The sequence below is a fragment of the Gracilinanus agilis genome, chromosome 6 (assembly GCF_016433145.1).
Source record: "Gracilinanus agilis isolate LMUSP501 chromosome 6, AgileGrace, whole genome shotgun sequence".
NCBI classification, from domain to species: Eukaryota; Metazoa; Chordata; class Mammalia; order Didelphimorphia; family Didelphidae; genus Gracilinanus; species Gracilinanus agilis.
In genome coordinates, this window is record NC_058135.1 from 980554 (window position 1) to 1042143 (window position 61590).

Consider the following 61590-nt stretch of genomic DNA (forward strand, 5'->3'; position numbering starts at 1 on the left):
TTTGAAAAAACAGATAAAATAGACAAAGTACTGGTCAATCTAATAAGAAAAAGGAAAGAAGAAAACCAAATTGACAGTATCAAATATTAAAAGGAAGACCTCACCTCTAATGAAGGGGAAATTAAGGCAATCATTAAGAACTATTTCGCCCAATTATATGGCAACAAATATAACAATTTAGGAGATATGGATGAATATTTACAAAAATATAAATTGCCTAGATTAACAGAAGAAGAAATGGAATACCTAAATAATGCCATATCAGAAGGAGAAATTGAACAAGCCATCAAAGAACTCCCTAAGAAAAAATTGCCAGAGCCTGATGGATTCACAAGTGAATTCTATCAGACATTCAAAGAGCAACTAATCCCAATACTATACAAATTATTTGATATGATAAGCAAAGAAGGAGTCCTACCAAATTCTTTTTATGACACAAATATGGTACTGATTCCAAAGCCAGGTAGACCAAAAATAGAGAAAGAAAACTATAGACCAATCTCCCTAATGAACATAGATGCAAAAATCTTAAATAGAATATTAGCAAAGAGACTCCAGCAACTAATTAAGAAGATCATCCACTATGATCAGGTGGTATTTATACCAGGAATGCAAGGATGGTTCAACATTAGGAAAACCATCCACATAATTGACCATATCAACAGTCTAACAGACAAAAACCACATGATTATGTCAATAGATGCTGAAAAAGCCTTTGACAAAATACAGCACCCATTCCTATTGAAAACATTGAAAAGTATAGGAATAGAAGGATCCTTCCTAAAAATAATAAACAGCATATACCTAAAACCATCAATAAGCATTATATGCAATGGGGATAAATTAGAAGCCTTCCCAATAAGATCAGGAGTAAAACAAGGATGCCCATTATCACCTCTATTATTCAACATAGTACTAGAAACACTAGCAATAGCAATTAGAGAAGAAAAAGAAATTGAAGGTATCAAAATAGGCGATGAGGATACTAAGCTATCACTCTTTGCAGATGATATGATGGTCTACTTAAAAAATCCTAGAGAATCAACTAAGAAGCTGGTTAAAATAATCAACAACTTTAGCAAAGTTGCAGGATACAAAATAAATGCACATAAATCATCAGCATTTCTATATATTTCCAACACATTAGAGCAGCAAGAGGTAGAAAGAGAAACACCATTTAAAATCACCCTAAACAATATAAAATACTTGGGAATCTATCTACCAAAACAAACACAGAAATTATACGAAAACAACTACAAAATACTTTCCAAACAAATGAAACTGGATCTCAACAATTGGAAAGCCATTAATTGTTCATGGGTAGGATGAGCTAACATAATAAAAATGAACATTCTACCCAAATTAATTTACCTATTTAGCACTATACCTATCAAATTACCAAAAAACTTCTTTACCGAATTAGGAAAAACTATAACAAATTTCATTTGGAATAACAAAAGATCAAGAATATCAAGGGAAATAATGAAAAAAAATGTGAAGGAAGGGGGCCTAGCAGTACCAGATATTAAACTATACTATAAAGCAACAGTCATCAAAACAATATGGTACTGGCTAAGAGACAGAAGGGAGGATCAGTGGAATAGACTTGGGGTTAATGACATCAGCAAGACAGTGTATGATAAACCCAAAGAGCCCAACTTTTGGGACATGAATCCACTATTTGACAAAAACTGCTGGGAAATTTGGAAAACAATATGGGAGAGATTAGGTCTAGATCAACATCTCACACCCTACACCAAGATAAATTCAGAATGGGTGAACGACTTGAATATAAAGAGGGAAACTATAAACAAGTTAAGTGAACACAGAATAGTATACTTGTCAGATCTCTGGGAAAGGAAAGACTTTAAAACCAAGCAAGAGTTAGAGAAAATCACAAAATGTAAATTAAATGGTTTTGATTATATTAAACTAAAAAGGTTTTGTACAAACAAAAACAATGTAGTCAAAATCAGAAGGGAAACAAGAAATTGGGGAAAAATCTTTATAACGAAAAACTCTGACAGGGGTCTAATTACTCAAATATACAAGGAGTTAAAGCAATTGTATAAAACATCAAGCCATTCCCCAATTGAAAAATGGGCAAGAGACATGAATAGGCAATTTTCAGGTAAAGAAATCAAAAGTATCAATAAGCACATGAGAAAGTGCTCTAAATCTCTAATAATTAGAGAAATGCAAATCAAAACAACTCTGAGGTATCACCTCACACCCAGCAGATTGGCTAAAATGAAAGAAGGGGAGAGTAATGAATGTTGGAGAGGATGTGGCAAAATTGGGACATTAATGCATTGCTGGTGGAGTTGTGAACTGATCCAACCATTCTGGCTGGCAATTTGGAACCATGCTCAAAGGGCTATAAAAGAATGCCTGCCCTTTGATCCAGCCATACCATTGTTGGGTTTGTACCCCAAAGAGATCATAGATAAACAGACTTGTACGAAAATATTTATAGCTGTGCTTTTTGTGGTGGCAAAGAACTGGAAAAGGAGGGTATGTCCTTCAATTGGGGAATGGCTGAACAAACTGTGGTATATGCGGGTGATGGAATACTATTGTGCTCAAAGGAATAATAAACTGGAGGAATTCCATGTGAACTAGAATGACCTCCAGGAACTGATGCAGAGAGAAAGGAGCAGAGCCAGAAGAACACTGTACACAGAGACTGATACACTGTGGTAAAATTGAATGTAATGGACTTCTGCACCAGCAGCAATGCAATGACACAAGACAGCTCTGAGGGATTTATGGTAAAGACGCTACCCACATTCAGAGGAAGAACTGCAGGAGTGGAAACATAGAAGATAATCAATTGCTTGAATGCATGGGCTGAGGAGGACATCATTGGGGATGTAGACTCGAAACTACCACTCCAATGCAACTAACAACAATATGGAAATTGCCCCTGAACAAGGACACAATTTACAACCAGTGGAAATGTGCATCGGCCATGGGTGGGGGGAGAGCAGGGGGTGAAGGGGAAAGTAGGGGTATGAAGCATGTAAACATGTTAAAAATGAATATTAATAAATGTTTTAAAAAAACTATATATTCCAAAACAGTAGTTGTCAAAATAATTTGGTACTGGGTAACAAAGAGAGAGGCTGATCAGTACACAGTACACAGTATAACAAATCAAATGAACAAGAGCCCATCTATTAGGAAGAGAAATCACTATTCAACCAAATCGTTAGGAAAACCAGAAACGGTCCGACAGAAATGACATAAAGACCGGCATCTCCTGGTGTATACGAAGATAAGCTCAGAATGGGTACGTGATTTAGATTGAAAGGGAGACATCATAAGCCAATGAGGGGGACACAGAAGAAGTTACCTGACAGATATGTGGAGAGGGGAAAGTTCATGGCCTAGCAAGAGGCACAGAGGTTCACAGGAGGTAAAATGGATGGTCTTGATTAAATAAAGTTTAAAAGGTTAGCAGAAATAAAACCAGCTAAAATGAAAAGAAAAGCAGGAAACTGGGCAGAAAGAAATTTTGACATTTCTCTGATAAAAGTGTCACTCCTAAGGTACCTCAAGAGCTGAGTCAAATTGACAAGAATCGAAGCCATTCCCCTACTGCTCTTGGGACTGAAGAGGTAGCTTTCAGAGGAAGAAATCTAAACTATCAGTAACCAGAGGAGAACAGGCCCTAAATCACTAGTAATTAAAGAAATGCAACTCTAAGTGGCCATACTCATCCAACTGGCTAACATGACAGAAAAGAGAAATAACAAATGCTGTAGTTACTGTGGGAAAAAAAGGTATACTAGTACACACTATTTATTGTGGAATGGTGAACTAGTTGAACCATTCTGGATAGTCCTTTGGAACTATACAAAAAAAAAAGGTAATTAACTGTTCATACCTTTTGAACTAGTAAAACTGTTACTAAGTCTATACCCTAAAGAGATCAGATAAAGAGGAAAAGGACCTATGTACCCAAAAATATTTATAGTAGCTCTGTCTGTGGTGGACAAAAATTGGAAACTGAAGGGATGCCCATCAATTGGGAAATGTTTGAGCAGATTAAGGTATCTGAATATGATGGAATACTATTGTTCTGTAAGAAATGAAGGTGATAGTTTCAAAGAAACTGATAGGGTCAATAAATTATAGCACTTTTTCTTTTCTTTATCTCTTTTTGGGGCATGGTTAACATGAGAATGTGTTCTGCATGACTATACATATTTTTCTTCTCAGTGGGTGAGGGAAGTGGTAAAGGGAGGGAGAGGATTCAGAAATAAAAATAAGATAAAATTGAATAAAAAAACATTTAGCACATAAGAATAAGTGGATAGTTCTTTAATATGGTAAGTAGTATAGATCTGAAACCAAGAGCCAACATCATGTGCAGTGAAGATTAGGGGTAAAATAAATTCTATCTATTGTCACCACTTTTATTTATTTATTTATTTGTTTGTTTGTTTGTTTGTTTAAATCCTTACTTTCTGCCTTAGAACCAATACTGTGTATTGGGTCTAAGATAGAAGAGTGGAATGGGCTAGGTAATGGGGGTGACACAGCTAGGAAGTGTCTGAGATCACATTTGAACCCAGGACTTCCTGTCTCTAGGTCTGGCTCTCAATCCACTGAGGTACTCAGCTGCCCCCTCCACTTTTATTTTATATGGTTTCAGAAATGCTAACTATAATGATAAGAAAATAAAAAAGAAATTGAGGGAATAAGCACAAGCAAAATGATCACTTTTTGAATGTGATATAATTATCTTAAGAAACCTTAATGTTCCAACTAAAAAAATAAAAACTGAAATAATTTATAATCAGCAGAGTCAGAGGATATAAAATAAATTGACATAAATGATTAACCTTTCTGTCACCAACAAAATCCAGTAGGGAGAGAAAGAGAAATTCTGTTCAAATAACTATACAATGTACAAAATATTTAGGAAATAGGTAAATGAGGAAAAAATCTTTATAGAAAATTTTCTGATTGTAATTATTAAATCCTTGGGAAGCCATGTAATTTCTTAATTTTAAAATTATTTATTAATTGACTGCTCAAGGAACTCAAAACTAGCCAGTAGATTCCCTCCACAGACTGAACAGACACCAACTAGAGCAAGCAGGGCACATCTTGTATACCTCTTATGCCCCCATCATGAAGGACTGCCCTTCCCTGGACCTCCCAAGACATCTCCAATTGGTAAAATGGTAAGCCATTGAGGAGGTGGATTTAGAGAGCTCATTTCCTCCTTCCTTACTTCATCACAAGAGGCAGGCAGGTCTTAGGAGGACACCGACATACCTCCCTCCTCCTCACTGTGGCTGGGTCACTTCAGTAAAACATGGCAGCCGGAGCTTGCCGACCTCATCACCTAAGAGAGTTCTTATTACAGATAAATAAGGAGCCGGTCTCCACCCCTGCTTGTGACAAAAGCCAGCCCAATGAGAAGCCTCAAGGCCTGGCAGTTGATCTCCAAACCCAAGAAACGGCTTCACAAAAAAATCATTACAATTCAATATTAATTTTCCATGTGATAAAGGTCTCATGTCCAACATCTATAGAGAGATAATTCAAACATATAAGAACAAGAGCTGTTTCCTCATTTACAAATGGTCAAAGAAGATGAACAGGCAGTTCTCAAAGGAAGAAATACAAGCTATCAGCAACCAAAGGAAAAATACCATCCAAATTAGTGCTAAGAAGGGACCTACAAATCAAAGGAGCCCACACGTACCAGGCTGGTAAAGATAACAAAATGGAGAGGACTTGGAGGACTTTGGGTAGACGAGTGCGCTAATGGTAGAACTGTGACTTGGGCACCTATTCTAGAAAGCAATTCGGAATTTTGTCCAAAAGAGTCACTAAACCGTGCGTATTTTTTGACCCAAAGACAGCACTACTAGACCCACATCCTAAGGCAATCAAAGAAAGATAGAAGAGACCCATGTGGATAAAAACATTTAAAACAGCTATTTTTGTGGAAACAAAGAAGTAGAAGCGCAGGGGGTACTCGTCTATTGAGGACTGACTAACCAAATTAAGATAGATGATTATAACGAGCTACTACTGTGCCATGAGAAATAATGAAAGGAACATTTTGGGGGAAACCAAGAAACACTTGAATGAACTGATGTAGAGTGAAGTGAATAAAAACAAGAGAATAATTTATAAAAGTAATCATTTGGACCATAAAGAAAAACAACTTTAAAAAACTTAAGAATTTTGATCAGTGCACTGACCAATGATGATTCCATAAGACCAGCGAGGGAGGAAGCCTGGTACCTACCTCCTGACATCGGTCACCATTTCTTGTATCATTTTCTTCTTTGGCTCTACTTTGTAAAGGGAAATGCTCATTTTATTTTCTATTTGCTAAGTCTGGAAAATGTTTCTGAATAATAGAAGGATATGGAGAGGGTGATGTCTTGTGGCCTGCATATCGTAGGGATCTGCATGGGTCTGTCTCGATGAAGCTCACAAGGAGGTGCGGAGGGAGAAATCCAGAGTCTCTGCCACTCAGGGGAGGCTGATGCCAGGATGGGGAGGACACAGGAGACCGGAACTAGAGGCTGGTCACTCACTCTGCTCTCCCCAAGAGAGTGCCTAGCCAGAATTACGCCTGACTGGCCCCCTAAATATGGCTTGATGGAGGAAATCATGTTTAGTCCAAGCTGGACTCATGATCCCTATCCCTTAACAGGGAAGGAGTGTTCCATGATCTATGTCCAGGCTTGACTCCCTTCCCACCAAACATCAGCTCTACAAAGATCACACCTAGCAAATAGCTAAACAAAAACGTTTATCCACGCTGACATCCACCAGATTCAGAACAGATGGACGAATGAGAATATGCCAGAACATACACAGCGGGACTGAGCTCCGAGCTGGGGTGGAGGGAGCGCCCCCCAGAGATGATCCAAGCTCCCCCTCAAGGGGAAAGCGCCAAAGTCTCTCAGGAGGAAACAGGGCCTGGGGCAAGGGGCCAATGACACTGGGTGCTGGTTTCTTCCTGAAGAGAAGGGAAACCGTATTTCTTCTCTCTCAAAGTTGGAAGCTAAGAAATCAAGATGTCTCTTCTCTGGAGCTTTCCACATCGCCCCACACGCCGGGACAAAGGATGGAGGAATTTAGTCTCCACCAATAAGAGAAGACTTCTACAATTGAGTTTTGAGCCAAGAGTTACAATAAAATAAAATGGAGGAGCCGGCCTATGGGACCTCTGCGGCCCTCTCTGGCACTTGATTTGTGATGTATAAAATGAGAATAATAATGCCTATAAAACCTGTGACAATAATGAAAATAATACCCTACATCATTGTTCGGAAAAGCAAACGTCCATCTTACACCAACATGTAAAATGTGAGGCCCTTTCTAAAAGATCACATTTATATAGCATGTGAAGGGCTGCCAAATACTTTGATCCTCGCAGCAACTCTGGAAAGTAGCTGCTATTACTATCCCCATTTTACAGATGAGGAAACTGAGAGAAGTGCCTTAGCCAGGTTCCAAACGTAGGACTTCCCGATTCCCATTCAGTGAGCTGCCTCCTGGGCCATGAAGAGGAGCCAGAATGGCCTTTGTCCGTTATTGCTATTCCTCAGTGGCAGAGGAAGGCAGTAAGAAATCACTCTCCAGTCCTCAAATAACACGACAAATGGGAAACTTTTTCTGTTTTGTATTTTTGGCCCCTTGAGCCTGGCTGAAGTCACAGGAACACACACACACACACACACACACACACACACACACACACACACACAAACACACACANCACACACACACACACACACACACACACACACACACACACACACACACCACTCGCTTGCACACTCACAGGTGGGGGCAATGTTCCTGCAAGGCCTGTGCCTGGGAGCCCTCCTCCAGAAAAGATTCACAAAGCCTCAGCGTGGTGGCCACGAGGGAGCCTCTGAGATCCTCTCAGGCCAACCCCCCTCCCTGAACTCCGGCTCTGCTGCAGCCCAGGAAGTGGGCCCAGGCTCAGAGCAGGCACCGCCAGCCAGGGCCCTCCTCTCCAGGGACAACATTCTTCAGAAGACCAACAAACCAAAAACTGACTCCCCGCCAGACAGGGCTCACTGAAGCAGAGGAAGCACAGAAGAGGCCCAGGAAGGCCCCCTACCCCAATGGCCCTGCCTCCTGGAAATTCTTAGGGTATCAAATCCAAGTAGGGGAAAAGGAAGTGCTTATCCCACCAGCCAGTCCACACCACAGTGTAAATTCATTTTTTTTTTTTTTTTTTTTTTTTTTTTAAACCCTTACCTTCCGTCTTGGAGTCAATACTATGTATTGGCTTCAAGGCAGAAGAATGGCAAGGGTAGGCAATGGGGGTCAAGTGACTTGCCCAGGGTCACACAGCTGGGAAGTGTCTGAGGCCAGATTTGAACCTAGGACCTCCCGTCTCTAGGCCTGGTTCTCAATCCACTGAGCTACCCAGCTGCCCCCTGTAAATTCATTTTTAAGTCTTTTGTGAGCAGAAATAACAGCATTCAGGGAATCAAAGTTGTTATTTTGGAGGAGTGGAGGGAAATACCTACATGTGTAAAATGACTTAAAAAGCAAGCAGACCTTCAAAATGACAAGTCGATCAATTCAAAAAGAATTGGTGATCGCCTTTTACCAATGAAAAAATAGGTGTCTATTTATGCTATGTGTGTGTGTAGGAGTATATATATACATATATATATATATGTGTGTATGTGTGTGTATATATATGAAAATATATAATTTTTATGTATATGCATATTATTTCCTTGTCTAGGCAAAAATATTTATAGCAGTGCTTTTTGGGGGTGGCAAAAAATTGGAAATTGAGGGGACATCCATCAATTGGGGAATGGCTGAACAAATTGTGGGGCATGTTGGCAATGGAATACTATTGTGCTATAAGAAATGATAAGTAAGATGACTTCAGAAAAAAGCTGGAAAGATAATGCCAGAATTGATGCAGAGTGAAATCAGCAGAACCAGCAGAATAATATACATAGTAACGGCAATAGGGTAATGATGATTTATCTGTAAAAACTTGGCTATTCTCAGCAATGCAACGATCTGGGACACTCCTGAAAGGCTCATGACAGGGAATGCTCTCCCCCTGCAGAGAAAGAACTGGTGGCATAGGCTTTCACATCAATGTGTCTATGGTTTCATTTTGGGGTATTGGTTATGTATGAGTTTGCTCTTACAACTTTGACCAATAAGGAGATATGTTTTGTATGACAATAAAATAAAATTTTTAAAAACTGGCTTTTTCTAACTTATAGTATGGATGGAATAGGAAAATTGGTCATGGGTTTGAGGAGACTGAGGAACTCAGAGGTTAGAGAATTGGAACAAGCCTGAACATGAATCCTTAAGTCTTCTAGTAAAAGGGCGGGAGTTGGGGCATACAGGAAGACTGTGAATCAAGGTCTGAACTCTGAGAAAGGAAGGAGAAAGACTTGGGAGTCAGGAGATCATTGCCATTGGAATCTGGATCAGGTAAAAACGTTTAACTAACTGAATTTCAGAGCAGAAGAGATAGAGTCCCCACAGCAAAAGCAGAGGCTGAAAAAGATAAGAGAGACTAAGAAGGCTTCTTATTCTCCCTCTAAGGCCAGTAGGATGAAGGGAATGGAAGATGTCTAGAGATGCTGTGCATTGTTTTCTTCATCCTCTGTTTTCTAAGAGGACCAATGGCATCACGGGTGATGTCTTGACTTATACATGAATTGGATATAAATAAGGCAGACTCGCACAAAGTCATTGACCTTACTCTTTCTTCCCGAGTCATCAAAGTCCAGTGGCAAGACAAAAGTCAGGATAACTGGTGATGACTTGGGATACAATGGATTACCTTCACTTCTTTGATGTCTAATCCAGCTCTAAGTGCAGTGTCAGGTGGGAGAAGCCAGGTCTCAGAATACTCAACAGGATGGAAGACAAATCAGAACACTCACAAATTGGAATACTTGGAAATCTCCAAAGGAAATTCTAAACTCTTCCTATCACTAGCATCCCAACATATCTAACAACAGCAATCGCCTTTCATATTTATAGTTTGTTCATTGATTCACTTTGCTATTTCACACTAAAGTCACTTCCCAATAAATCATCCCTACCCATTGAGCCATCATCCATAACTAAAAACAACTGCTAAGCAAAACCAGTTCACACAGAGATGGTGTCTGATGTGGGATGTAGCAGTCATACCTGCTGTCTATCACCTCTTCCAACAAGAGGATGAAAAGTATCTTTCTTTCCTTCAGGACCATGATGAGTCCTTGTGTTTCAGCTTGGTTTTGATGCCTTTTCATATTGTTTCCTTTAGAGGGCTGTCCTTATCATGTCTGGGTTGTTTCCCTACTTCCTCTGCTCAGCATCGATCCAGATGAGTCTGCCTCTGCTTCTTGGACTTCTTCATGCCTGCCATTTCTCCTGGCACAATAAGATCCTTGTTTGTATCTCACACTTCTGGGATTAGTGCTTTTTCTCAGCAGGCGATATTCATGGCTCCAAGTGGCAGGTGCAGCATGTAAGAGAAACCTGAAAAGCCGCCATTGACTGAAATGAAATCAAGTCCGAGTCCAAGTCCAAAAACCGAGCAACCATTTTCAGTGGCTCCATTCTGGTCAACGTGCAGCCCTTGGCAAACCTGAAAAGCACTCCATCAATGGCAGGAACTGCATCGTGAAGCCCTGAAGAAGAGTTTCTCCATTGGATTCCTCCCTGTTGCCCCTTTCAGGAGAGGATGGCCTTCTCCCAGCAGCAGCTCAGGGAAGCTTCCCTCTATCCTCTCCTCCTGGTCCTCCCAGTTTGTGTTTAGAAGCAGATGCACAAGCAGCTGGCACCAGCTTTGTAGCTGTAGCCTCCGTGGATGAGGCAGAGAGGACCACTATTTGAAGAAGAACCAGTACGGAGAAGGGAAACCTAAGCAGGGGAGGCGGGCAGCTCTCTGACTCGGCCCTGCAGTTTGGAGAACGGGAACAGCCCTTACGATCCTCCACCAGCCAAGAAAGACCTACCTTGAACATCTGGTTGGCAAGAATCGATCATCAAAATCCCAAGCTCCTAGAGCTCCTCCCCCCGCCCCTGCCTCCATTCCTAGTGGGCCTGGCCCAGGCCTAGGGGTCCCAGAATCCTTCCCGAATACTGTCAATGCATTAAGTTATCGGTTCCACAATCGGGAGGGGGGGGGGGTGGCGTGGGCAGAAGCTTTCATCTGTATCGTTAAATAAAAGGGCAGCTCCGCTGGCTGGCTTGGCCATTCATCTCCCTTCATTCACTCACTAAATCTTTATTGGACATCCCTGCAAGCCTTGGCACCACGGAGGGGACACGACAGTGGCCACTTCCTACCCGGTGATCTCAGATAAGTGCCCGGGGCCTCAGTTTCCCTCTCTGCAGCATGAGGAGGAAGTTAGAACATGCAGTCCCTAAGGTCCCTCCAGGCCCGATGGGGCCAGCCCCCAACGCGTTGTGCCAGTCAAGCTCTTCCAGTGGCATTCCCTGGCAGGAGAAAGCAATTTCTGCTGAGGTTTCAATGAGCCGCTTCCCGCCCAGGCAAGCCCAGGAGCAGCTCGACGCCTGCCTTGTGCCCGACCCTGTGCCAAAGCCCCGGGACACACTGAAAGACCAGCTCCCGGGCCAGAGAGGAGAGAGCAGCCCACCAGCTCCCGCTGACCAGCCCCGAGGGGAGAGCTCCAGCCTTCCGGGCATCCAGTAGAGGGCGGGGCTTCGGCGGCCCAGGGAGGAAGCCCGGGAAGCCGGGTGCCTCCCGCCCGGGACGGAGAGGCCTAGGCAAGGAGGCCAGTGACCCGGGCGGAGGAAGACGAGGGAGGAGAGAGACACGCACTCACGCGCGGCCCTTTGTGAAGCTATCTGAAATGGTTTTCGTTCACCGAGGAAGACGGGGAAATCTCATTGAAAAGAGCCCTGGAGTGGGACCAGAAAGCGGGCCGGCATCCCCCGCCCCACCCCACCCCACCACCCCCCCCAGCCTCCCCGGACGGCTGCCGGGGGACGGAGCGCTCTGCCCTGCCCGGAAGGGGATGGGGGAGGGAGGAGGGAGAAGCCGAGCCCCCCGCGGCCTGGCGCGGGCGAAGGGCCTCCCTTTCAGAGCCTGGGTTCGGGCCAGACGCCGGGATTGCTTGACTTTTCCCCATAAATACGGAATAGTTATGTGCAGATGGACACCCAGGCTGAGAAGCAGAACCGGGGGAGCCGGCTTCGAATCGGCCTTCTGCCACTCATTCAGCATGTGACATGAGACGATCTTGTCCTGCCAGCTTACCCAGGCCCCAGTGCGCCAAAGAAGGCCGGAGCCACGAAGAGTTAGAGCTCAAAGCCCTGCCCAGGGGCCTGGGCAGCAAGAACCCGCAGGGCCCACCCCGCCCCACGGGTGGTTCCATTTATCCTCATTATCCTCTCCCGTTCTAAGGCAATTAAGGCACATTCTGCTTTGCTGCTTAAATTACAAAATTTGCAACTCTCGGGAATCAAGTAGCAATGAGCCCCCACCTAGACTCTGTGCGTTATTAACTCTTATTTATTAAAGAAACTAGAGAAATCCGTTTTCACATAAGCATTTACTCATACTTAAATCTGGGGTCCTTCATCTTTTTTTTTTAACCCTTTACCTTCCATCTTAGAATCAATACCTTGTACTGGTCCCAAGGCAGAAGAAAAGTAAGAGCTAAGCAATGGGGGTTAAGGGACTTGCCCAGGGCCACACAGTCAGGAAGAGTCTGAGGTCAGCTTTGAACTCAGAACTCCCACCTCTGGGCCTGACTCTCCATCCCCTGAGCCACCCAGCTGCCCCCTCCTTAGTCATTTTTGCAAGGTCAAAAGCCCTCTGTGGAACCTATAGACTCCTCAAAATAATGGTTGATTTTTTTCTTCATGCTCATTTTCAGCTAGAATTTAGTAAGAATAAAGATTTAATTCTTTTTCCCAAGCAAGTTCATAGACTCCCTGAAATCTTAACCCCAGATTAAGAAACTCCGCTCCAAAGAGATCAAATCACAGAACTGTCTACACTTAGACATCCAGTGGACTTCTGGTGAAGACGGCAACAGTCAGGGCCCTAGAGGAGCCTGGCTCTTCAACTGAACGCTGGAGCAAAGATCTAAAAGGGCACCCTAGATGAGATGAAGGGAAAACACCGACACGTCACCATTCAGTCCAGAAACATACAAGATGGCCAGATGGCTTTGGGTGGTCAACCCCAAGGCAGAAGCCAGAAAGCGCTCTGATAAATGGGGCCTGAAGCCAGCGAGGTCCTGGCCCTGGCCTAGCAAAGGTGTGGGGAGCAGAGCCAGCTCCCAGTAGGTAAATGCACAGGGAAACCCAGAAGGCAGGGCAAATAGGCCTCATGGCTCCCCAAGAAGGTTGGGGGGGGGAGTCAAAGCTAAATCAGAGACACCTGCCGGCTTTGTGGCAACCTGCCTGGAGAACCTGAAGTCAGCCAGAGACAGCGATAGCTCAGGGTGGCAGACCAGGGCTGAGTTCAAGGTGGGAGGTGGGAGCCAGGAGGCATAAGACCAGCTTGATCTTCCATCAAGTTGGGGCCTGTTAGGGCCACCCAGAGAGGCTGGAGCCAGCTCCTGGAGAGGGATTATGCAAGAAGAGGAGCCAAGCCCAGCATGGGCACAGAGCCATCAGGAGGCAGAGACAAATCTGGGGGCTGTGGCAGAGGTCATGAAATGCTAACAGTTACTTTCATCCGGAACTGTAATGGCAGCAGCATCCAGAACAAAGAGGGAACTGGACCAAAGATAGCCTGCCAGCACCATCAGAGGGAGCAGGCCCTGAGCAAAAAGTCCCCATCTAAGACCAGAGGCTGGAGACAGGCATAAAGCAAAGAAGACACCTACTGCTACTGAGAAATGCTCTAGATGAAGAAAGACCAAAAGGGAAACCCAAAAGAAGAGAAGAAGCCCCTCAAAAGAATTAGTAGGGCCTCAGGGAATCGGGGAATTGGCCATAAGAGCTCCAAGGATGGATGGAGGAAATGAAACGAGAAATAAGAATGAATTGAAACTACTGAGGAAAGAGTAGAACAAGGACCAAACAGCTTAGAACAGAGAAACAGGACTGGTCAAATTGAAGTCCCTGATTCCATGAGAAAAGAAGAAATATGAGAGCAAAGCCAAAAGAGTGAAAAATTACAAGAAGGTGTCAGGTCTCTACTATCAGAAACAACTGGTTTGGGAAAAGATTGAGGAAGGGGAATTCAAGAATCATCAGACATCCTGGAAACCATAAGAGATAAACCAGAAGAGCAGGTTTCAAGAACTCATAACAGATCTATTAACATCAAAGCACAAAGTGAAAATAGAAAAGATCAACTGGTCGGTCATCTCTTGAGAGAAACCTCAAACTGAAAATATCCAGGAATATCAAAGTCAAAATGCTAAGCTTTCAGGTCAAAAGAGAAATACTAGGGGGGCAGCTAGGTAGCTCAGTGCATGGAGAGCCAGGCCCAGAGATACGAGTTCTGGGTTCAAACTGGGCCTCAGATAACTCTCTAGCTGGGTGACCCTGGGCAAGTCACCTAACCCCCATGGCCTACTCCTTCCCACTCTTCAGTCTTGGAACCAATACACAGTATCGACTCCAAGGTGGAAGGTAAGGGTTTTTTGTTTTTTGTTTTTTAAAGAGAGGGAGAAATGCCACAACCAGTCAGAACAAGAGTTCAGATAAAGAAATGACAATAATAAATAAATCTGCAAAGACTCTGAGGGAGACTCCTCCATATTGTCTAGTACTGCACAAACATATGTCTAGGAGAAGGTAAAAACCAGCAGAGGGCTTGAACCAGAGAAGCCAGTGTTGGCTCAGGAAAACTGAGAAGCAATGGAGGCCAGAGGAGGGGTCCTTGGGTGCACCTACCACCCAGGAGGAAGCCAGCAGAGACCAAGAGGTGGGCAAGACACCCACAGATTAACCAGAGGAGGAATCCCATGGCTGGAGGCAGATCCCAGGCCTGAGCGGTCAGAGCAGAGCAGGGGTGGCTCCGCTGTCCCCAGGTGTCTGCACAGGGAGCATGGCAAGCTGGGCCCAAGATCGAGACATCCCAGAGGCTGGGCGCCAGGGCCATAAGGGAGGCACAGGAGGACAATGAGATCTGAAGGCTGCCACGGAAGACCTGCCAGGACTCTGCCAGGGAATAGAACCAACTGTGAGAATCACTCTAAGAGAGAAAGAAAGATACCGGCAGCCAGAGCTAGACAAGTATCCAGGAGAGAGGGTTGTCCATCCAGATCTCCAGCAGCAGCGTCCACCACCAGAAGGAAGGAAAGAAAGGCATTTATTGTGTCTACTCTGTGCCAGGCACTTAAAAAATATGGGCCCTATCCGATCCTTGCTAGTGTTACCCCCATTTGACAGTTGAAGAAACTGAGGCAGACTGAGGTTAAGTGACTTATCCTGGAAATGTCTGAGGTTACATATAATCTCAGGCCTTCAAGATTCCAAGGTCCCACATGCCATCCATCATGCCACCTCCCTGCCTCTGCTAACTCTTCCAAAGTGCTAAAGGGAAATGGCTAGACTACAGCAACCTAATGAAAAAGTGAAGCTCAAAAACAGGAGCAAACAGAAGATGACTGGGGGGAGGGCGGGGTATGGGAAAAAGGAGTCTCAAGTCAAAAATCCAGAAGAAAGTAACTCCAAAACAACTACAAATAGATTGGGTGGGGGGCAGGGAGAAGAGGTTTAATCCTAAGGACTATAAGAGTGGCTGGAAGAAATGAAACGAGTTACAAAATTAACTAGAACAAATTGAAAGTTAGGGAAGAAAACTTGAAAAGAGAATAAATATCTTAGAATACAAAATAGAAAACCATTGGGAGCAATGGGCTCCCTGAAACATAGAATGGAACCAATGCAATTCAATGACTCTAGGAGACAAGAGAAATTTTAGAACAAAATCAAAAAACTAAAAATAAGAAGAGGAAATATAAGGCATCCACTATCAAAAACAACAGTTCTGGAAGGAGAATTGAGGAGAAATAATTTTAGAAATCAAGCTCCCTGAAAAACATGACTAAACAAAAAAACAAGGCACTCTATTTCAAGAAATCATACAAGAAACTGTCCGTTACTTTTAGAAGTAAGGGGAAAGGGAAAATAAAAAGAATCCCCTCCAAATCTTGAATCATGATATTGCAAAAGGCAAAAAATGCAGTCTTTCAACCAAAAATAACTAGGCCTGCAAAACTACCTATAATTATGCAAGGGGGGAAATGTATTTTTAATAAAAGGGTTTCAGGCATTCTTAAGGAAAAGACCAGAGTAGAGTAGAAACTTTGAAATGAAAACAGCGGAGGCAAGGGAAATCTAGAAAGGTAAATGTGAGTCCAGAGGGGACTCCTATACTGATAAAGTCCTGGAAAGAGAAAACAAGTGCCCTTTTAGACTCTTTTAAGGATAAGAAAGAGAAGTAAAGGGGATGGTCTGGGTGGGGATTTGCTACATTTGCTTGAGAAAGAAAGATAAGAAAGAAAAACCAAAGCTGAGGGAAAGGAAGAAATACATGAGAGAAGAAATGAAGAAAAAGTGGAGGAAGAAAGTTAAAACCACATAAACCAGCTATGTTAGAAGAAGAGTAACCTGGCTTTCAAGGCTGGAGGCCTGCCACTGCTGCTTATTAAGCCTGATCCCTAGGCTAGGAGAGAGAGCTCAGCTGTTTAGGAGGGAGGAGCTGGCATGAAAACTTCAAGAGAAGAGAGATACGGGGCTCAAAATATTTCCATAACAGAAAAAGATGACTATGACTTGCATTAGACACATTTTTTAAAATATTTGGAACTTTTATTACCTTCTTTATTTGTTCTTTATTTTTACATAAATTCATTATCCTTTCCTCCCTCTTGTGAACTCCAGCTGAACAATAAGAAAAAGAAAACCCCATAATAAATCTGCAGGGTCCAATGAAACAAATTCCCACTTGGGCTACGTCCCCAAAAAGGATGTCTCATTCTGCATACTAAGCAATCACCTTTAGTCTTTCAAAGATGATTTTATTTCTATCGTCGTATACATTGTCCTCCTAGTTCTACTCACTTCAGTCCGCATCACATCATAAAGGTCTTCCGTTTCCTCTCGAATTGTTCATTTCATTACTTTTTATGGTGAGGTATCAACCAGATGTTCAGGGAGGACTTGCCCCTCTGGTGGGCAGGCTTTTCAGGGCCGCCACCCTTGGGTGCCCAAGCTCTGACCCACAGTGGCTCCAAGAAGCTATAGCATGCCCAATGACCAGACCCTGGTGAGCCATCTCACAGGGAGGGCCAGCCCAGAGGGAGGATAATTAAGAGGCCCAAAGAGGGAGTGAGGGGGTGTCTGCCCCGGCCTTGTGAAGACCTCCACTGGCAGAAGGGACGGAGAACTAGCCATGAAGAAACAGGCACTTTGGAGTGCTAAGAGCATGGTTAGGCATGGAGGAAGTCATCCACTGCATCCTGGGACATCAGTAGTCATCTTGACCCTTGCCTTGCCACTGTACTTCAATGAGTCTGGAAGAGGGAGTGAGGCCCATGACTCTGGGCAATTCTGCTTCACTTAAATCCAATTTATGCTCGAGTCAAGACATCCGCAACAATGCCATTTTGGTCTTTGAGAAGGAAGGTCAACGCCACTTTTTACAGTATAATATTACATTGATGGGCCACCGGGCCCGGAGTCAGGAAGATTCATCTTTGTGAATTCAAGTCTGGCTTCAGACCCTTACTAGTTCCGTAGCCCTGGATAAGTCATTTAATCTGTGTTTGCCTCAGTTTGCTAATCTGTAAAATGAACTGGAGAAATGGGAAACCTTCCCAGGATCTCTGCCAAGAAAAATCCCAAATGAGGCAAAGGGTTCAATATGACTGAAATGACTCAACAAAATATTATGTTAATATACTATCACTTATTTAGCTATTCCCCAATACCCCTCTTAGCTTCCATGCTTTGACCACTCTGAAGTGGTAAATGTTTGTGTGCACTTGAGAGATTTTCTTCTACATTACTTTTTTTTTTAACTTACTTTCAATCTTAGAATCAGTATTGTATATTGGTTCCAAGACAGAAGAATGGTAAAGACTGGGCAATGGGGTTTAAGTGACTTACCTAGGGTCACACAGCTAGTATTTGAGGCCAGATTTGAGCCCAGGACCTCCCTCTCTAGGCCTGGCTCTCCAACCACTGAGCTACCTAAATGTGTATTGCTTCTATAAGAAACACTCCAGCTTGGAGTGTGACTTTTGGAGAGAAGGGATGGCAAACATGTAGAAGAAAGCACTCAACAGGTCTCTCCCCCTCTCCTTCCTTCTCTCTCCCTCTTTCTCCTATCTCTCTGTCTCTCTTTCCCTCTCTTACCTCTCTCTCTCTCTCTCTCTGTCTCTGGTGAGCTGAGATATCTCCCTCCCATTGGGAGAGCTCATTTACTCTGCTTTTTCTCATATATTCTCGTTTGTCTGCCTTCTCCAGTTTCTGGGCACTATTCACTTGGACAAATGGGTTTCCTCACAATTCATTGTCTGAGATAGTCTTTTTGGTAATCAGCCTTTGGTCAGTTGAAGAGAAGCCTGTGGGTATAAGCTTGCCTTCCCCTTCCCCTCCTTGAAGGGATGATGCTTAAGGAAACTAGAAAGGTGTTGCCTTTAAGGCTGAAAAAAACACTGTCTTTTAGGAGGATGCTTTCTTGGCCTCTAGCCCCTCGACCACTGAGATTTAGGGGGGCAGCCAGAACATTCTTATCAGAAGAGAATGGAGAGGCCAGCCTCATGGCCCCTTCTCCTCCTCCCCTCCAGAAATCCGTGTCCCTGGGAGAGAGCCGGGCAAGATTCCCAATGATCAACGCCTCTCCACAAGCTAACAACCCATTTGGGTATCCACATCTTACGAGAGCAACCCGCTTCTGGAACAAACATGGAAGAAGGGGAAGTCAGAGCAGAAATTCATAACCTCACTCAAATCCCAAGCAGATAAAGGAATCTATTAAAGTCAACAGGAATCACTGAGGATGGGCAAGGGCCATGGGAGCAGAGAGGAACAGTCTCCAGCAAACCAGCCGTCAGCTTTGGAAGGCCAGGCACAGAGAGCCAACTAAAAACACAAAGTCCTGGAATCAGAGAAAGGGCTCTGAATGTGCCAAAGGGAGGAGGAACAGAGGAGCAGGGAGAGACTCCTTCCATTTCAGACTCGTATTGCAGGCCCTGCAGGGCTGACCTCTCCTGTAGTTGGGGCAAAGCTCCCCACCCCACCAGCGACATTAATTTCTTCATAGCAAAGTGTAAGTGAAATGGGTGGCCTCTCCCACCTGCAGCAGAGAATACTCCAAAGGCATATTAGCCAAATCAGTGGTGAATGTGAAGGGAAAGGATTGGAGCAGGCAGGATGTCACAGAGTAGGAAACTGAGTTCACATTCCTATTCTGCTTACTTTCTGAGTGATTTTGGACGAGTCACGTCACCTCCATAGGCCAGAAATTCTTGAGAAGGAACTCTGAGAGACAGACACAAAGATGGAGTCAGGAGAGCAAAGAAAGGGAGAAAGAGAAAAAGAGAAAGGGAGAGAGAGATGGGAGGTGGGGGGAAGAAAGAGTAGGCCACCTTGGAACTGGGGTGGGGTAGGGGGAGAAATGACCCCTTGAGCCCGTGGCTAGATGGCAAGTACCTGAGGTAATTCAGGACAGGCCACTTTTAAACACTTTTTAAACATCTAAGGTACATCTGTCTCCCATCTCCTAGCCTGTGTGGGAGCAGAGGCAGAAACCACAGGAAGATGGCCTCCCCTGAGCCTCCCTTAAGGGAGATTTTGGACAAGCCATGCTATGAAGGAGAAACTTTTTACCACAGCAAACATTCCAAAGACAAACTTGGCATAGGTATGAATCGACTAGTCCAAAGGAGGAGATGAGGGAGTGGCATGAGCATGGGCACAAAGGAGTCAGCTCAAACCTTAGAATCTGTACAGTGAATCTGTTCCAAAGCAGAACAGTAGGGAGCAGGCAATGGGAATTAAATGACTTGCCCAGGGTCACACAGTCTGAGACCAAATCTGAACCCAGCACCTCCTAACTCCAGGCCCAGCTCTATACACCTTGCAGCCTAGCTGCCCCAAAAAGGAGATTTCCTGTTTCTATGGTCAGTCGTTTGTCAGCAAACCCTGGACTCAGCAGGCACATCCTTTATTTCCACCCTTTTGTAGATAGTTTTTCCAATTTATATGTAATCCAGAATGGAGGGAAGCAGAGTAGGGGGTGGGCAGGCCTGTCCCCACTTTCTGGAAGAGTAGCGTCAAGGTGGGTGGGTCCCCAGGGCTATCTGGGCAGAGGACTTGCATGGGGGGAGAGGGGTAATGTGCAGCACAGAGGATGCAACCCAGCAGCAGCAGGTGCCAGTCCACATGCATTTATTAGGCACCTATGGTGTGCCAGGCTGCCGGGTTGGCTGTGAGGTGCTTATATTCTATCAGGATACACATGGGGCTGGGTGGGGAGTTCAGGATTTGCGGCTGCACTCTGAGTGATCCCAGAACTTCCCATGCCCTGGAAAGGTCTTGGGTGCCCAGAAGAGGTCCAGGATGACAGCCTCACAATTAGTCCAGAAGGAGGAGGGTTTCGAGGTCCGACCCTACAGATCAGGCCGGATCAACAAATTAATCTAATTATGCACATGCAACACGTGCATACTAGCACCCTTTGGAGTCTGAGGTCTTGGGGGGGGGGCCAATCTGCCTCAGTTTCCCCGCCTGTAAAATGAGGAAGGGGCTGAACTTGATGGTCCGCGACAAGCAGTTGCTCCTTTCCACTGCGCTTTAAGATTGATAAAACGCTTCCCAACCGCCTCACCGGAGCCGAGCCGGAAAAGTCTAGCACCCGCCGGAGGCTCCAACTCGCGCATGTGTCTAACTGGCCAGCCGGCTAAGCCAGGGGAACGTGCGCGTGCGCAATCCACGAAGAATCCGCGAGAAGGGAGAGGTGGGACGGGGGTGGGGGGGGAGGAGAGACGCGTGGCGCGATGCACCTCGCGCTCGCGCCCCACCCCCTCCCCGCGACCAGCGGTTGAGGCCCCACCTCCCCACCTTCCCGCCCCAAGGAGAAAGGAAGGAGAGGAGGGAGTATGGGGCGATGTGGGTGGGGCGGCGTGGCATGCGCGAGCGTCGCGGAGGGCGGGGAAGGCGCGAGAGGGGCGGGCCAGATCGCGCCAACGTCTCCGCCCCGCCCCCTTCGGTCCGGCCGCGTCCCCGCCCCTGCGCGTCGCCATTTGTCGAGGGTCACCCAAGGGGCGGAGCGGGCGGGCGGTTATGGCGGTATGTGATGGGGACTTGAAGCTCAGAAGCGTAATCGAAGGCGGCTGCGGAGAACCGGGTGGAGAAGACGAAAGCCCGACGAAGGACGACAGCGGCGGCGGCGGCTGGGCGCTGTGGCCCGTGGGTGGCGGCGGCGAGGGCGGCGGCAGCGGCGAGATGCTGCTGAACGTGCTGATCGTGCTGCTCCTGCTGCTCGGGGTCTACCGGCTGTGGGTGAGCTGGAGCCGGCGTGGGCCGAGCGAGGTCGCAGGAGACAGCGCAGACAGCCCGGCCACCTCTTTTGCCTCCGACCTGCCGCCCATGAAGAGGCGCGACTTCAACCTAGAGCAGCTGCGCCAGTACGACGGCGCGCGCACGCCGCGCATCCTCCTCGCCGTCAACAGCAAAGTGTTCGACGTGACCAAAGGCAGGAAGTTCTACGGGCCAGGTGAGGGGGGGTCCGCCAGGGGGAGGTGGGAGAAGCGCGCTGCTGGGGGGAGCGGGCCCACCCCACCCCACCCCCCACCCAGGAGCCGGCCCCGGGGCCTGCACAAAGCCTGCGCCTCCCTTTGTCCTCCCGGCTCGGGAGCGCCCGGACTTGAGACTGGGCTCCTCCCTCCCCCGGTTCTCTTCTAGTAGGACCACCAATACCCCACTCTCCCGCCCCTCGACTGCATTCAGGGACAGGATCTACCTCCCATCTTCCCCCCCACCCCACCCCCGGCCGTTTTTAGCCCCGGATCCTGCCGGCGGGAGGGGCGGGGCTAGCATACGCGCACGCGCGGGGGTGGGGGCTCCGAGGGTTTTCCTCTCGAGGACGCTGGGTTGGGGGGGGGGGTGAACCCTGCTTGGGCCGGGCTGACCTTTGGCTGGGGAGAGGGACCGAACCGGAGTCTCCAGCAAGCCCTCGGCCTCCGCCGCGGTTCCCCGAGCAAGGGTACCCCTTTCCCGGCCAGCACAGCTGCCCGAAACCGCAGCTCAAGGGCCTAGAGACCCCAGGAAGCGCCGCGCTCTGGGCGCGGGAGCGGGGCCTGGTTCCTGGAAAGTTATGCTGACCCTGAGCCGGTGAGGGAGGGGGGTGCAGGGAGCTCCCCAGGCCTGCCCCAGGAGGGAGGTCTCTCAGGCTGACCCGGGCGGCCCCCAGTTCTGTTCCGAGGCTTAGAGCACTCGTTGGGACCCAGACGGAGATGGATACCGGCTGCTCCCCTGCTCGGGGCCGCGTTTGGAGTCAAACCGGGAAAACCTACTTAACGGAGTCCCCGGCTGTGCTGGAGCCTAGGGAGCCGAATAGCCCAGACTCTGCAAAATGAGCCGTTCGTTTCCTTCCTCTCCAAATCGGTATTGACTTACGGGATAGGGACTAGAGAGGAGGGGCTTCCACGGAACCGAAAGGGGCCCATAAACTTCTTGTTTACAATTTCTACCCAGCACATTCCACGGGAGTAAGCGAGGCGGCCCTGAGAGGGGCTTGGATTTCTTTTTAAGAGTGCTCCCAGCCCCACGCAAAGATGAGTCCAATTGTAGAGAGCATCCGGATTTTTCTTGTTTTAATTTCCAACTTGAGCACCGAGCTTGCCGAGCCACGGTTAGTGCCAAGTTTATCAGAATCTGGAGGCGGGCCGACCTTTGAGCAGAAAAATCCACAAGTCACTTCTTGGATGGCTCTTACAGTTGTTTTAAAATAGCTCCCGGAGAGTGGACCACGGACATTTTGTTGGGCATGTTCTGTGATGGGAGAACCCATGTGTATGCGCACATTAAAGGGCACCTTGCCCCCGGAGGCCTGGAGCTTTCTTTTAACCATCTCTTGAACCACAGGCTGCACCCCACCAGAGTCCAGAAGAGACTTTCCTGCCCCCTCCTGTCTTAGCCCTGCTTTTCAGTTAATTCAGCCAGAGATATTTATAGACCAATGTGAGACACGCTGCCCACGGCATTTCATGGGCCTGGAGTTTCCTCGATTTTTTGTTTAGCATATAGGGTAAGAAGGTCTTTTAGAAAAGCTTTGCAGGAGAAAGGGGAGGACCAAATGACCAAATCTTCTGGCAGGGTCTTTAGAGGACCTATGATTTCAGTAGTGTAGAAAGGCATACTTCCAGTCTGCCTCTGCCAATTGCTCTTGATCTACAACTGAAGAGTTGCCTGGAACCCTTCAAAGTTCAGTGACTTGTCCATGATCACACAGTCAGTATGCCACAGAGTAGGGACTTGCATCCCTGGGTGGGGTCTTGCTGACCGAATCCAGTGCTCTGCTAACTGCCTTTACTGCTTCCTGTTACTGGGGAATATACAGTATATTTAGGGCTTTAAGTCATTTCAGTTAAACAATTTGGTGCCATTATTAATTTTTAAAGGTTACAGAAATTAACATTTCTATACAGCTAGAGTAGCTTACATTTTTCCCTAGGGCACCTTCTGGGAGTTTTCTAAATTAATAACAAACAGAGTTCCTAGTTTGCAGCTTTAAGTCATTTGATGGAAGCAGAAGCTCATTCCAATTTCAGTTCCTCCACCCATGTGACTTTTAGGCTTGTTTGTCATGGCTTTAGGCCTCAGTTTACTTTTGTAAAAAGAAAGGGTTTTACCCCTTTCAGGGGTTTATTAGCCCGGGACCTCTGAAAATATTTTCAAACTCTGTCTGCATTTCATTTCCTTGGTAATCCTACACATTTCATTTTTTGCATTTAAAATGTGGTTCTGAGAAACGGGCCATAGGCTTCATCGGAAGAAAGACCCAAACCCAGGAATCCGGGCAGAAGATGCTCTCTGAGGGCCCCTCCCTCTCTACATCAGTAATCATATAAAGCAGATGCAAGATCCTCATTGCCACATAGGAGAAGCATGTATGATCAGTACAAGGAACCAGGAAAACAAGGGACAATGGTAACTGCACATACCGCAAACTGGTTTTGGCTGGACTGCTTCTCAGAGGGAAACTTGTAAAGAGGCCCACTGGCAAAGCTCCACGTTATTGTGCTTTCTGAAGTTGACTTCACCTAGCGTCAAATTCAGATTCTTGAGGGAAATTGCAATACAGACACTCTTTTGAAGAATTACTGTAGCTTTCAGATACAAGTAATGAAAGTGGCAAAAGGGACCTTTTTTCAGTTTCTTTTAAACTATTAGATTTCACCAAATTCACTGTTAAAATTGAGGCTGGCGGGAAGGACTGATTTTTGACATTTTTTTTATGAAACTATTCACTGACCTGCGATAGTGAGAAATTATTTAAGCAAAGTTGAAGTAAGGCCTCATTTTCAGTTGAGATTTGTTCTGGTAGTAGTGAATTGATTTTTACAAATGTATGATTTCAATTCAGCAAACATTTATTGAGGGCCTCTTTTGTACAAGGTAGTATGCTGGGTCTTGAAGCTACAAAGATAAAGGCAAATAATCCCTGTCTTCAAAGAACTTCCCTTCTGTTTCTCCATTAACTGAGGAGATTTGCACATGCCCAGGACTTTATGTAGGTAGAGAAATTCTTTTATCCTCATGGGCTTCAGTTTTCCCAGCTCTAAATTTAAGGGATCCAGTGAGATGATTTCTAAGCATTTTTGCAATTCTTGGATTCCTAAGTGCACGTTAAGAAACTGCACACTCCCTCTCCCTCTTATGAATGGTATAAAATCCCATGGAGGCAGACCTTTTTACTTTCATTTAAAAGCCATTCCTTGGCTAGTTTGACAACAGCATTTTTGGGTGGTTATTAAATGATGTTGCTTTTTTTACGTAACATCTTTTCCATTCCTGATTTTGTTGTGTGGTTACATTTGAAATAATTGCTGCAAGATCTGCAAATTTGTGACTAAAATGGAAAAGTAGGCATCAAATTTAATTTAATTACTATTGGGGGAAAAAAGAAAATGAGTTGGAAGGGCTCTTGGAGGTCCTCTGGTCCAACCCAGAACGAATCTGTGACATCCAGAATAAGGATCACTCGGCTGCTGTTTGGAAAGTCCAGTAATTGGGGAACCACTATTTAGTCAAACAGATCCTTTCCCGCAAACCAAAGACTTGATCCCCAGAAGGGGATGAGGGGCTGAAGCCAAGCAGAATGGAGCCTCTTTACCTACCTCCCACGTCCACTGGCCTTAAATCATTCCAAAGAAGAGGGGGATGGGAGGGAATTAGTACACCTGTAGACCATTTTCCCCAAAGTAAATTACAAGGTCAGCCCTCACACTCATCACCTAAGAATTTAGTTGCTCAACTAGTATTTACTGTACTGTGTGCATAGGCACTGTCTATTCATTGGGATTTAAAGCAGCAACAAAATTATGCTCATTTTCATGCAAAAAAAAATTTTATTGACTTCATTACTCTAATGTCATTATGGCTAGCTTAGTGATGGGCCTAATCAAAGGATCATAAATTTCATGCCAGAAAAGACCCCTCCTATTTTGCAGATGAGGAAACTGATGCCCAGAGAGGTTAAACAACTTGTGCAGCGTGACATAGATAGTGGCATTGCTAGCATTTGAACCCAGGACTTGTGGCTCTATATCCACGGTCCTTTCAGTCATACCACACTGCCAAATTTAATATACAAACAAAACTGGATTGTTGATTGTTTTTCAGTCCACCACAAAAAAGATGACAAGGAGAGGCTATAGATCAGAAGGTCATAGATTCAGTGATTTTGTAGCCCAAACAAGCCCCAAGAGGAGAGGGGACTTGCTCCCAGGTCGGAATTGGTACTCAAGGCTTCCCCATCACTGTTTCTGCAGTAATGTGCTGCCTGACTCCAAGAAAAGATTCTGGTCTCCCTCTCTGAACCTCTTTACCTCCAGATCCCAGTCTTACACACAGCCCCCTCACTTAGGCTAGCTAAAATAGCCCTATGAAAAGGCTAGACACCTCCAACTCCTTGTTATACTGTAGCGAAAATAAAGCAGTTAAAATGAGTAATTATGACACTCCACCCTCACAGCACAGAAGGAATTCAAGAAAGGTTGTCCAAGGCTCAGTTGAACCAGTTTGATAGAATTAGTTTGCTGCTGCTGACTTTGTAAGAATTTGAAAGTTTTAACTTTCACTAAAACTGTGTATAGATTGACAGGAAAAACATAGAATGGAAAGGATTTCAGTCACACCCTTGAATTAAACCACCTTGTCTATGTGCAAAGTAACATCTCTTCCAAAGGATGCCACATCTAAGATTTAGAGTTTTCTGATAGAGCATCAATAAGGAGGAAGAAGTGACTCCTTCCCTCCAACCCCATCCATGGAGGCATGAAACAGTGCCAGGACAGCCCAGAGGCCAGGGCAAGGAGAGGCAGGGAAGAGCTGGTCAGATCACTAGACAAGAAGATTGTTATTAGTACTGGGTACCATTTAGGAATGACCTTGTCAGCTAGAAGAGCCTGTGAGCTGGAAAAACGGAACCTTCCTGAGAGATGCCTCGAGAGGCCGGAACTAGGAGCAAAGCAAGACTTGAAGGAAGGAGCCAGGAGTGGGCAATGGGGCCACCCTCCCTGGAAGTGCTGAGGCCGGGACTAATGAAACCTCTTACCGAAGATAGTATAGAAGGGCTTCTTATTAGGGACTGTTGGGTTACAAGACCTGGAAGGTCCCTTCCTGCTCTGGGTCCTGAGGTTTCATTGAGTGTCAAGCCCACTTCTTAAATAGGACGTTGGGATATTAGAACTGAAAGAGCCTAAGAAATCATCCATTCAGTCTTCTCATTTCAGAGATGAGGTGATTTGGCTGGGCACGTGTTTAGTGCATTTGTGGCAGAGCCAGAACTGAGCCAGACCTCATTCACTAACTCACATACTAGACAGAGAAAGTGAAGCAGGCCTTGCCCTCAAGGAGAGCAACAACATGTTCCCTGAGAAGTATAATTGATGGGAAATGGAGGTGTACTCCCAACTGGGGATCAGGGAAAGAGCAGGCACCAGCATGAGCCTACAGGGATTTCCAAGAAGCACAGCTAATGAAGAAATGCAGTCACAGCATATGGACCCGGCTACAGAGAAGTAAGTAGATGTGGAGCCCTGGGTTCAAGGAATGGCTGGCCTGGTTCAGCAGGACTGAATTTAGGAAAAAATGAAAATATTCAGGGCTATTCCAGTGGAGCATGTGTTGTCTTTGTATCCACAGCACCTAGCACAGTGCCTGGTACCTTGTAGGTGATTAATAGATGCTTGTTCTTTCATTGATTGCTTCCAGCAAAGAAGGCCTGTGGGTTTGCATCCAGGGCTCTCTGTGAATGCCAGCTGTTGTTACTCACAAATGGTCTGGACTAGAGAGCTCCAACTTGGGGGTTTGTGGACATAAATAAGTGATCTTGAGCAAGTCACTTCTCTCTGATCCTCAGTTTTCTCCTATCATACTTGTACTATCCACTGTGGCTGGGAAAGCATTTTGTAAACCTCAAAATGTTGCAACTGCCTGGCTGGGCCCAACACTGAGCCCAGGCTTTTCTACTTGCCCACCTTGGACTAAACCCTGAACCAATTGGAGTCCGGGTTCTATTTGTGTAAGTGAAATTCTTGCTTGCAGTGCCTCCCTTGCTAGGCAGGTCAAACAAAGTGTTATGTAACATGTTTTATTAAAGTACTCATAAAGTACTATAGAAATTGGCAATCCCGAATCATGTCATGTGCCCAGCACTGTGCTATGTACTTCACAGACAATTTGATCCTCACAGCAGCCTTTGGAGGTCAGTTCACCTGCTTAGAACCTGTCCTTTAGAATCCATCTCTATCCTACCGTGGCCTTCATGATGTCTCCCTGACCTTTTCACAAAGGGAGAAGAGGGCTATCTGTAGGAGTACCCAAGATCCACCTCTTCTTGCACTTCCCCAAATGCCCAGAAGAGTTTGCTTTCATCTTTGGAAACTTCGCTTTTCTTTCTGAGCCCATCCCACCCTAGACCCTTCCTACCCTGTGCACATGGACATTGCCATGCCCCCACACGTGCTCCTCTTCTATCCGCTTCCACAATCCCATGTTCTCCTTTTTATGATCTGTGGGGAAGTGTTAATAATATGCCTATAATAGCCCAGCAGCTCACATTTACTAAGCACATGCTACATGTAGAGAATCCCTGCTAATGCAGGACAGTTCCTGCCTTCAAGAAGCTTTCGTCCTGTGCAGAAGACAGCATGTACCTGTACAAAAGATTTGGCAAAGGGCAGCTAGGGAGGACCACCAGCCAGGGAGATCTGGAAAGGCCTCCAATAGGATGTGAACTTTGAAACAAACCATGGATGCCAGCTGGCACAGGTGAAGAGGGATTGCAAAACCCCCTTATTGAAGACAAGAGTTGAAATATCCTTTGTTAGGAGAAGCACGAAAGCCAATCGTCCCATCTCCCAGCTGGCATCATTTCAGTCTCTTTGGGGCTGGATGAGCTCCATGAGAAGAGCATTATAAGTTTGGGACTTCTCTTGGCATTTGGAACTTGACAGGTGATGTCGCACAGGCTTAGTACAGTTTTGTCCTTTCAAATTTTCTCTTTGAAGTAAGGTAACCAGAATTAGATGGTTGCTTATAGTCAGACCAGTGCTAGGACTCCTGTGTTTGGCACAGAGCTACCTAGAGCGTCAATGACAGCTTCATAAGAGGAATTGCATTCTACGCTGTTCGTGTCTGATATGTGAAATGCCCAATGGGTGTTCTGACAGGTCAAACTATCAAATTCTGAGTGCTTCAGAAGACAGAATTTAAGGTCCTTGACCTTTTCTTATGCCCTAAAAAAATGTCATGTACTACAGCACTCTTGAGTTTGAATTTATATGTCATACTGTGATAATACAGCAGGTTGTGTGGCTCTTTAGGGGAATGATTTTACAATTCTAGAACGAGGATTTAATTCAAGAAATATTTATATTAAAGTTTGCCATCTAAAACTATTCTGTTCCGCTAATAGTTAACATTAATCTAGAATGAGTTCATATCCAAAGGAAGTGGAGATGTTAACATTTTGAAGATCAGAAAACTGAGACAAATTATTTCTAATACAGTGACGGCAAGTCTGGATTAGAGGGTTCTTGACTGAATGAACACATACAGGAGAGCATTTATTCAGGGTAATGCTAATCTCTGGTGGAAAAGTCAGTCCTTGCTCTTAAGCTCACAATCCTAAGAGAGGGCACCCACCTAGAGAGGAATTTCCAGCTGCAAGTCAGACAAGCCCACTCACTGATCCTTAGCAAGACACAGGCTAACGGTGTGTCTTCTGTAATGTGTCGCTTGAGATGTTCAAACCACATCCATTTCTAATGCTCAACCACGGGAATGTGTCGGGGTCTTTGGCAGCGAGCTCTCCATGCTCTGCCTCTTCAGCAGTTGGGACTGCCAACGCTGCTGAGGCTGTGGGCCAACGGGGCACAGCTCCCCAGGGTCGTTCCCCTCTGGGGTGAAGCTCTCAGTTCTTCATTCTGAATGAGTCTCCCAGTTATGGGACGTGTCAGTCATGCTTGCATTCTCCACCGGCCACTGCTTTGCATGCCTGGGAGAGTCTAGCCTAACTTCTAGCCACTTGTGTGGCCTTGGGGGGATGACATGAGGTTTCAGTTAAACTGGAATGTGATGATGCCCTTCTTCACTTGAACCTGCCAGAGTTCTGTCTCGCCGTTCCTGTATCTGCCTAGCCTGCAGTGCCCTCTGCCACTTCCTAATGAGGAGTACAAGCTAGTCACCAGATCTAAATGGTAGGGATTTTGTAAAAAAAAAAACTCATTCTTCACTTATGTTTGGGGCACAGTCCTAGAGTCTTCACTTGTTCACTCTGCCTAAGCTAATCACAACAGCAAAACTTTTCACCATCTTTTACGGGGTATGCTCTTAGGTTGGATTTTTAAGAGTTGAAGGTCATTTTCTACTCATGCCCCCTTTCATTCTCTCCTTTTTCCCCAGTCAAAATAATCGCCAATTAAATACTGTCTAGGGAGAAAATTGTTACCCACCTAAGAAGGTTACTGTCCATATAGTACGTTTGCAGCTTAGAAAGGCCGTGATGTTTATTGATGGGGAAAGAGTAAGAGTAGCAGGTTACCCTCTTCCTTTCACGGAATCCTTATTATCTTGGACATAGATGCCATTATCATCACCTTAACAAGAAATCTAGCTGCAGAAAAGCTGTGATTCATCCAGGTCTCCTTCACCACGGGAGTCTGGGTCCTTAAGGTCGTCTGACCTATGGATCCCTGGAGCACATGCACAGGAGCCAATCTCAAAAGGGCATTTAAGCCAACCCCCTTATTTTACAGATGAGAAAATCTGAGGCCAAGAAGTTAAGTGACTGACTTGTGAGGTGGCATGCAGCCCAGAGCCAAGCTTTGAGCCACCCTCTCACCCTTTGATGACCAACCCAGGCCTCTTCACACTCTACTATGCTGTCTCACAGCAGTGTTAGGTGGGAAATCCATGTATACTAGGGACTGAATTTTAATTCATTAAATTATTCTTAGTAAGATCCTAATAAAATGAGTTATCTTAAAGAACTAGCCCTTTGTTTTTTATGACCTTTCTTAGAAATCTCATCCCTCCTTTTACTTTAGAGGTACAACTTTGAGTGTGATGACTAATTGCTAAATTTACTGAAATTGGAATTAAAGTAAGGCAGTTTGGGGCACATTTGGTCATGTCTTTGATATATGATTAATAAGATATCTAAAAATGGCCTACTTGTTCTAGAGCTAGGTTATTTTTAAAGGCTCTATTTTGTGAATCATGCTACAATAACTATTTTTCCTTATTAGAATTTCTCTTGAATTTAAGAATCCATTTTTGCCTTAAGTCTGCACACTAGATTCCAAGTGGTGATTACCAATTTCTGAATTTATTTATTTTTTTAAACCAAGACAGAAGGGCTAGGCAATGGGGATTGAGTGACTTGCCCAAAGTCACACAGTGACCAAGTGTCTGAGACCAGATCTGAACCCAGTACCTCTCCCATCTCTAGGCCTGACTCAGGCCACGGAGCTACCAGCTGCCCCCTGAATTTATCTTAATGACATAGGAATATTCAGTTTGTGACGATTCCCTCATTTACAGGCCTAATGTAACACCATTGGCGGTTGGGTGAATCCTTATTTATGCAACATTATTGGAAGCCAAGTACAGCTATTAAAACAAGTCTGTTATTTATGTAAGGGTTTAATAGGATAGGAATATGACTGGTTTCCGGGGTTGTGCCTCTTTTTCGTGAATCTGTATTTCTGATACTAGAAAAAGCTCCCTTCAGTAGAATAGAATTAGTCATACTCAGAGAACTGACTGAAGCTACATCTAAAAGTGTGTTTTGGTCTTCCATAACTTTCTGATGAAAATGAAGAAATCTGTTGTCACAGAGGGTTTGGAGAGCTCAACAATGCCATCATGTTTAAAGACGATGGGCTGAGAAGTTGAGTGGGGAAGCAGATCTGTTTATCCCTGAGCCATTTTTCTAAAACATACTTTTGTTTGGGGCGTTGGATTTTAACTGTTTACACAAGCCCACTTTTACTTCAGTAGCTATCAAGAAGAAGACATGTGCTTTGGAGGGGGGCACATTTATTCAAAATTGAGACCTCCTGAGGGAAATTGGCATTACACACAAATTAAATTGTGCACTAGGGTATATATTAATTGTCTAGAATTGGGAATTTTCCTGTCTAGCTGTTTCCAGAGATAATAGCCCTTTTTTCTCTTCCCCCATCTTTCTACCCACAAAATAAAAGACCATGTAAATTGGCCCCTGGAACAACCACTTCCGGATGGAGCTAGTCTTTCTACCTCTCAGTGGCCTCTACCAGCTCTCAGTCTCCTCTAATGTTAAATGTTTGGTGTTGGGAACTGTCCTTGTAGAACTTGTAATAATCCAAATGTCATTAATAACTGATAATTAAGGAGCAGTGGAGTCTTATTGGGTTTTTTAGGTTCTTCTGGGGAGCAATAGGAAGAAAATTATGTCAGCTAGCAGCGTGACATAATTCTCATTACCTCCAAGTGACCAGAACAACCACGCTGAGCAATACTAATGGGGCTCGGTGGGAGTAGGTGCACCTCAGTGGGGCACTAAGTAAGATCAAGTCAATTAAAATAATTAGCCAGATTATTGGAAAGGTAGATTTCAAGCCATTGATTTGACCTGACCAATGACTCTTGCCCTAAGCTTATAGGATATCTTGAGAAATTGGTTCCTGCTACCATAAAGCCATCAGAATTAATAAGACGTTGAAAAACTCCTAAGCTTTTATTACCAAAAATCATGTACCCTGTATGTATGTCACCAATAAGGACTCCCGTGTGTCTGTATCTTAACAACTTGAGAACAGAATAGCCTGACCAATTGTCTCCCAGAAATCTCAAGCAGTTCTGAACCCATTTGTTGTTAAAAATAGTAAAAATGCAACATCTATTGATTGTTTGCAAGAATGATTGACATGAAGAAAAACGGATGTTTTACTAGCTAAATTTTGCCCAAAATTTCTACCTAATTGGCAGAAGACATTGAAAACTGAATATGTTGGAAGTACCAGTAGTGCATTTCTTCCATGACAATCTTTGGAGCCTTTCCTTCGGAAATGTCTTTAAAGCTATTAAATTCAGGCATTTGTGTAAATAACTTTAGAACCAGGCCTTTGGCTTTTGGGTAATAAACTATTATGTTAAGAATTTTTAAAATAATAAAGTATATTCAGTCACATTGCTCCCACTAAAAATATTAATCCTTTTTTGTAAGAGCAAAAGTTTTTTGTACTAAAAATATATTTTTTAAATGTTTGTTTCACTTTTACATTGGCCGTTTAAAGTTTTTCTATCTCTTTTCTAAATGTACATAATGTCTTAGTAAATACATTGAATAATTTATGAATATACATATATTGGGGTCTGTTCTTCAAAAAATCTTTTTCTAAAAAGGGATACGTGGTCAAAAAAGATTAGAGTCCACTGCTCCAGAGATTCTTAGCTCGTATCATAGTTAGTATTCCAGAGGTTAATTACTTCCTTATAAAGTTACTAAAACCAATTAAGCGAACCAAAATCTAATTCAGTAATATCTTTGGTAGACCATATTCCTTTTTCTTTGCTTTCAAATGTTTCAAAAAGTTAAAAAATTTTAATTTAAATTTCTTTGAAAATAACTGTTTTAATGGTACAAATTTTAGCTAATAATAAACCCCCATTTCCTTTGGAAGACAAATTAGAAAATACCTGGAAATGTTGCCCCTGCCCCACCTTTTTTGCTTCCATTATGTTAGCTTGAAATATGTCATAATTAAAATGTTGTATTAATATTAATTCATCTTCATAGAAATAAGTTGTCTTCATGGTCCATAAGACTGATTTGATTATGCTGCTAAATAAACACAAAAACTTTTTTTCACTTTTTTTAAATTACATTTATTAATATTCATTTTTTAGAAAAGTTAACATGGTTACATGATTCTTGCTCCTACTTTCCCCTACACCCCTCGCCCTCCCCCCACCCCTGGCCGATGCACATTTCCACTGGTTTTAACATGTGTCATTGATCAAGACCTATTTCCAAATTGTTGATCATTGCATTGGTGTGGTAGTTTCAAATCAAAATCCCCAATCATGTCCGCCTCAACCCATGTTTCTTCTGAAACACAAAATCTTTTAAACAATCTTGGGAACCAAAAGGTTCCACGTTTCCCTTTAGGAGAGTGTTTTCTTTCCCTCACTCCTCCTTTCTTAATTAAGGGGTTCTTTGAGGCATATGGGAGCAAAAGAGGGCTCTGAGATAGTCCTTACTTGGTCATTCCCTAGAGGAGCCTGAAGACCCTTTCCAGAAAGAGATTCCCAAGAGAAAAATGATGACACTCCACCATTTGTCTAACATTGTCAAATGAATGTGTCTGCACAGTCTAGGATAAATCACACAATGACTAGAAAGGCAGTATTCCCACTCTCCTTATCATAAACAAGTCATGGAATTTATTCATTTGGTGATGACTCATGGTTCAGTATTATTATAAAAGTGTGTACAGGAATGGAGAACCAAGAAAAATATTGAACAAAAGTATGGTGGCCCAGGGGGCAGCTGGGTAGCTCAGTGGATTGAGAGCCAGGCCTAGAGACGGGAGGTCCTAGGTTCAAATCCGGCCTCAGACACTTCCCAGCTGTGTGACCCTGGGCAAGTCACTTGGCCCCCATTGCCTACCCTTGCCAATCTTCCACCTATAAGTCAATACACAGAAGTTAAGGGTTTAAAATTTAAAAAAAAAGTATGGTGGCCCAGTGCCTAGATCACCACTGGGCCAGGGATCAGGAAGACCCGAGTTCAGATTCTGCCTATGACACTCGTAGTATGTGTGACCCTGGGAAGTCACTTAATCTCTGTTTTTCTCAGTTTCCTTATCTGCAATTTCAAGGGTTGTTTTGAAGGTCAATTGAGATAAGGTTAAGTGTGTACAAAATGTCAGCCATGATGGTGGTGATTGGTGGTAATGGGGACACTATCATTCTTTTTTTTAGATCTTCCTCAGGGAACTTTAAATCTACATACATTTTATACTTGGTAACATAATTTAAATATTAGTGATTGTTTTGTTTATACATAATTGAACCCTTGGGGGGGGGGGGTCAGTTTTTGAGACTTAAGTATAACCTTGTAGGTTAAGTACAGATCCAAGATTTAGAATCATGAGTTCTTTGGGTTTGGGAGGAGGCTGGTATTAGCTTCTTAGATAGCTGTTTATAGTAACAGAAGATTTTTCAAGTATTAATGCTCAAAACCCTCTAAACAAGATTTATATATATATTTTTTATCTGTTCCTTTGAATTGTTGATGACCTCATTTTCTCCTCTCCTCTTCTGTCTCTCTTTAGCCATTTAAATAGTGATCAGTTAAAAAGTTGTAACCCACAGTGAGTCACCTTCTTCTCTATTGCCACAGATGATTAGAATCTTGACTGAACTGGCAAAAAGAAGAAAATGAGCCCTCCAAGATTTCTAGCCTTTCCTTTACCTCTTAGATTAAGCAACCTCTTGTAAGTAATGATTTTTAAAATACATTTTATTCATCCAGCTAACCCTTCCTGTAAGCTGAATTCTGTCCGTTAACAGGAGCAAAGGGCAATCTACTTAATTAAGATAGAGCCTCCTATAGTGCATTTCCATTAAAGTTTTCTTAAAATGTATTTATGTTCCGTGGAGTGCTATATTTTTCAGTTGGATACAAGTTAAGCCTCCAACCCCATTGCTCTTCTCAGGCCATCAGGCCTGCTCTGATTCTACTTTCTTCCCTCCCCAGTCACAGCCCCCATTATCCAGGGCTCCTGAATTACTCCTGGCATCCATTTCTTCCACTTTCTCTTGGAGACTGCCAAAGGAAGCCCTACTCCTGAGATGACTCATTCCACTACAGATTTGTTTCTTTAACTTTTATGGGGCCCTCACTGCTACAAGGTAAATCTTTTATTCCTTCTAGTCATTTCCCTATCCCATTCCCCATAAAAGCTATTACAGATTTTCTCCTTTCAAACCTCCCAAACCTCTCCTCATACTTTACTAAGAAAACTGAGGCCCTTTTAAATTCCCACTTCATCTCAAAACCCCTTAACATTATCCCCTACTTTCCTACTCTTAGTCCCTGAAAATAAGGTGGCTCTTCTTGGCAAGACCAGACTGTCTGTGTGTGCCTCAATTCTATCCCTTCCCATCCACTCTAGCGTGTTAACCCTTCTGGTATGCTCTTCCCCTAATCCTCAATCCATTGGTTCTTTTTGTCACCTTCAAAAATACATAAGCCCTCCCCATCCTTAAAAAAGAATCACCACTGGGCCCCGCCATTTTCTCTCACTCTGTCCTATCTCCTCCCAGCTAAACTTCTAGAAAAAGCTATTTACACAGATTGCTCTGGCTTCCTCTCCCTAACCTGTTTCAATGTGGGTTCCAACCTCCTCACTCTACTGAAAGGGACTCTTTCCAGAATTACCAGTGAAGACTTAATTGCCAAATCGGGTGGTCTTTTATCAGCCTTCATTGTCCATGACCTCTGTAGTATTTGACACTGTTGAACATCTTTCTCTCTGAGTCATTCCTTCCTCTTGAGTTTTCCACATCACAGTTCTCTCCTCTTCCTTCTCCTGTATGTCTTACATTTCCTTCCCAGGCTCCTTTGTGGGATCCTCATCTCTTTCAAGGCTCACCAGACTGTAGGCTGGGGGCCAGATCCAGCCTACCTCCAGGTTTTCTGTGGCTCATTTATGTACTGCCCAGGAACTTAGAATGGTTTTTACGATGTTAATGGCTCTCCTATTCTTTTCTCTTGTGTCCCCTGAGTCTTGCAAAGTCTCTTAACACGTGTAAGGCTCTTAATCAGCACTCACTGGTTTATACCTCTTCTTATTATACTACTTACTATTTATACTTCTCTTATTACTTATTCCCAGTAGAGCATTAATTTCACCATTATGGGTATTAAATACCAAAATGGTTCACAATCCCTCCATTCCTTATTTAAATGGTCTTACTTAGTTACAAGGTCAGAATGATCTCCAGGTTGACAATCCGATGATATTTAGCTGCCGTGAAACTGACTGGTCTTGTGAAGACTGTAATTCAGAGCCTTTCTAACCTTGGTAGAATCTGCCAGAACTTGTCTGTCCTCTTACTGGAGCCATCAAAACTTCTTTATGCCGTGATGAATCATCAGTCGATAACTTCACTGTGTACCGTGTGAGAAGATGGAGAATTGTCAACATCGTTTCCCCCATTTCCAAACCAGTTGATTCTCTGAAAAGTAGCCTTGTCCTATTTAATGTTGCTGTGTCTTTGTGCCAGACTTCAGAGTCATCTGCTTCTCCTCAATTATGTTCAATGTTTTAATAGAATCTCTCATTTAAAAATATACTTCCTCATTAGGTGACTGACCTTCAGTTTTGCAAATAAATTCATACATCTTAAAATTTCTATTTCTGAGATCACAGTATACAGTTGTAAGTTGTGTTCCTCTTCTCCTATATTAGTTTACTTAGTATTCAATTTTCCAGTTGACTTGGATTCTTATAAATTTGACTTAGTTCTATGTTGATTTGAGAAATGAGACTTTTATCAGAGAAATTTGTTATACATTTTTTCCCAGTTGTTTCCTTTATAGTCTTGGTTACGTTGATTTTGTGTGTACAAAACCTTTTTGATTTAATATAGTCAAAATTGTTCATTTTATATCAATGCTCACTGTTTCCTGTTTGGTCATAAATTCTTCCCTTCTCCATAGATCTGCCAGGCAAACTATCCTGTATTCCCTTAATTTACTTTGCTATCTCACCCTTTATAGATATCATATATCCATTTTGACTTTATCTTGGAATAAGGTGTAAGATATTGGTTTACACGTAGTTTTCCTGTTTTCACAGCAGTTTTGGCAGAGTGAGTTCTTATCCTTATTCTTATTCTTCGGTTTATCTCAAACACCAGATTGCTGAGGCCATTTTACCCCTGTGTATTTTGTATCTAATCTCTTCCATTGGCCACCATTCTATTTCTTAGACAATACCAGACTGGTGTGATGTTTATTGTTTTGTATATAGTTTGAAATGTGTTATTGCTAGATCACCTTCCTTCACTTTTTTTTCATTAATTTCCCTTGATATTCTTAAACTTTTGTTCCCCCAGGTGAATTTTGTTACTGTTTTTTTCTAGTTCATTAAAACGGTTTTTTGGTGGTTGATTGGTATGGCACTGAATAAATAAATTGACTTGGGTAGAATTGTCATTTTTATTATACTCCCTCAGCCTACTCGTGAGTAATTAATATTTTTCCAGTTGCTTAGATCTGACTTTTATTTGGGTGAAAAGTGTTTTGTGTGTTCATAGAATTCCTTTTTCTTGGCAAGTAGATTTCCAAGTATTTTATATTGTCTTGAATTATTTTAAACGAAATTTCTCTTTCTCTTGCCCCTGCACTTTGTTCGTAATATGCAGAAATGCTGATTTATGTCCATTTATTTTGTGTCCTGCAATTTTGCTAGATTTTTAGTGGATTTTCTAGGATTCTCTACATATCGTCTGCAAAGAGTGACAGTTTAGTTTCCTCGTTGCCTACTTTAATTCCTTCAATTTCTTTTTCTTTATCGCTAAAACTAGTATTTCTAGTACAATATGAAATCATAGTTGTGATCATGGGCATCCTCACTTCATACTCCTGATCTTATTGGGAAGGCTTCTAGCTTAATCCCATTACAGAAGGTACTTGCTGATGATTTTGAAGTAGATACCACTTATTAGGTTAAAGAAAGGCCTATCCATTCCTCTGCTTTCCAGTGTTTTGAATAGGAATGGGTGTTATATTTTGTCAAAGGCTTTTTCTGTATCTATTGAAATAATCATATGATTTCTGTTGGTTTGGTAATTGATGTGGTTAGTTATGCTCATAGTTTTTCTAATATTAAACCAGCCCTGCATTTCCTGCTATAAATCCCACCTGGCCTTTGGTCATAGGTAATGATCCTTGTGGTATATATAGTGTCTTTGCTAGTATTTTATTTAAGATTTGTGCATCAATGTTCATTTAAGAAATTGGTCTGTAATTTTCGTTCTCTGTTTTTGGACTTCCTGACTTAAGTTTCAGTACCATATTTGTATCTTAAAAAGAATCTAGTAGGACTCCTCCTCTGCCAGCTCTTTCCTGGCTTGTTCAATTTCTTTTTCTGAGATGGGATTATTTAAAGCATTCTGTTTCCTCATTCCTTAGTTCAGGCAATAAACATTCCTCTACTTCACCTAGATTGTCAGATTTATTGGCATATAATTGGACAAAATAACTCCTAATGATTGTTTTGATTTCCTCTTTATTGGTGATGATCACATTTTATTTAAAGAAGATCAAAATGGATATATGTAAAGAGCTAATGAAGAAAAACAGAGTACAAACTCTTCAAAGGACTCCTGGAATCCTCAAAGAAATTGATCAGTTATGACAGTAATAATAATAGCTATCATTTCTATAGAGCCTGTTTTGTGCCAAGTGCTGTGCTAACCACTTTACAGATATGATTTCATTTTATCATCACAACAACTCTGGGAGGTCGGTACTGTCATTCCATTTTACACATGAGGAAGATGAGGTAAACAGGTTAAATGATTTGACCATATGGTCATGCAGATAGTAAATGTTTGCGGCCAGATTTGAATTTGGGTCTTCCTGACTCCAGGCCCAGTGCTCTAACCACTGTGCCTCCAGGGGACTCTCAATAATAATATATTAACAACATTGCAGATTACAAATTTATTTTATTAAATAAATGCCTGTGTAAAAGGGGAAAAGAAAATACATGCAGTCAGTGTATCTCAAGACTAGAAAAGGAACAAAAGCAGTAGTCCAAAGTTAAAACACATTGATAAAAAGTGTAATAGAAATGAGCAGATTTAAAGATGAAACAGCTAAGTGGCTGAGTAGATGGGGAGCCAGGCCTGGAGACAGGAGGTCCTGGGTTCAAATTTGGCTTCAGACACATTTCTAGCTGTGTACTCTGGGCAAACACTTAACCCCCGTGGCCTTACCATTCTTCTGCCTTGGAATCAATACACAGTATTAATTCTAAGTTAGACGGTAAGGGTTTAAAACAAAAGAAAAAAAATAGAGAGGAACTACGAATGCAAAATACTCCATAATTAGCTAACAAAGTAAACTAATACTTGTAATTATGTTCTTATGTAGCCCTTGAAAGTTTACTTACAACCTATGAGGTGTAGAGATTACTTTGCAGATGAAGAAAGCAAGGCTCAGCAGAGGGAGAATTCTATGTTGCCCAAGTTCTTAACAATGAGTAAATGTCGGAGCTGACTTAAAGCCAGGCCCTTCCCACTAGCCCATGCTATCTCTCAGATGTGTACAGTAGATTTCCAAAAAAATTACTTGCCATTAGTAATAATGAACAAGGCCCGTCATACTTGCATAATACTGTTTCAACATTTAAAAAACTATCACTATAATATTATAAACAAACCACAAACCTCCTGATGTTATCAGTAGATAAAGGGCAAAAACCTTTCATAAAATTGAGCATTCATTTACAATTATTAAAAGAGCAGGAATGTAGATTCCTACATTGTAGAGATATTTTCTCTCAACACTCAACTACTATGATCTCATCAGTTGGAGAGTTTCTTTTGGTTATGCCAGTGGTTCCCAAACTTTTTTGGCCCACCGCCCCCTTTCCAGAAAAAATATTCCTTAGCCCCCTGAACATTAATTTTTTAAAAATTTGAATAGCAATGAATAGGAAAGATAAATGCACCTGTGGCCATCAGCACCCACCAGGGGACGGTAGCGCCCACTTTGGGAATCACTGGGTTATGCAGATAAGGAGCAAACCACCCTTGCTCTCATTTTATACAAGTCCTTCTTTCAGGTCCTCCTGACATTTCAGGGCTATTGATGAAGCCCTTTTGGCTATCTGCCCATCATCCCTGCTCACGGCAGATGCCCAGTCCATCTTCTTTTTCTGGTAAATAATTTCTTAGACGCACTCATTACTCCTAGTCCTAAGAGCTTCTCATGGTTACATGATGTAGCCTTCACACACCCACCACACACCTTTCCATTGTCCCCTGATTGATGCCTGTCTTTGGGTCTTCAGAAGCAGTGGTACTTCAGCTCATTGCCATATAGCAACACCAATATAGTTATAGGAAGTTTGCATCGACTTTGAAATTTCCCCAAAATAATCCAACCCATTCTAATCCTTTTCAGCTCTGAGCTCAGCTCCTTTTCTGCCAGCATATACATCCTGCTGGATGAGCTTTCTGCATGTTTATTCAGATGCATGTTGAAATCTGGGCAATAAACATTCTTTATAAAAGACCTTTGAGTGATCACAGGTCTCAAAGACAAGAGACTTTATATTATCTTCAAGCAAAAGTAAAAACAAACAAAATAGAGCATGTAAAGTTCCCCCTTCCTCCAAGGGTCATGAACTTTCTTCTTGTCCAACCCATCCCATTAGCATGAATGCTCCAATCAGAGGTCACAGGTTAAGAGCCCTAGGAATAGGACCCAGAACTAAGGGTTTCAGGTCCAGGTCAGAGAGACAGGAAGGGACGTGCAGAAAAGGGCTAAAAAAGATGAGACTATAGAGGAGATTGAGGTCTTTGGTGTGAGTTTTCTGGGATTGCTTCTTCTACTTCATTCAGCATTGGTGGCTCAGGCAGAAGACATTCTCATGGGCTGGTAAGACTTGCTCCACAAGGACTTCCATGTGGAGATTGGAACCTTGTCAGAGAGTGAGCTGAAATTCTATGGATCAGACTTTAGGGTGGTAGGCTAGGAAATAATTTTCCCCTTCCTTCCTTTCTCCCTCCCTCCCTCTATATTTATATTAAATTAAATTGTTAAAAGCTATTTTCATCCTTGTTACTTAAGAATTAATTTCATAAACGATGACCGCAAATTTTGTTACTAATATTATTTAACAAAACCAATTTCTAAATATTACATGTAGCATTTTAATTATTACATATTACATTTGTTTTCATTATTACAGAGGAGGTACATTAGAAATTTTTGTGAAAAACTGGAACCAAACAAATGTCTACTTCAGCCACTTGTATTTAACATACAGGCAAGCATAGTGATAGAATGGTAGATGGAATGCTGACACCAAAGTCCAAAACCATGCTTGTGATGAGGTTCAGATGAGACCAAGCATTCAGCAAACTTTGAAGTGCTATGTATATATTGGTTAAAATTGGTATGCTGGAAATGCTAGCAATTGCAGTAAACAAGGGGGGAAATGATGGGATTGGCGTCAGAAATTAAACACATTTGCAAATCATTCAGTGATGTATCTAAAAAAATTCCACTACCTGCACAGAAAAGTCAAGACAGCTGAGGAGTTAATTTATCAAGGGTGCAGTCAGTTATTGATCCACAAAAATGTGTGCATTCTTCCAGGAAAAAAAATGTTTATTTGTTTTTAAATCTAAGAAAAACAACTTTGGGAATTGAATCCCCTAGGTACACACTCCTCCATAGGGACACCAATGATCAGGGACTGATTGGATCAGCAGAGGAAAAATGATATTCTTTGAGGGCCATCTGGGGGAAACCATCTCAAGGGATCTCCTCTTTCATTTGCCCTCTGGGGCAGGCAGTTCCAATGAGGGCAGCAGGCACACTTTATGTGCTGCACCCATCTCCCTATTTGGTTTGTAAACAGCAGACAGAGGCATCGCTTTTGAGGAATCTTGTATGGTTTTGACATCTGCATGGATGAGACCCTGGAAGAGGACCCGTAAAGGCAACATTTTGCTCTACTAACAGACAAGCACATCAGGGTCCAGGCTCAAACCTTGTCAGGCAGTGGAATGGATGCAGAAGATGAGATCTAAAGCTGGAAGATACCTTTGAAACTTAGTCCAACCTCTCATTCTTCCAAATGAGGAAACTTGTGGCCTCTGGAAGAGAAGTGATTTAGCTGACTCGGAACCTGATGGGAGCAGAATCGCCTGCTTCCTTGTTAAGGAGTCCTTAAGTACTGTATGGGTCATTTTGTGAGCCGGGACACTGATGAACACAAATAGGAGCTCCCATACTTCACCATAGTATTCTGAGGCAGGCATTGTATACCAGGCAAAGAAAGGGAGAAAGGCAGATGAAACAGTGTAGAAATGCTAATTATCCAGCCAGAGACATACAGAAGATTCGACTGATCAACACAGCCAAAGGAAACTTTCATTATTTCCCAGACAAATGTACTTGGGGAAATTGGCTAAGAAAATGGTTTTAATTATGCCCCAAACCACACTCTATATAGTAACAGTAGCTAGCATTTATGGAGCACCTGCCACGTGCTAAGCACTTCCAACTACCCCACGAGGTAGGTGCTATTAAATAACCATTTTACACATGAAGAAACAGAGGCAGATAGGTTACATGGTTTGCCCGGTATCATACAGTAAGTGTGTAACAATAGTAACCATTGGCCCAGGTCTTCCTGACTCTATAGCCCAACACTGGCCACTGGTCCACCTACCTGCCCTAACGGGAATATCAAGAGGAATTCCAACTAAATAATAGGCTTAAGTATAAAAAACTGAAAATTTGAAAGAATTGTGAGGAAGAGATGACTTCTGTTAAGCAAAGAGATCTTGGAGACAAAGTGGGTGTGCCTAGTTTCATAAAAATATTTCAATGCATGTCATTTAAAGAGAAAATCACTAGACTGAGAAATATGTGGGATAAAACTATGACATAAAATCATGATGGTGAACCTATGGTACATGTGCCAAAAGGGGGCATGTAGAGCCCTCTCCGGGCATGCTTGCCGTCACCCACCGGAATTCATTACTGGAAAGCCAAAGCGACTTGAGGCAGAGCTGCTCCCTTTCCCCCCCCTCCATGTGCCTCAGGACATTTCTCATGATCTGCCCCTCTCCCCAGCAGCCAATGGGAGTGCTTCCTCCCTCCCCTGTCTGAGGTAAGGGAAGGGGGTCAGCACTCCATCTCTAAAAGGTTCACCATCACTGATATAAAATCTTTAGAGTTCTATTAGCACTGTCTTTTTTAATTTATGTCAAATAAGTTCCAAAAGGGAAATATAATTTGTGATCATCTTTTATATACTCAAACTCATAATCACATGCAAATTAAAACTGTTTTGAGGCAGCATTCTTTCACACCTAGAAATGGTGTAATATTAAAGAGCAAAGGAATTAGGTGCTGGCAAAGGTGTAGAACAGAAACACCTGGAGGGCCGATGTGACTGGTTTTCTGTTTGGTCTCTGACATCGCAAACACAGAAAGTCCTGACGTGTGATCTGTTTTAATCCAAGAAACTAACCTATTGCTAACAATTGCAAACTAGTGCGGTGTTTTGGGGAAACAGTCTGGTAGTGTGTACAGCAAACATTAAGACAAATAAACACATCCTTTGGTGCCAGAGTACTCAGAGCTCCAGGCCTGAAGTCAGAAAGACTTCTCTTCCTGAATTCAGATTTGGCCTCAGACAATTAGCTGTGTGACCCTGAGCAAGTCACTCAATCCTGTTTGCCTCCGTTTCCTCTTCTATAAAATGAGCTGAAGGAGGACATGGCATATTATTATATCTTTGCTAAGAAAACCCCAAATGAGGTCATAAAGAGTCAGACTGAACAAGACCCTAGGCAAGTCACTTTACCTCTGCTTTCTTCCATTTCTCCATCTGTGAAATGGGGTGCACCCACCTCCCAAGATTATGGGGATCAAATAAGAGAACATTTATGAAGTGCTTTGCAAACTTAAAATGACAGAAAATGTTAGCTGTTATTATCTTATTATTCTGTATCAACCTAGTTCACTCTACATCAGTTCATACAAATCTAAATATTTTTCTCTGAATTATTCTTATTTATAATTTAACATAGCACAATGACAATCCATTGTATCTATGGCCCATTTTGTTGAGCCATTCCTCATTTTTTGTGGTTCTTTGCTACAATAAACCTCTTTGAGGTGTTGTCATTCAGTCATGTTCAGTTCTTTATGACCTCATAGAAGGTTTTCCTGGCAGAGATACTGGAATGGTTTGCCATTTGCTTCAGTGGGTTAAGACAAACAGGTTAAGAGACTTGCCCAGAGTCACAGAGCTAGTGAATATCTGAGGCTAGATTTCGAATTTCCTGGCACCAGGATTCTAGCATTCTAGCCACTGGGTCACCCATCTAGCTACCTTGAGGTCCATGAAGATGGTATTCCTTGGGCAAAGGATGTGTGTGGCTTAGTGATTCTTTGGTTATACCTATAGTTCAACAATTCACAGTCTTGCCACTTTCATCTTTTGTTTTATTTACCAGGGTTGTTTCATTTCCATTCATGTTTCTTCTCCTAGTGACTGTCATTGCCCCAAACTAGAAGCCCCCTACATTTCTCACTCTATAGCAGTGGTTTCCAAAGTGGGTGCTGCAGTGATCCAGGGAAGTGGTGATGGCCACAGGTGCATTTATCTTTCCTATTAATTGCTATTAAATTTTTTTAAAAATTAATTTTCAAGAAGAACATTGTACACAGAGACTGATATACTGTGGTAAAATTGAATGTAATGGACCTCTGTACCAGCAGCAATACAATGACCCAGGACAATTCTGAGGGATTTATGGTAAAGAATGTTACCCACATTCAGAGGAAGGACTGCAGGAGAGGAAACATATAAGAAAAACAACTGCTTGATCGCATGGGTCGGGGTGGACATGATTGGGGATGTGGACTCGAAATTACCACACCAATGCAACCACCAACAATTTGGAAATTGGTCTTGATCAAGGACACATGACAAAACTAGTGGAAATGTGCATCGGCCATGGGGGGGGGGATGGCGGGGGGGGGGGGCGAAGGGGAAAGGAGGAGCATGAATCATGTAACCATGTTAAAAATGAATATTAATGAATGTTTGGGGAAAAAAAATTATTTTTCAGGGGGCTAAGGAATAATTTTTCTGGAAAGGGGGCCGGAGGCCAAAAAAGTTAGGGAACCACTGGTCTATAGGAAGGGTTGGATAAGTTGTAGCACTGAAAGCCATCATTGCAAAGGATACCTATGTATGAAGAATACAAAGAAATAAGGAAAGCCCTTTTTTGAAATAATGCAAAGGAAAAGTGAAAGAGAACACTACTAATTGCAACCATTGAATAGGACAAAGAAGATTCTGGGGAATGAAAAGTGAATTAAATAATTGTATTCATGAAAACTCAGGCCTAAAAAGCTTAATTGCTTATATTAGAATTTAAAATGGAATTACTTGGGGGCAGCTGGGTAGCTCAGTGGATTGAGAGCCAGGCCTAGAGACAGAAGTTCCTGGGTTCCAATCTGGCCTCAGACACTTCCCAGCTGTGTGACCCTGAGCAAGTCACTTGACCCCCATTGCCTACAATACACAGTATTGACTCCAAGACAGAAGGTGAGAGTTTAAAAAATAAAAAAATAAAATAAAATGGAATTACTTCTACCATCAATGTTGGATGAAGCTCTGAATACAAGCTTGGAAGTGAAAGATGCTGAAGGCCAGAAGAGTTCCCCGAAGGCTATTGAGGCTAGGAAGAATCTGAGAAGTATAAAGAAGGTGGTGATGTTTGTTCTGGATCTTAAAAAACAAAGAAAATGGATATGAAAAGAGAGTCAGAGGTGGGATAGACATGAGGGATAGATTGGAACCAGTGACTTGTTCAGTGTGACACAAGGGAAAAAAGCCAGAATCTAGAGACAAAAATCGCAGGAAGAGCAATCAGCTCAGAGTATAAAGTGGTTTTTTTAAAAAATCCTAACCTTCCATGTTAGAATAATACTGTGTGCCAAGGCAGAAGAAGGGCAAGGCTAGGCAATGGCAAATAAATGACTTGCCCAGGGTCACCTAGCTAGAAAGGATCTGGGGCCAGGTTACTTTCCCTTCCCCCCCCCCCCCCCCCAAAGACCTAGAGCAGTCTGAAAATGGAATGAGGTTACTCGTGAAACAATAGCCACTTCCTCTTGGAAGTGTTCAAAGAAGAAGCTAGATGACCACTTGTTATCGGGAGGGATTCCTCTATCATGTGATATGAGATGGCTTTGAAGACTCCTTTTAAATTTTAGGATACTATGACACATTTGGGGAACTGATTTGAATATAAGAACAGAGAGTGGTGTGAATGCACATAAGCTGAGTTGTCAAGAGGCACAATCCACAGTTTGTTTCTGGATGAGTTAAAACCAACAGGTCTCCACCTATATTTCAGTCTCGTTTTTTAAGGCACCACCTTTTTATTCCTAGTAACTGTACGGTGAAATATTATAGAAGTAGAAAAGCACAATTTGGGAATTTCTGTCGTAAAACAAATATCAGCATTTGGCTTACAAGATCTCCGAGAAGGCTTGATGACTTCTTGACTTTAACAGGTACTGGGCTGGCCTCCCAAAGAATTAGCTCCACGACCTTAATAGAGGACATTTTGCTTTCACTTTTATAAGATGATTTTAAGAACCTGAAATACCATGGATTCCATTTCATGAGCATACACAATTTGACTTTGCCCAGGAAACAAACTTTTTACTCTTGAACCTACTGGCTTAGGTTATTAACCATAGTAATCCTCGCTAGTATCGTTTTCTACTCCTCCATTAAAGGCTTTTGGAAATAGAGGTTATACACTAAAGCACGGGTCATATGATGGGCTCAACCTACTAGAACAAACTTGATAAATCATTCTTTTCTCTTTCTCTCTTCAGCGGGACCATATGGACTATTTGCTGGTCGAGATGCCTCCAGAGGCCTAGCAACATTCTGCCTAGATAAAGAGGCACTCAAAGATGAGTACGACGACCTCTCAGACCTGAATGCTGTGCAGATGGAGAGTGTTAGAGAGTGGGAAATGCAGTTTAAAGGTATTGGGGCTGGCCAGGCGGGCAGGCAGGTGGGCAGCCAGCCAGCCAACCAGGAGGATATAGAAGACAGAACACGTGCCCAAGATATTTACTTTTTATCATTCTCTATCATTAGCAAATGGCATTTACTCTTTACTCACTTGCTTTAAAAGCCCAAAGATGGGATGCTCTTCAGGCTGATTGAGTCTAAATTGGTGGTATTAAGATGTTTTTGTGTTGGTAAAGAAGTCATATAAAATATTTTCACCTTTTACAATATTCAAAGGAGTATTACAAATTGATTTCAGAGCAGCCATGTGCCACACATAGACTGTAGAAGTCCTGGTTGAGACTCTCTCGCCTAAAATCCCAAAGATTCCAAACTGGTGATTACTAGTATTGACTTCTCATTTAATTACAATGAGAATCCAGTTTTGTTTGTTAACTTTATTATGCCCTCTAGCACGTACTGGGAAATTACTGCTTTTTGAAGGCTTCTCTAGCCCCTAAAACAGGGGTCGGCAATTTTTGGCTTTTGAGCCATATCTGGCTCTTTTGAGGGCGAGATGTGGCTCTTTCTGCAGGAGCCATAAAGTCCATTTTTTTTCAGGTGCTGTTACAGGAGCGCGCACTGCGAGCACTGTACGGCTCTCACGAAATTACATTTTAAAAAGTGTGGCATTTATGGCTCTCACAGCCAAAAAGCTTGCCGACCCCTGCACTATAGGCAAGTCTTCCAGCCTCCCAGCCACCAATGTCCCTGCTGCCCAATGATGTACAGAGCAAAGTCTGTTCATAATTCAGGTTGCCTGATAGTGAGAGGGAATGGTAGTTTCTAAAGTCACAACATGGCTCACATGCATGTATGTGCGCATACACACAAGACAGAGGGAAAGAGACTCGCCTTCTCCAGCAGGTTCTGGGGTCATCAACAAAGCTCTTATTTTTCACATCATTTAATACAGTGGTTCCCAAAGTGGGCGCCACCTCCCCCTGGTGGGTGCTGCAGTGATCCAGGGGGGCAGTGATGGCCCCAAGTGCATTTATCTTTCCTATTCATTGCTATACAAATTGAAAAAAAATTTAATTTCCAGGGCGCTGAGTAATATTTTTTTCTGGAAAGGGGGCGGTAGGCCAGAAAAGTTTGGAACCACTGCCTTAAATAGATCTTCTGAATTAAGAGTGTTAAAGGATTTTGAGATCATGGTTTTCTTAGCAAAATATAGACCTGCCTGCTGCCTGGAGTTCCCCATTTCTTATCAGTGAGTGTTGCCGTCTTGTTTCAAGTGGCTGGCTGTCCACTGAATTCATTAGCAGCCTCGATGAATGACAGGAAAGTGGCTTCCTGCGATGGAGCAGTTTCTGTCCTGCCCCTTCTGAGGTGACATAGAAAAATTGATGGTCTTTTCCTGTCTCTTCCAGAAAAATATGATTATGTTGGCAGACTCCTAAAGCCGGGGGAGGAACCATCAGAATACACAGATGAAGAAGATAACAGGGATCACAGACAGGACTGAACTTTGCAAACAACCAAAGTCAGAGGCCTTCAGAACTGCAACCTCTTTGAATTCCCTTTCACAGAATGGCCTGCAGCTTTGGGTTTGGTTCATCAGCTGCGAGAAAAAACGAAAACATTTGACAGATTTTGTGCAAGAAAATGTGCAGACTTGTTCCAGAGACCTGACTGCTCGACACCGTTCATGCTGCCAACCTTTGGTGGAGGCCTCTGGAGCTACTGGTGTGGCTGAGTCACCGAGGAGACGGGTAGGGAGTCTAGAAAGTGGCACAAAACTGCACAGCTGTTCCTCTTTGGTGAAGCGCAGACACCCAGTATGCATTTGCTGCTCTGGAAGTATGCCGGTCTCGGTCTCTCTGAAAAACAGCATGGATACGTCGTTTTTTGTGCTGTCTTTTTGTTTCAGCCCTGAGGGAAAACTCTTGTGTACATCCGTTGAGTAGTTGGCCTACTGAAACATTAAAATGTGAATTTCCAAACTTTGTCATAGAGGTGTTACTAGCTCTGGCAAAAAATAAGTCAACAAATCCTGCAGTCCTACAAAATCTGGGCAGATTAGGGGGGGATGTCAGGTGGGCCTTTTCCCTGGCGGATTTATGTCCAAACTAATTTCCCAGCATCAAGAACCCCAAAGCCAGTCTTTACCCCTTTTTCAAATCAAATCAACATGAATTGTGCCTTATTTCACTTAGGTAGACTTGGGTGGTTTAAGGGGGAGCCCCGGTTGGGATGTCATAGATCACTGCAAGCAGCGTTGACTGAAGCCCAGAATGCTGTCTTGACTGGAAGCCTCGATGTCATTCTGTGTGTATAGAATGTAAAAGGGATATTCAGTGTTAACTGCCATATCTGTTAATGTACATGAACTTAATTAGCATTGCAATGGCCAAATACACCCTCCATGATCTCTTTTAAAAAAAAGCAAAAACCAACAAAAAAGAAGCTCCCTCTCCCCAAGCAGCCTGCCTGACCTTGGGAGCCCGGCCCTTTTGTCTCCTAGTGATGTGAGTGGGCGGAGGGTTGTCTGGCCGGGTGTCTGCAGGTCTGTCTGCGTGTCCGCCTTACTGGGAGTGCATGCGTGTGCGTGTGAGAGGGCCTCAGGGGGCTGCTTCTGAAGATGCTGTAAATATGAATGCCATTTAAATAAAGCATGTACCATAAACCAAAACAAGCTGCGAGTTGGGACTTTCTATACAGAGCGTGAGACCAGACTCAGCTTTTGGTGGCCAATTTGGGGCCGAAGCTTAAGCATGAAAAGTGGATGTTGTCCGCTGGTTAGCACAGTCGCTGGAACATCATGAATTCTCAAGAAAAGTCTAAGTTGCTCCGGTAAGAACACTACAACGTACCAGGTCGACTCAGTTGATAAGAGAGCCAGGCCTAGAGACAGAAGGTCCTGGGTTCAAATCTCCTCAGACACTTCCCAGCTGTGAGTCCCTGGGCAAGTCACTTCCTTAGCACTCTTCTGCCTTAGAGCCAGTAGTTGGTATCATTCTAAGACAGAAGGTAAGGGCTCAAAAAAAACACCCCAAAACCCAGCTATTTTCCTTCGTGTTTTGAGGACCCCGAGCAGCAATCCAGAGTGAGAGCACTCCAGGTAGCAATAAATGAACTCCTTCACTGCTCACAAAACTCTCCCACCCAGACAGAAAAAAGCCCATCATCTGCCCTGGCACAGGGCTGCTTTGTGAGGGCTCGGCGAGGCCTGCAGTAAGGAGACGCCTTCCAAAGGGTCTGAGAGCCTCTTATTTCCTCAGTAAGCCGAGCCCCAGCCACCGAGCACTGCCAGCTCCCGGAGAGTCCTGCCCCAGCTCCACAAGTCCCCTGAGCCCAAGGTTCCTGGTTGTAGCACACACCAGACTGTCATTTTAAAGCCCCTGCAGTGCTGCCTGAGAGAAAGAGCCCTCAGTGTGGACATTGAAAAGTTGTAGAGAACTCTGGACTCCGCTCAGAATGTTCTTTCCCCTGGATAAAGTCACGAGTGTTGGCTTTCTTTCCTTGGCCCTCTGGTTGCCAGTTCCAAGGCAGAGGAACAGTGAGTGGGGGTTAAGGGACTTGCCTGAGGTCACACGGATAGGAAGTGACTAGAGCCAGATTGGAAACCAGGACCCATCTCTAGGCCTGGCTCTCCATCCCCCGAGCCCCTGGGGAATCGGACTAGGCAAGTAGGGGAAAGCATCTGCACCGGCTGTGGCCTGCATTCTTGAGGCCTCTATTTATACCAGGAGCCAGCCAGCACCCAGCCCTGCTCCCGGCCCTTCACCTGAATTGCTGACGAGAGAACTAGAGCTCCAGCCGCCTTCCCAGAGATCTCTTTTCCAGCCCGGTTTGCCACCCCCACCCCCCATGAGTCAACACTGCCAGTGTTATTTGGCACGCGGAGCACCCGAAGAATGAGTGGCAAACGGCCTCGCAGGCCACGGGGAAAGGTGGAGGCTGCAGTAAAGCTCCCAAATGCTGAGAAGACTCTGCTCCCGTGAGCGGGCAATCGGGTGGCCAAGGCCCTCCTGTGGAAAAAATGAAAATGCTCTAAGGAGAGGTGTGGCCCCTGCGGCTCTCTGAGGACTTCAAGGGCCTTGCGGTGGTTATCGGGCTAATGCTGGCTCCTGGAGTGCCTCCCAGCCAGTGGGCATTTCTGCTTAAGAAGCACCAGACCCGGCAGAACTGGGAGGAGAGGAAGGCCTAGCGATGGGGGTCCCAGGTTCACGTCTGGTCGCAGACACTGCCCACGGGCTGACCCCCTTGTCTCGCTCCAGAAGCCAGCGCCAAGCGTGGACTAGACGGAAGGAAAGGGTTTAAAGACCCCGGCTGCTGGGAAGAGATGGCCCCTCGGGCAGAAGGGCCTCCTGGAGCCAACCTGGTGCGTCTGGGGGGTTCTGCGGCTCTGGTCCCAGACTCGGAAGAGGAAGGCCAGCCGCGGGGCTGCATTTGACAGGGGATCCAGGCTTCGGAGGCGGCTCCCCCTTCCATGGAAGGGTGCTGCGGGCCGCCACCGGCCTAGGCCGCAATTGAGTCTCCAGAAGCTGCACTGAAGGGAGCTGTGCCGAGGCTTCTCGAGAGGGCTCAGTACTAGGGCGCCTCACTAGCTCGGCGCCCAAGGTTGATCACGTGGCCCCTGCGCAGGCGTCCTAGAAAAGCGAGGCAGCATGGCGGGCAAAGGGCTGGCCCCAGGGGCGAGGGGACCTCCTGGCGCCTGTCCTAGCCCTATGCCTACACCAGATGGTGGCGGTGGCCCCTCCCAGCTCCAGGAGCCTCAGGCAAAGAGGTGGGCGGTGTCCAAAGCCAGACTGCCGCTTGGGAGAGGGCGGGGAAGTGTGGGCGTGGCCCTCCCCTCCCCCCCAGCTCCCGGGAGCGCACACGCCAGGTTGGCAGAGTACAGGTTGGGGGGGCTCCAGGAGGGCAGTTCTCTGGGAAAGGCAGGCCAGGGTCGGGAAGCAAGTGGGGCAGAAGGCGAGCACCCCCAGCCGGGAACACCTGGGGAAGGGGCGGATTTCTCAATGGGCTGCTTTCCAAGTGGCTCCCCTATCCAGCCGTGCACCTGGGCCCGCCCCCTCTTGCCTCTGGGGCTCCTGGTGGCCCCGTTCTTAGTCAGTTGGCTAAATAGCTCTCTTTCCCGGGCTGGCCTTTGCGCGGCGCTGTCCCCAAAGCTGCTCGGTTACATCTCAGTCTGGGGAGCTGGAGAGGACGGTGGCCCGGGTCCTGCGTGCTCACACGGGCAGCGGGAGAGCCTTCTGAGCTCGGCTGTGGGGCACAGTTTGGCTACCATCACCTTCTCCTCCCTCCGCGGTTGCCTGTTACTGGCATCAGCTACTGTGCTGTGCCTAGGCCCCGTTTCTCTAATGGCCCCAGCGGGGCCGCTGCCCCGCCCCTCCCGCCTGACCCCTCGGATTTCTGGCTTCCATTCTTGGGAAGGCTGCAGCTTGGAACTTTCTTGGGGCAGAGGGTATCTTCCCTTGTGCCGACTTCTCTGGCCTTCCTCTATCTCCGAAGCTGACCGCGGTTACCCACCACTGGTGATTCATGTCCCTTTGCTCAGTGACTGCTAGGACTCTGTCGCCCTGGGGGGGGGGGGGGCAAAGGAAAATGGGAAGCTTCCTGCCACGTATGTTACTTATTTCTAAAAAGCAATGTTAAGACTTCATTGATGCATAAGTTTCCAATGCAACATGACCCAGAAAGGCAAGGGCTAGGCCAGTGAGGACAAACCTAGGGCACGCATGCCTAAGATGGCACACACAGGGCCCTTTCTGGGCCGCCTGCCAGTTCCTTCCTAGAAAGCCAGAGGGAATTGGGGGGCAGCCGCTCCCCTTCCCCTCTCCATTGCCTAAGGACATTCTTCACTTGCCCTGCCCTCTGCCCAGCAGTCAATGGGAATGCTTCCTCCCTCCCCTATCTGAGGAAAGAGGGGGGGGGGGTTGAGGTGGGAGGGGGTGTGGCACTCAGTCTGGGGGTGGGGTTGACACTCCCTGGAGAAGAGACTTGCCCAGGGTCATACATCCAAGCCTGAGATCATATTTGAAACTGGGTCCTTTTGTTTCCAAGCCTGGTGCTCTATCCCCTGTGCTACCAAACTGCCCTGAAAGGTATATTTTTGGACCCAGCCAATGCAGGAAGATTTTTGCTTGACAATAAAAGTTTGAGATACTTGTTTTTCCATTCTTTTCAATTGCCCAAGAGGAGTTCCAGATCCTCTCTGTAAAAGAGTTGGTGAAATCAGGCCTCCTCAGGCAAAAGATGGAGTATGGAGTGTGATCATTTCTCCATAGTTCAGGATGCCCTCTGGAGAGAGGAAACTGTCTGGGTGCAGAATAAGGAAAAGGTGGGGAGGGAGCCCTCATGGGTCAGGTCTTCCTGAAATCCACATCAGAGAAAACGGCTGGCCTAGAGAGCCCTCCTGGTTCCTAGTAAGCTGCTAATTCATTGGTGACCTGGCGGCCCAGGCCCACGATCATGAAGTTCGGAAGCCCTCTTCTACCTCCTCGTTCTTGAATGGAGGGAAGTGTCGAGGCTGACCACTAGGAAATGCACAGGCGGAAATATGGAGGAGTCACTTCAACTTCATGTCAGCAAAGGTCTCTGATGGGCCTGCCTGTGCTAACATCTGTATCACTGCTGTGCTGCTGCCTATGAGCCAAGGTGGATTACTTGTGGCCTTGGGAATGAGTCAGGGAATGGGGACCAGATGTGGTCTCTCCATAACCCAGAGTCCAATCCACCTCTGGGCTTCCCTCTTAGACGGCAAAGAAATAAAGGCCAGTAATTTATTCAAGATGGCATCTGGAATTCTATGGATCCTCCTGATCTACTGTATTTCCAAATTTTTACATTTAAATCCAAAAAGTTCAACGGACCAGTTTAGACTCTGAATTTTCATTAGTAGTGTCGGCGCCACCATCTTCTTGGCCACATAGCATTGTGACGAGAGAAATTGGTTTAGCAAAATATTCTAGCCTACTTCATCCACATCATATTTTGGAGTGTCATTAGGAAGCACCAAGGGTATAAAAAATACCTTTCACCCCTCCTTGGGCTTGTCCTTTGATGTGAGCCATTTGGCCCCATCCACAATGGCCTGTGTAGAGGCTCCTGTACATATACTGACTTCCAAGAGTTTGTTATGTCCATTCCCACAGTCTTCAAAACTGCAACCTAGAAAGGCAAGCACTTCCTCCTGAACAAAGGTGGCCGTTCCCTCAGTAGTCTGCCTCCTGACATCCCGGTGAAAACCGGGGGACTCCGCTGGGCCCATCAGAGGTCACGTAACATGTTAGTAACCTAGTTTTCCCTCTCCAGGAAACATATTTGATGGGCCCCCCATCCTTTTAGGCCACTGTAACTTGGACCTTTGGCTCCCAGTTCCCCCATCATCCCACAGTAAGAGTAGCCCAAGACTCAGGAAAATCTTGGCTCTTGCCCAAGAGGACCTTGTCTCACATCCCCCAAGCGTGGGTATAGGGATTTAGATGAATTGGGATTCACAAAGGTAAGCAGGAACTTTAGGAGATGCCTTAAGCCTCAGTTGGTTGTGCAATCATTTTTCAGTTGTGTCTGACTCTTTGGGAGCCCTTTTGGGGTTTTCATGACAAAAATACTGGATGCTTTCCATTTCTGTTTCCAGCGTAATTTTACTCTGGCCTCCACAGTCTGGCTGTCTAGATTTTGAACCTGAATTTTCAGGAGCCATACCCCAAATCCTGAACAAGTAGGATCGTGGTCATCCCCCACTCATCCAGTGGCACATCAAGTGCCAGGCCTGATTTCATCATTGGCAGGGAGACAGCCCTGGGACTGCCTGATCTCACATTTCTCAAACCTATGTCCTGGTGTAGTCAAGGAAGCCCATGGCTCCATCCCGGCCCCACTTGAGTGGAACTCTTCCCAGAACTGGCTGGTCCTATGACCTCGGGGTTCATGGAGGGATAACACATAGGCCACCCATCAACACCATTTCTTGTAGGATTTTCATCTCCACCTTGAAGACTCATCTTTTTTGGACCAGATATCCGTGACTCCTCATTTCGGCTACCTAAAAAGAAAAAAGGAAGAGGTCCGCTATCATCCACGTGTTGGTTGTGCCAGAAAATGTTTCTAATCCACTCCCTCTAAGGGGAAGGACATATCTACTGGGGTCACTGCCATGCCAGCAGGGCCAGCCTTTTCTGAGGCCTGAAGGAATACAGACTATGCTTTCCTTTCTAAAAGACTGATGCTATCCCCAGAGTCCACGCATGCCTACAATCCCTGCTGCCTGGGGAGATGAGGCTGGAGGATCCTTTGAGCTCAGGAGTGATGAGCTGCAGGAGGCTACAGCAGTTCAGGTGTCTGCAGAGTCCAGCACCAATATGGCACCAGTAGAGTAAGGAGAAGGCCCCGGGACGCTGCCTCACATGGGACAAGCCAGCCCAGATCAGAAATGGAGCTGCTCAACGCTTCTGTGCCATCCATGAGTGGCTGCTCTCCCAGACACACATGTGTCTTATTGTGCTTCTCCCAAAGGAACAGTGTTCTCCTAGACTCCTATGGCATCCCCAGGGGCCCAGTTGTTCCGCAGTCGTCGGGCGTGGACTTTCAGCTTTTTCTGCCATAGCGCTCAGCAGCAGTGCCTGGCACGCAGCAGGCCCTCCACCAGTGCTTCTTCCCCAGAATGGCCCAACCACTTTAGAGTTCGAGTGCCAAAGGCAGCCCTGGCAGAAACACCAAGAGCCTGGGGGGGCCCAGCAACTGCCTTGGGGTGGTCAGAGCGGACGCTCCGTGGTGCCTCTCTGGAACCCCGTCCACCTTGGCCACGTGCTCTCCGAGGAGAAGAGGCTGACCCAGCCGGCTCTCTCCCTCTCTGTGATTCTTGTCCACCCCTTTCCTCGAGTCCTCCAGAGGGAGCCCAGGCTAACGGGCAAGGCTGCATCATCCTCTGGGGCATCTCAGCTGTTTTCTGGGTGCCAGTGCCCCTGATGGACTAGTCACCTGTTATGGCTCCCCTCTGATATACAGCGGGCCCCCTCCTTGTCCAGTTATTTGGGTTGTTATATGGTGGAGATGTCTTTCGCCAGTCTGCAGCTCCTCTGAATCTTTATGTCTTCCAGAGTCTTGCCATGGTCACACATCTACTGCCAGAGGCAGGATTTGAACCCAGGGCTTCCTGATTCCAAGGCTAGCCTTCTATTCTCCATGTTGCCTCTTTGAGCGTGTGGTACATTAAAAAACAAAACCAACCTCAGCTAGATAGTTGTTGCTTCTCAGTCCCATTTGTGAAGCAAAACGCATGGTTTCCTGGCTCAGAGTCCGTCTTCTGCAAGGCCGAAGCGTGCTAGGGACTCTTTTCCTGAAAGGCTGACCCTGCCAAATTTCTGGAAGGAAGTCCCTACGATGGAGAAATCTTTCCACTGAACACACCGTATGGGTGTATCAGTGTATCAGTGCAGCCTGTTCTGAAGCGGCCTCCGAACGCACGCCCTTGACCCAAGAAGTGGAGGCTGATTTCAGCTCCAAAGCTGCATTTGAGATAAAGACTTGTGAGGAAGCTAGAAAAGGTGGCTTCTGTTGTCTCAGGGATGCAGAAATCCTTTCTTGAATGCCTTCTCTTCTCTGCTTGAGAAGATAGGATCTCTGGGTGCTTCAATTACTGCCCCGGCCATTTCTGAGAGCCACTTGAGCCCTCAATGTAATACCCTTATCAACACGGGGACTCTTGCTTCTAATCAAGTCCAGAAGAACTTTTCACTTCCAACCTCTACATGACTATTTCTCTGGCCCTGAGCGGGGGAGGAAACATCACCATTTCCTGTCATGAGCCCTCCCCACCCTTTTTGCCCCTACTTTGTTCCTGTGGCACAAAGTTCCCTCTGAAATGCAAGTGGAAGTTAGCAAATGAATTCCAAATTCCCAAGACAGTGGACTGCATTTTCATGGTCTTTACTGTAGTCTTCTGCTCAGTTATTTTGGCTACAAAACAAGGGGAGTGAAAAGGATCGACTACCATCATTGAAAACTTCCATGAACCATTGAGATTCTCACCTTAATTTACTAAAGAAGTCATTACAGCTATGTGGCTCAGCAGACAGGCCTCGGGCCCTTCCTAGCTATGTGACTCTGGGCTCGCCACTTCACCCTGTTTGCCTCAGTTTCTCCATCTATAAAATGAGCTGGAGAAGTCGATGGCAAACCACGCCAGGATCTCTGCCAAGAAAACTCCAAATGGGGTCAGACAAAGAGTTGGACACAATGGAAACAACTGAACAGCAAGAAGTAAAATCGGTGCAGTCAGTGGTAAAGTGAATTTTCATCCAGATCTCACACAGATCCCTTCTCCGCTCTGCCCACCAAGAAAGAGCTGATTGGTAAAGTGACTGAAAAGCCATGCTTCCAGGCTTACGGCCAAGGCAACTGCCAGAACCAGGGTAGTCAGCCCAGTCCCCACTCACCTACTCCAGCAAAACCCCAAACATAGAACCAGATCAAATAACAGTCAAGAAATTCACTGAAAAAGTACTGAAAGTGACCTTATCCAACCCAAAACTAGACCAAAAATCATCCAGGAGCCCATGAACAACAAGGAAAGGGATTAAGCATGCTGTTGATAGGGCTATAAAGTGGACCAGCCAGTCTGTAAAACAGTTGGGGAAATGTGCAAGAAAACTGCTTACATTAGGTCAAAAGGGCATTTACTCAGTACCTACTATGTGCTAGGCATTGTACAAAAAACTGGAAGTCAAATATGCCCCCAATTATTGGGAAACAACAATGTGAGGATGTGCGAGAATATCATAGTAGAACAAAGTCAGCCCCAGCCTGACCACCAGAGAAGGGTCAGAGACATTTGCATCCCACCAGATTCTATATCTGGAGGTAGCAAGAGTGGGAAGTTCCCCAAAGAAAGTGCCAGGATAGTCAGAAATCTAGAGAGGAGATTTTGGAAGCAACTCCAGGTGGCAACCAGCAGCACTCAGAATGGGACAGTCTCGGCCCAAGAACTCCACGGTTCTCAACAATCTGCCTAGAAATGCCCCAGAGGGCCCTGAAGATCCTCAAACTAAGACCAAACTCAAGAATTAAGACTGAAGAGATGAGTAAGCTCAAGGTGACTACTGATCCTTTTGGAGAATTAACCCCTAGAAGGAATGAAGAAAGATTAGAAATATAATAAAAGATTTAGAGAAAACAATGAATTATAAGGAAAACATCATAAGAACTGAAAGTTATAAACCTTATCTAAGTCACAAACTCTCTAAAAATTAGAATAGATCAAACAGAAAATAGTGACTCCATGAGATGGAAAAAATTAGTGGAACAAAAGCAAAAGATTGAAAAACTAGAAGGAAAAAAAAGTTAAAGGTATCTGCTAGCAAAAACTACTGGCCTGGAAAAATAAATCAAGGAGAGATAATTTAAGGATCTCTAGACTCCCTGAAAACGGTGGAGTTTGTGGGTTGTTTTTTTAAAAAGCCTGGATGCTTAATTTCAAGAAATCACAAATGAAAACTATCCAGATCTAGCATAAGAATAAGAAGATCTAACATAAGAATAGTCCCAGATAGCATAAGAAGGCAATGTAAAGATAAAAAGAATCCACTGATCATCACCTGAAAGAAACCCCAAAAGGAAAAGTCCTAGGAATATCATTGCCAAAATCCACAGCTTTGAGTCAAAGGAAAAATGATATAGGGCACCAGAAGGAAAGGGTTCAAGTACCAAGTATCACAATTAAGAAGAAACAATCAAAAAAGAAAACAAATGATGTTTCCATTTACAATTCCTTTTGCCTTTCAGTTTCAGGTTGGGTTTATGCACCAAGAGTATGCTGTTGGCTTCTCCTCATAGGGTTAAAGGACCACTGGAGAGGGCGCTTCTCTCTAGGCCAGGGAGACAAAAAAAAAAAAAAAGAAAAAAGAGAGAGAGAGAATGGAATGAATGGGAGCCCCAAAGGATCAGAAGAGGAATGTCCCAAGTTACCTAGCTAACCCTTTCCCCTAGCCCAGCCACTGTCAGTAGCTCTCCGTGGTGTTGTTTTGGTTTTTGTTGTTCAGTCAGCCAGACTCTTCATAGCCCCAAGAACCACAACCCTCCTGTCCTCCTGTCCTCCAGCTCTCTCAGTCTGTCCAGGCTCTCATTCGCTGTATCTTTCCATCTCGCCCTCTGCCGTCCCCAACTCCTTTGGCCTTCAGCCTGTCCCAACATCAGGGTCTTTTCCAAGGAGTCCTGGCCAAAGTAGCTGACCTTCCAGCCAGTCATCTGCATTGATTTCTTTAAGCATTGATCCATCTGAGGGACTCTCAGAAGTCTTCTCCAGCACCCCAATTTGGAAGTGTAAGTTCTGGGGCCTCCTTAACTCCTGCTAATCCAGTTCTGGCAGCCATCAAGGCTGCTGGAAAAGCCCCGGCCTTGACGGGGCCAGCGCCATCCGAGGAATGACAGACAGAGTGAAGGATAGAGGACGACTCCCCGGCTGTCAGCCCCAGTTACAGGGGTGATTTCATCGGGAATAGAGGGTGGGGGTGGGGGAGGCCGGGACACCAGGGCATAGCACAGAAGGAAGGCCCGGAGTCCTCTGCGTGGAGGCGATGGTCAGACAGCTTGGAGGAGAGTAAAGAAAAAAGGTGAGGGTCCAGAAAGGCCTCCGGTCACACCCCTGAGAACCCGATGCCAAGAAGGAGCCGGAGCAGGAAGAACGGGAAAGCCGCTGGGTAAAGAGAAGGAGGAGAAAGGGAGGCCAGAATAAGTGTGGGAAGGGCGCTAGGTTCCCCATCAGCCACTGTATTTGCACCCCATTCAAGGTTGGCTGAGGAACAGGAGCGGCAGTGAGAGCAGACGGACCGAAGGCCACTTGGAGGGTTCAGTGGGCCAGAGCAGAGGGCCGGGCTGGGTGCAGGGCAGGAGTCAGGGAGCCAGAAGAGTGGAGGTCATAAAGAGAGGAAATGACCCAAAGGAGCCGGCTCTGCAGGCTGTGAGGAGGCGAGAGAAAGGGCTACCCCGATGCCAGAAGGCCGGAGTGCTCCCAGCCATTCCATTGCGAGAAGCACTGGCGGCAGGGAGCAGAAGGATGGGAGGCAGCGGGAATGGTGCAAGGAGCAGACCTCTCCTCTCCTGAAACGGGGGCGGGGACCGGGGGGCCAGGGGGCCCCAGGAACCGGAGCCACTTGGAGCGTGTTGGTGACGGAGCAGGAAAAACCACTCCAGGCAGAAACAGCGCGTGGGAGCAGAGACATGAGCTTGGGACCTCATCCAAGAGACCCGCCATTGGGGAAGGAGGAGGCCAGACTCACAGCAAGAGCCCAGGGTGGACACACGGACAGCCGGACAGTGGCTAAGCTTCATCCAGCACCTTCTGTGTGCCGGGCACCATACTAAGTGCTGGGCATTCAAAGGAGGGAAGAAATATGCCCTGCCCTCGAAGAAGCTCACAAGGCACAGATGGCTGTACAGTGACTGCCAGTTGGAATAAATAGGAAGCAATCCACAGATAGCAGGCACCTGAGGCAGCTAGATAGCACAGTGGTTAGAACATCTGGCCTGGAAGACTCCTCTTCATGGTTCTAAATCCAGCTTTAGACACTTACTAGCTGTGTGATCCTGGACAAGTCATATATATAACTCTGCCTCACGTTCCTCCTCAGTAAAATGAGATAGAGAAGGAAATGGTAAAAAATTCTAGTGTCTTTGTCAAGAAAACCCCAAATTGAGTCACTAAGAGTCAGGCGTGACTGAAAATGACCAAACAACAAGGAAGGTGCTCAAATTAAGGAGAAGAAGGCGGGAAATGTTAAATTTAAATTAATATCCAATAATTCCAAGTATTATATTTTATAAGCTTTATTAATGATCACTTGACATAGGAAAAAGACAACAAAAGTAAAAGCCTGAGTAAAGCCAGCTTTCCCAGCCATGATCAGGGGAAAAGAGAGAGCAGAGCTACACTCACAACGTTATCTCCAAAATGTAAGGACGTAGTGAGAGAACAAAGCTGGGAAGCTGGGAAAGAGGAGCAAATGCTAATTACAGGGAAGGAAGGAAGGAAGGAAGGAAGGAAGGAAGGAAGGAAGGA

The 61590-nt window shown here is 44.8% G+C and overlaps 1 protein-coding gene across 1 annotated transcript; it reads left to right on the forward strand.

Annotated features, from left to right (window-relative positions):
• Positions 1–21082: 21082 nt before the first annotated feature.
• Positions 21083–50223, forward strand: PGRMC2 (progesterone receptor membrane component 2). Its single transcript, XM_044682404.1, has 3 exons — positions 21083–21715; positions 47405–47560; positions 48962–50223. The coding sequence occupies exons 1-3, from the start codon at positions 21283–21285 to the stop codon at positions 49054–49056; spliced, it is 684 nt and encodes a 227-aa protein (XP_044538339.1). The 5' UTR covers positions 21083–21282; the 3' UTR covers positions 49057–50223.
• The last annotated feature ends 11367 nt before the right edge of the window (positions 50224–61590 follow it).

Excerpts from the sequence above, each read along its gene's own strand:
- PGRMC2 (XM_044682404.1), top strand. The coding sequence starts at position 21,283 with ATGGCGGTATGTGATGGGGACTTGAAGCTCAGAAGCGTAATCGAAGGC. Across the intron at positions 21,716-47,404 it reads CAGGAAGTTCTACGGGCCAG|CGGGACCATATGGACTATTT; the intron begins GTGAGGGGGGGT and ends TTCTCTCTTCAG. Across the intron at positions 47,561-48,961 it reads GTGGGAAATGCAGTTTAAAG|AAAAATATGATTATGTTGGC; the intron begins GTATTGGGGCTG and ends TGTCTCTTCCAG.